The following is a 72,089-nucleotide window of genomic DNA, read 5'->3' as shown; positions in this document are numbered from 1 at the left end:
TTACATGCAAGACTCAGATGTGAGAATCCGATCGTTAGCGATTTGAGATAGTGATTATGTTTTGGACCTTCTACGAAAGGGTGGGCTTTTCTGAGGAAGTATGATGCCTTAGTGCGTCATAACCGGTGACTGTTGGCCGCGTAAGGCCTTGAGAGATGGGAATAGGTTAAGGTTGTTCAGGACAAAGCATTTGTTAGAAGTCGTGAGAGCGACAAACAATGTCTTGATACTGATTTCAGTGCAGAGACCTCGTTCTAGGAACAAGAACAAGTTTATTGCGTAGTAGTTCACAGCTTACGATCAAATGGATCGTATGCTGCGTTTGTCAGTTGTACTGTTTCCTTGCTTTGAACTACTTACTCGCTCGCACTGCTTACTTACTCGCTTGCCTTACTTACGCATTTGCACTGCTTACTTACCGTTTGCACTGCTTACTCGTTTGCACTACTTACTCGCTCGCACTAGTTATTCGCTTGTATTGCTTACGTGTTTGCACTATTCACCTGCTTGCATTGCTTACCTGTTTAACTGCATATCTGCTTTAAACTGTGTAACATACTGAATTAAATGTACTTAATTAAGTTCCTTGTAGTCTCTCTGGTGCACCTACTAGTTTTTCGCGAAACTAACACATTCTATGAGTACAAGTGATGATTAGGTACTCTACGGGCGATGGCGCGATTGCAAGATGACTTCAAGACTTCTTCTCCCTGCTCTTAGCTCGCGTCCTGTATGCTATGGGTTTGTATCGGATTTTCCTTGGGATATCCGAATCTTGTGAGTTTTGGTTCTTTTAGCTAACGTGCCCAAAGTTGTCAGCTTGCCTTATGATTTATCAAAAGAAAAATCTTTCACTGATTTCATAAACAAACTCTGAAAGAAAGAGATATTTCGAGTCTCTTGCCTGTTTTTCTAATAATGTTCGCAAGTTTGAAATTTGGGGCGTTACATTGCCTATCTCTCTTGTCTTCATAAACTAAGGTTAGAGGATGGAAATTGTTGGAGTCAACCTGAGACAGTGGATCCGGGTCCACACATGCCCGTAGCAGACTCATGACTTATCGCATCCAGCTTGATTTTGTACTACCTGGCATGATATAGGTCAATAGGTTATGACATAAAATGGACCTTATAGATGCCCTATTTCTCTAAGAAAAGTCGTATTAAAAACAGAAAATGATTGTCCTATCCTTGTAAAAAATGTTGTATTCTTCTAAATGCTTCACAATTTGCCGAAATCTTTCTCATATCCAAAATGTCCGATTCTTGACTTTTTTAGGGTATTTTTACCATTCTATAAATATAGTTCGATCAAACCGGTAGCAGACCCATGATTTATCACATCCAACTTCATTTTGTACAACATGGAATGATAATAAAAGGGACCTTATAGCTGCCCCATTTCTCTAAGGAAAGTGATATTAAAAACAAACAATGATTGTTCTATCCTTTTAAAAAATGTTGTATTCTTCTAAATGCCTCAAAATTTGTTGAAATCCTTTTCATATAAAAAATGTTTGATTCTCAACTTTTTTAAGATATTTTTACCCTTATGCAAATATAGCATGATGTTTGCAAATCATTTTTTTGAATGTCATACTATATTTATGAATGTACAACGAGAGTATTTAGTTAAAGGAGATTCGCACATTTTTTGGACATTTGCAAAAATGATTTGCAAATGTCATATTATATTTGTGGGTGTATCTTGTGAGTATTTTAATTAAAATATGAATGTCATGAACTTTGCATGTGAATGCCCTCACACATTTGGAGTGTTTTTAATACGCACATTAAATGTGACGCTTTGCATGGTCAAAAGATTTGTTCACATATGAGGCTATTTTCACATAAAATTATGGTTTTGTGGTTGAACTTTGTCGTGTGGCGGCACATCATTGGCAACATTTTGAGCATCCAACACGACATCGGCTCCAAGATATTTCGTTTAGCATATGTTGCGCTACTTATAATGGTTGAATCCGTTATTTTTTTATGCAATAGCATGAATTAGTTAATTTGTGAAACAATTGCATGGTTCTCAAGTTGTCTTTGCATGTTCAATAGCTTATTCTGTTTGTTTTTTGAAATTTGATTTCATGTGAAATAACTTATTTTAATAGCCTTTTTTTTGTAATTCAATTTCATATCAAATAACTTATTTTAATAGCCTATTTTGTTTCTTCTTTGCTCACCTGTTATAAATCTTATGCTCATAATTTTTAATTATAAGTAAACATTAGTTAATAAACCTCCATAATTATTCAAATTTTGTTAAGAAGAAAATTTGGTGAACTACTCAACAATTACAAAAGCCTTGGACACTATTTACAAAGTGCATCAAACAGGAAGCCATTATTGTTAGGTCCAGTTAAGAAGGCATAGGTGTTTCTGCTTTGCATGAATCTGTGGACATGTTTGTCATGGATTACTAAGTATAAAAACATGTATGAGATTAGGTATTTTTCACATTTTCGATATGTTTTTCGAGACATAAAAAATCAATGTCCCCAATTGCACTAAGACTTAATGATAAAAATATTCAAGTTTTTTAAATAAATCAATTTGATCCAAAACATGTTTTTCAATAAATAAGTAATAATAAACTTGACTACACATTCTTATTAAACAAAAGCACCTGCAATTATGTTTTTTAAATCAATATGATTTAAAGCATGTTTTTCAACCATTTGAGGTGGCTCCGCTTCAATAAGTTTAGCTTATACAACATATCAAGGGTTTGACTTTTCAATTGTCATTTGTATATCATATGCACCTGTCATTAATTATCGCATGTCATCAGTATCTTAGTCAACTGTTATCATTTTAAAATCATCATCATCCGACATGGTATAATCATCATCATTTGATTCTTCATTGTCTATATTATCGTTGCTACTACTAATTGGTTATTCGGATGCACAAACTAAATAAAAAAGTCATCATATTTATCTCTTCATTTATTTTTACGTATGCATCATTCCTGCATTTTTAAATTTCATATTTAACAATAGAAATAATGCATTCACCATTGTACCTATATTACATTACAAAGTCTATAAATTCATAAGTAGTTATGTCATCTACCCTAGAAGGCTGAATATTATCTACATTGTTATAGTGAACATCAATAACATTGGTTTGTTAACATAGCTCTAATCTCTTATCATGAACATCAATAACACTAGTCTATTGTTGGTGCACGTTATTTATTGCTTACATGTACGACATCTATATCTTTAATTGGTTTGAGCAACTGCATGTCCTTCACGTGCATGTTAAGAACATCAATATTGTCAATTGTTTAAGACAGTTGGATGTTTGCCTTAAGATTGAGCTCAATAGGTAGTGTCTGAAATAGATGCACATTTTTCACAGAATTCTCATCATCACTTCTTAGTTGAATATTTTATTCATCAACTACTTTTTGTACATTATTTTCAACTGTTTCTTGAGTAATTTTGAAAGCAATTAAGTAAACATTACTATTACATAACATCATGTCTACATCATCATCATCAAAAACTTCTTTCCATATTTGTTGGCTTTTTACATTTGAAGAATAATTATACGGGAGACACAATAACTCTTATACATATCTGGCTTTAAGAGACATCAAAATCATAATTTTTTTAAAGCTACTATTTTTTTACTCTATTATATATCTCCAATTAAGATAATCAATGAGACGGTAGTGTACTTTAAAAATTTTTGAGGTCATCATTAACGGCTTATACCAAGCACACAACATATCATTCATCAAATAAAAATAATATGTAAGAAAAGACCATCAATATAGCATTCATACATTCAATTAACATAACTACTTTGAAAACCAGTCACTTCAACTATAACTTCATTATCCCTATTGAATGCTTGTGCACAGCTAAACTCAACCCCATTACACTAATTGAATATTTGTGCACAGTTTACCCTAACCACACATGCTTTTACACAATCATCTCTAACGTCATTACCCCAAAACAAAACCACCAAATATTAAATAAAAGACAAACAAACAAACAAACAAACAAAAATCATCCACAACCAAAAATAAATATTACAATACCAACAAATATATATATATAAACAACCCTAAACATAGTTAATCCTAAATATACAATCTTGTGCTAAATATTAAATAAAATATATATAAATCATCCACGACAATAACCAATCACAAATATTATAAGGCCATTAAATATATAAATCTACAAAAAAAACTTTAGAATACAAGAAAATAATACATATATGCGAAACACCTTTCAACCTACATTACTAAAGTTGACTGAAAGAAGAAGTTGGTCAAAAAGATGCAGCAACCTCGCTGAATTGCTGCAAGATGAATTTCATAGGAATCTCCACAAAGAAGAGAGAGAAAAGGGTTAGAGTTCTAATGACAAAAAAAAAGTACCATGATGACTTTATATATAAATCAACAAGCATGCGAAGGTAATAATATTCACAACATAAGCAAAGGTTGTAAGGTCTGCAAATGTGTGATACAAACTTTTTGAGCTCGAATTGGATAGCATGTGAAGACAAGAACATTCACAATATATATTTGAGAATTTTAGAACACATTTGTGGACGTACCTCAATGGTATTTAGTTAAAGAAGGTTCACACATTTTGGGGGTATTCACAACAAAGATTTGTGAAGGTTATACTATAATTACAAACTTACGGAAGGAGTATTTAGTTAAAAAAGGTTCTCTCATTTTGGGGACATTAATAATTTTTTTTTACAAAAGTAGTACTATAATTAGAGACTTACGTCTAGAGTATTTAGTTAAAGAAGGTTTACACATTTTAGGGACATTCACAAAAATGATTTGTGAAGGTTGTACTATATTTGTAGAAGGGCAAAAATATTCTAAAAAAATTGAAAATCAAAAATTTTGGATATAAGGAGGATTTTGGCAAATTGTGAGGCATTTTGAAGAACATGTTATTTTACAAGGACAATACAGTTAGTTTTTGTATTAAAAAAATACCTAAATATAGATCCATATTTGAAATGCACAATAGAGGTAGTGTGTTGCGACTAGGACACAAATTGTATATATCATTATACCTAGGAATGTCAATGGGTCAGGTCAGGGTCGACCCGAACCTGCTCATATAATTAATGATCGGGTTCAGGTTTTGCCAGGTCACGAAAATGGAATCTCAAACCCATATGTATATAATTTTAGATTTTTTTCTTAAAAATACATATAAAATACTCGGTTGGGTCAGGTACCCAGCAAAAATCATGACCCAAACCCGGCCCGCATATTTCTCATGTTGGGTTTGGGTTGGCATTTTGCATGTGAGAATTCAGGTTGGGTACCAGATACAAACCCGACCCGTTGACAGCCCTAATTATACAAACCCAATACCATGAACCTGCCGGGCTTACTTGGGTGGGTCCAGGTCCAAGTCCAGGTAAAGCCAGGTTGGAAACAGGTTAACCTTGAAGGTTGAGTCTTAACCAACCCGATAAGGATGTAAACGGGTCAGATTCAGCGAAATCGCAGGGTGCCAGATCCAGCATATATGACATAAGCTCAAGTTAGGACATTATGTGGGAAAAGACATCAAATCTATAGGCTTTATGCCATATTATTTTACCTGTGCCCACAAGGGCTTCACTCATCTAACATAGTCGATTTGTGAATGTCAACAAGTTGACAGGAGGTCACGAGTTCGAAACCCACGAGGGGCATCTCTTGCTGCAAAGTCTAAGTTAGGTGTTGCTCCCGGTAGGCGAGGAGAATCTTAAGGGTTTAACCAACCCATGTGCAGTCAGCGATGGGGGTAAGCCAAAAGAAAAATAATAATAAACAGTGCTGCATTTTTCATATTTGAATTTATAAACCCCCAAACAGATTCAACTATTTTATTATTTGGATGCTTACGGTTTTTTTTTTTAGTTACGAAGAAAAACCCAAAACCTGGTAGCAGGTAGATCATAGATCAACCCTTTAGTGGGGAAAACTCTGTGGTTCGGACCCTCTCCTCCAGAACCTATGCTGGGCATATTGACTTGTGCAAGGGGGTGAAGTATGAAACATTAAGCGAAGGCTTGAGAAATTGATGCAGGAGCAAAGCAGACTTCTCAGGTCCATAAAGATCCATTTGAATCTATTTTAGACTTTAGAGTTTTTAGATCTTTTTATTCCGATATTGAATCTATCCGATATTCAAAAGTAAAATTAGGATTTTATTTTTTAATAAATACTTATTACGTAGGGAGGAGATCAGAGTTGGAAGATTGTTTATTCTTATTTTCGTTGAATTTATGCAATTTCTTTTGGTATTTTCTGTTTTTCTTGATTTTTGTGTGTAGGAATAGCATAACATGGTGTTTCTCTGTGAATCAAGGGTTCGATTTGCATCAGAAATGCTCAGGCGCATGACCTTGAAATGTATCAGCAGAGGTGAAAGTGGAACTAAGAGAAGGGGAGTGCAGGTAAGTTAGTTCATTTTTATAAAGAGACGAGCAAACTTCCTGTTTTTAAGAAGTGAATTTCTCGTGCAGTTTTATAAGCATGAGAGAAGCCTATAGTTAAGGGTAGGCGTCCCTCCACCCTGACTCGTTACCGCCATGTTTGCTTTCACAAGCAAGATGAACCATGAGAAAGTTGGTAGCAGGGTCAGTTTCGTAATCAACTTTACCAAGTTTTACGAGAGGGGCAATTATCAAGAATCACAATCATAACTTATTATACTTTTCATGTTTGTAAAAACTTGAGAAGGTGCATTCCTTCTTGCTCTCATAATTTTATGAAACATCAAAAGCAGCAGCAGTCTGCCAGTCGGAAGTAGCATTTATACATGCATATCCATAGGGTATGATCCAAGAACTCTAAGAAATGTAGCAAATTCCTGCACAATACATTAAACGCAGTGGCCTTGAATGAGTGCTAACAGATGTTTCCAAACAACAAAAAGAAAACAAGCAATTGGGCCAAAACTCCCATCAATATATAAAAGCAAAATGTGATGGTAACAGGCATCACAGAGACTAGTGCTTGATAGCATTGTCCATATATTTAATCTTCTGGCACCTTCAAACCTAGTTAGGTTTGTTATTGAAGTTTATAGATTGAATAGATGCACAAGCCCATCCACATGGCCTAGTTCAAGCAACCGTGCACTTAAAATGCTCATTCCCGTTTGAGAATTACTATTGTAGACATGTATTAGATATGTGTATTATTTATGTAGTATAGAAATGCTATTTTTGCCTTTCAAGGGGAGAATGATAATTCCTGGGTGCACAGATAGTCTAATCTACTTCATGTTGCTAAACCAACTGGTGCATGGGTTTGTCTACCTGTGTCACCAGTTGCCCTCCTTGAAACTCTGATGTGTTATCAGAACTTCAACTAAAAAATGAATAACATGAATATATACAAAAAATGCGTCTGTATCCATAATGATAGGTCATGACTTGTGCATTAAGTCCAGAATAAGAGAACATAGGAAGGACGGGTTGATACATTGCATGTGTCTGCACATAAAAGACAGCTGAAATAAGTTGTGGAGGTTCAAGATTTGAAGACTGTGTTGGGGATCTTAACACCACTTAAACATGATTACAGAGGTTGATGTAGCATGTCTTGTAATGTTATGAGCCTCAAGATAGGTGAGAAGTGCATACTTTTCCATTCTTTAATTTCATGGCAAGATTGTGGGACCAGAAATGTTCAGTGCAGTAATTAGATTAGAAGTTTCTAACCATTTGTGAGCTGTACTTTAGTGGCTGATTAGAAGCATGTTCAATGAGAGCATTTCAACATCCAATTTGCATGTAGGATAGAGCAAATATATGCTCACTTTGATGGATGGATGATTATGGATAGGATTGTGGACTATAATTCTGGCATAAAAAGGGTTTCGACAGCCAGTGATACAGCCTCCACTATGATGGCAATGTTCTAGGTGAAAAATCTGCAATCTATTCATTCAGATACTGTCCTCACACATCTGCATATTCATCCCAATAAATGGATGCAGGTCTCTCTTGTTAGCTTTTGTATCTTGTTTCTTCCATTTCATTATATTTAGGTATTGCATTTTTCTGTGTTTCTTTTTCCATTTTTTCCAATTTTTAAAACAGAAATTGCATTAAATGCCCATAATTACTCAATACCATTAATATTTTGGTAGTTATTCATACTAAACGGCACCTAAAACAAGATAGTTCATTCCAATACTGAATCAATGGTACAAGAAGTCACAAGAAGTTGTCAACAAGTACTAGACTACTTAAGCAACCATAGCTCAGAAAATTAAATCTGCAATTCAGAATCATAATTTCCATAATATATCAAATTACCTGCAGATGACTTAAGGCATTTTGGGCATGTGGTTCTGCCATAGATGCTTCAAAATCAATGTAGAAAAGATAGTCAAAGTACCTACACCAGCAAGGAGTGTTTTGCTCAACTTATAATTTTTACCTGTATGGAACTCATTCCTATTATCCCCTTAAAATAGAAGGAAATACAAAGACAAGCCAAAGTACTGTTGCCAGATAGAAAATTGTAAGACTTCAACCAATTTCAATGCAAAACTAAATGGCATCCTCACTTGGCACTTCCATTGTCGGGGTCATCGACAACCCTCAAGGGCTGTTTTCTTTGAGGTCTGCTCTCTATCTAGATAAGCAAATATTGAATAGATGGAGTTGGGTTCAGAGTTTGATCATAAATGCAAAAGTAAAAGAAAACACTAGTGAATAACATTAGAAATAATACCTTTGTCAAATTAATGTCCCTTAAAGCAAACACAGACAATGCTTTAAAAAGCATTCCAGGACCTTCTTCAAAAGTAAATACAATACTTGTCTATCATGGAAAAGAAAAAACATCATAATTAGGAAACTCAAAGAAATATTGATTAATGGATAATAAAAATGAGACATATTTAACCTTAAAAGGTTTATCTGTTCTAGGAATTATAGGTTCCCGGGCGAGTATTAGAAAGCGAGTAATGTTATCCAAATCATCCTGCACAGAAATTTGATAAAGAACTAACTGATTAAAAACTTTAAAGTAAACTAGCTTTGCAGGCATTAACATATTGCTGTTTGTATTCATCATCTATTAGAAGAACACATCAACATCGCACTGACAGCAGCATGCATAAAACAGTGTCAATGGAAATTAGTGAAAGTCTTGCCTGTAATTTTTCTGCAAGAACATCAAGTCCATATATTTCTGCAGCTCGAGCACTTGCAATGGCTGTGGTATCTCTAAGCTGCTTAGCAGCTACAATCTGACCCATAAAACTTTGAATTTATAATAGAATTATAAGCATCAATTGTGAAAATCTCTATAGAAATAAATGTGCAAGAAAGCACAATAGGCTAGATGTAAAAAGTCTACACAAAGGCACAAGGAGAACACTCACAAGTGCACAGAGGCACGGAAACGCATGCGCAAAGGCATAAGAAAATCTCGTATTATTGAAGCCACACTTGAGAGCTTTAAGAAAAGCTTAAAATACAATGAAAAGGAAGTCCCCTATTTATAGGGAATGAGAGAGCCATTGGAGGGGCTCCTCATGTGAACGTCGGAGCCCCTCCAACGGTCATATTATTGACCGTTGGAGGGGCCCAACATTCACATGAAGTGGGCCCCTCCATGGCTAAAAGCCAAAAGAAATAAAAAAGAAAAAAAGAAAAAGGAATTAGAAAAAGGAAATTACATACATATTCTTTAAATAAGAATATGCGTAAAATGAAGTAAAAAGACTGATTTACCCTTGTCAGGTATAAATATATATTTAAATATATATGATTATATATATATATATGTATATAAATATATATAAGAAATATGATACAATTTAACACCTCTCCTCAAACTTAGGGTGACATAACCGAAAGTTTGCCAAGAAGAAAGTTAAATCTTGGAGAACACAGCGCCTTGGTGAAGAAATTGGCCAGTTGATATTCAGATGTTTCATAAGAGAGGTTTATGATTCTTCTTAAGTATTCTTCTCGAACATAGTGGCAGTCTATCTCAATATGCTTTGTGCGCTCATGAAATGTGTGATTTTTGACAACGTAGATTGCACTTTTGTTATCACAATACAGTTTTTTGGGCCCTTGAATGTTTATGCTCATGTCTTCCAGCAATCTCGGAATCCAAACAATTTCCATGGTAGTGGTTGCCATGGCTCGATAATCCGCTTCGGTAGACGAGAGAGACACTTTCTCTTGTTTCTTGCATCTCCAAGAAATCAAGGATTCTCTTAAAAAGATACAAAAACCAGTGGAAGAGTGACGGTTATTTGAGTCACCTCCCCAATCAAAGTCAGCATAAGCAATTAAGTTTAAATCAGAGAAGAAGGATAGAAATACCCCCTTGTTTATAGTTTCTTTTATGTATCTGATAATTCAGAAAATTACGCTCATATGTACTATAGAAAGAGCATGTTGAAACTAACTAGCAACATGTACTGCATAAGAGATATCAGGTCTAATAATGCTGAGATATGTTAGTGATCCAACCAGTTGCCTGTAAAGAGTGGGATCTTTCAGAGGAATTCCATCATCAATCTTTATTTTTTATCCTACTATTTCAGGAGTTTCACAGACCTTGTCATCTGTAATTTTTGATCTGTCAATAACATCACAAGCAAGTTTAGTTTAAGATAAAAAATAACCTTTGTGAGAATATGCAAACTCAATACCCAAAAAATATGTCAGAAAACCTAAGTCTGACATTTCAAATTTTGTGGTTAATGTAGATTTAATGCTTTTGATTCCTTTGACATCATCACATGTTATTAACATGTCATCAACATATAATAATAATATTACAATTCTTGCATCAGATTTCTTAACAAACAGAGCAGTGTCAGTAATACATAATGAAAATCCATTTTCTAACATTACATTGTTAAATCTGTCGTACCAAGCCTTGGGAGCTTGCTTTAAACTATAAAGAGCTTTCATAATCGAAAAACTTTTCCTTTAAAAATTTTCATACTTGGTGGAGCATTCATATAGACTTCTTTATTAAGATCTTCATTTAAAAAGGTATTTTTGACGTCCATTTGAAAAATATTTCATTTCTTAATTGAGGCGATGGTGATGAGACATCTAACAATGACCATGCGTGCTACTAGAGAAAATGTTTCATCATAGTCAATTTCATATTCTTGACTATATCATTTTGCTACTAAGCGAGATTTATATCTTTCAAGAGATCCATCACTCTTAGTTTTGACTTTAAACACCCATTTGCTTCCTATGGTTTTCTTTCCGTTAGGGAGATTTTAAAATTCTCATGTGTTAGCTTTCTTAAGAGCTTTAAGTTCATTATCCATAGCTTCTTTATATTTGACACATTTTTTGGCTTTCTCAAGTTTATAGGTTCGAAATATGAGTGAATGGCACTAAGACAAGCTCTATATTTAGGTAAGAATTAATCGAAGGATACGAATCTAGATGAAACTTTCCTAGTTCTTTCAGTTCTTCTAGGATTTGTATCATAAGAGGAGGTAGATTCCCCAGGTTCACTATATTGTTCAATTGCACTTTTAAAAATGCCTTTATCTCTATGTGTATAAGTGATGGGATCACTAGATGTCCCTCTTTCTTGATGATAGTTGATAGATGCATTGGAATCGTTGTTGTTTTCATCCATTTCATGATCACTAGTATCATTACATAGTAATTCATCATCAGTAATATCATCGTTTCTAGATAATAGGTCAAATAAAAAAGAATAGTCGGCTTTATTTTCATGTGATTCACATTTTTCGAAACTACTACCATTTTTCAAAAAAGTCACATTCCTTGAGACATATAGTTTGTCATTTGAAACATCATAACATCGAAGCTCTTTATGTGTTTCGAAATATCCAAGAAATGCACAAGGAATGGCTTTTGGTGATAGTTTATTATTTTTGTCCGTAAGTACGAAGCATTTGCATCCAAAAATTCTTAACCTATTATAGTTAGGTTCTTTTTTATATAATATTTCAAAATGAGAAATTTTGTTTAGATTGTTGGATAGAAGACGGTTAATAAGATAGACGGATGCAAAGGCCGCCTCGGCCAAAAATCTTTTTGGAATGTTTTAAGATATGAGTAAGGTTCTAGTGGTTTCAATGATATGTCTATGCTTTATTTCAGCCAACCCATTTTGTTGAGGGGTTTTAGGACATGATTTTTTATGAACAATACCATAGTTTTCAAGGTAACTCTTAAATTCATTGAAGAGATATTCACCTCCGGAGTCGGTCCTAAATATTTTTACGTTCTCACTAAATTAATTCTTAATCATCATATGATATGATTTAAAATACGAAAATACTTAATGTTTGTGTTTAAGAAAGTATATCCAACAATCTCTCGGATTCACTAGAATCCATGCTCAATTTCTATATCTGACCCAATCCTGGATCCAAATCGGATATCCGGATCCAATTTTGAGTTTGAATCTCTTATTTTTCGAAAAATCAAAAAAATCAATTTCTTCATATTTTCTCAGAGGTTTTTCTCAATACAAGGTCCGATCTCAATTTGAGATCTGAATTCTAATGTTTTATCAAAATTTCTAGACCCATATCCATTTCTGAAAATCAATTGCTAAAATTAACCCTACTTTTCTTGAAAAAAAACCCTCATTTTAGAATATCTTGATTATTTTAAAATAATAATTTTACAAAAACCTTTCAAAAACCTCATTTCGGTCCCGCTTGCTAAAAGTACTCATATTTTCAGATTTTCCTTCCAAAATTCAGAAAAAAAGTAGTTCATCTACTTTATGAAAACCCCTTTTGGCTAAAACCCCCTTTTTTTTGAAAAGCTCTTTTTCAGAAAAACCTTTTTTGAAAATTCCGAAAATTGCAGGGGACCTCCATTGAAAAACCCATAATGGCTTGCCGTTATAAAAACACACCCGAGGCCCCTCTCCTCTTCATCGCTTCTTCACCTCACCACGTTCTTCTTCTTCTCTATTTCTTCTCTTTTGAGGGAATTGGGGTAAACCTGCGGCAGCACAAAAGAATGATCTGTCTTCACCCCTCCTGGCTCACGCATCGCTCCCCTCTTCTCATTCACGATCGCGTTTCACCCCTCCACAGCATTCTTCTTGATTACATAATATGCAAAACCTCCTTTTGATATAACGGGTGCTGGTCTCCAAACATTTGAATGAACAATTTCAAAAGGTTTAGAGGCAAACATAGATCTTTGTTCAATAGGCATACTTCTCATTTTTCCAAGAATACAATCATTACAAGAAAAGAAACTTCTACAAAGATTTTTGACAAAATGTAAATAGGATAACTTTGTGATGTTTGGATGACCAAATCTTTTATGCCAAACATTTATATCTTTATGTTGTGCAACATTACAAAAGGTAGTTTTTGGTATTTGGAGAGAGTCCACATAGTATAAATCTCTCTTCCTAGAGTCTTCCCCAATCAACTTCCCGGACCGACGATCATGTATTAAACATTTATCAAATGAGAATTTTATATAACATCCATGGTCCGATAGTTGAGAGACGAAAAGTAAATTTAAATTTAATTTTGGTATAAATTTAATTTTGAGGATAAAGAAATTTTGTCTTTCAAAGTTTTCAATACCTTTAATTTCAAGATAATTGCCATTTACGATTGAAACAAAAGATGGTGATGTATTTTTTAAATATTTGGAAAGAGATAAAGCATTTGGAGACATGTGAAATGATGCACCCGAGTCTAAGAGCCAAGAGGTTTTAGCTAGAGGCAGAGCCGTACCTGTGTTTTATGGGGCCTGAGGCAGAGGGGAAAAATGGGCCCACTATTAATAGTAGGAGGCGGGCAGCGCCTCCGATTTTTTTTTTAAAGAATCAAAATAACAATAAAATTTGCATTCACATTAAACAAATATAATATTATAAATATTTATATTATATTAAATAAAAATAGGGGAGCTCGGGCCTTAAAAATGGGCCCCTAATTTTTTTTTGGGCCCAGGGGCCCTGAGGCCCAAGCCTCATTGGCCTCTTTACAGGTCCGGCTCTGCCTAGAGGAGAAAATATAGACACGACGACTCCGAAAATGGCTCCCTTGAGAAGAGGTTGAAGTGCCTCCATAATTTGATTTAGAAATAGAGCTCCATTTGTGGAAGTAGATGAACTTTTTTCTTTTTGCGGTTGGGATGTGGTGGTCATGGCCAACAATTTCTTCCATTTGGGACATATTGGTTTGATGTGCCCGAGTTCTTTGCAAAAATGACATACAATTTTGCTATAGTCCCTTCTTCCGCCTTGTCCACTATTAGCTCCTTGATTTTGATTTTTAAAATGAGGAGGTTTATAGGTTCTCAAATTATTTTCCGGCCTAGAAACAACATTCACTCCATCATTTTCTTCTTGATTTGAAGGCATTGCAAGAACACTTGGATTGTGTTTGCTTATGCCCATACGAGTTTCTTCCCTACTCAATTTTGTAATAACATCTTCAAGAGAGTGAGAAGCGAAGGAAGATAGGAGAGAAGATCTAACTTGCTCAAATTTGGGCCTTAGCCCATTCAAAAAATTAAAGAACCGATCTTCCTCTAATTGCTTATGACGAAGTTCTATGACTTCTCCGCTCCATTTTGGTTCGAGCATGGCAAGCTCATCCCAAATAAAGGAGAGTTCGGCAAAATACTCTCTAATGGTCATTTCGCCTTGAAGAAGGGCCAAAGCCCTTTTTTTAAGGTAGTATTTATGGGACAAGTCCCTTGAGGTATACATTTTCTCAAAATATTCCCATGCTTGAGATGTCTTCTTGAACTTTATAATGTTCGCGTTGATTCTAGTTTCAACGGATGAAAAAATCCACGATAGGATCTTAAAAATTTTCATTTCCCACTCCTCAAGTTCTTGCTATATTCTTCAAGAGCTTTAGTTCTCTCTTATCCTTCAAGAATCTTAATCTCATATCTTTCTACCAAGGTGATTTTTTACTCCGATTCCGGAATTGAGCCTTGGACATAACCCCAAAGCCCTTTTCCTTTGATATGGGCTTCCATGTTGCCGGCCCAAACATAACAGCTTGATCCATTAAGTTTAAAGCCAAGAGTCAAATGGGAATCTTTTTCACCCATTTGAGAAGAGAGAAGAGAGATAAAGATACGTACCACAATAAGTTTTTAGAGCTTACTTGTTGTGGTATACTTCTCACGAATTGGATTGTAAAGAGGTCTTCACATCAATCACCAAAAAAATGAGTTGAAGGCACATTTTTCGAAGCAACCGATAATGTGAAGAATCACACAATCCTCTTTCTTTAAGCACCTTGCTCTAATACCATGTGAAAATCTCTATAGAAATAAATGTGCAAGAAAGCACAATAGGCTAGATGTAAAAAGTGTACACAAAGGCACAAGGAGAACACTCACAAGTGCACAAAGGCACGAAAACACATGCACAAAGGCATAAGAAAATCTCTTATTATTGAAGCCACACTTTAGAGCTTTAAGAAAAGCTTAAAATACAATGAAGGGAAGTCCCCTATTTATAAGGGAATGAGAAAGCCATTGGAGGGGCGCCTCATGTGAACGTTGGAGCCCCTCCAACAGTCATATTATTGACCGTTGGAGGGGCCCAACGTTCATATGAAGTGGGCCCCTCCATGGCTAAAAGCCAAAAGAAATAAAAAAGAAAAAGGAATTAGAAAAAGAAAATTACATACATATTCTTTAAATAAGAATATGCGTAAAATGAAGTGAAAAGACTGATTTACCCTTGTCGGGTATAAATATATATATTTAAATATATATGATTAGATAGATACATATACATATATATATATGAAAAATATATATATATATATATATATATATGTATATGTATCTCTCTATATATATAAATATATATAAGAGATGCAATACAATTTAACAGCAATATCACGAGGAGAAGAACTAGGTGTTCACAAAGTGAAATGAAATTGTTAAAGGACACGAACCTGAGCAGCACCAGCAGTATCATCCATACTCTCACGAATAACCCCAAATTTGTTTAGTGTGAGCTCACATTGAGCAAGGGCCTGAAATGAAGCAGTTTCAATCACAAAAACTCTTACGTGAAACATTAAAAGTTATAGGTTATTTAAAAGAAAAGCAACTAAGAACCAGAACCTGTGGATGACTGAGGACATGTTTTATCTCTTCCTTCTTAACTCCTGGCAACCCTAAAAGACAGTGGTCGACAGCCAACTGCACCTCACCAACAATATGCAGCTTGTGGCAGAGCAGCAAGTCATAATTGCGGTGAATGCTTCCACCCAAAGAATTTTCAATGGGCAGAACAGCTCTATCCACAAGCCACAGTTCAACAGCCTGCAGACCAACATAACAAGTTAGGACTTAACACCCTCGAGTAGGCAACCAATTTCAAGGCAGAAGCACATAGTGAAACCTTAAATGCAGCTTCAAATTGTTCACAAGGGACAGCTTCACATTGAGGATATGCTTTAAGAGCAGCTGCCTCACTATATGCACCTGGTACACCCTACAAAAATACTTCACAAAACCGAAATCAGAAGCGCAAACAAAAAGAAAGCAGTCAAAAGCCTTTAGCAATCAAACCAAAACCAGAATAACCACATATAACAAGCAAGAACGACTATGATAGCTCCTTACAAAGTTAATTGCCAAATACACACCCTAAACAACACAACTAACCTGATAGGCCACACGGACTTGAGACCAATAGCTAGGAGAAGTGGCATGATCCGTGATAGATAATGGTTCTACATTATGCATAAAGTTCATCAATCATTGGCAAGAGACGGCAAGAGATGGCACGATTAAGTGCAACATTGAACTCAGAAGCACTAATTATGAGCCTGACGGATTTCCTACAACAAGATTACCTAACATACTTAAGCACAACAATGGAATCAAGTACTGAAGTCCATCAACGTGTTCTGAATATTCACACATAATCTACTCTAGCACATCCAAACAAAAATGGATGAATCGAGAGTGAACAAATAACAGAAAACTTTAATAAAACAAACATCTTTCACATGGAGATCTGAGGTAATATTTTCTTTTTTATTCTCGTGTTTTCCGTTAACCAAGTTGTGGATAGACATGGTGGTTTTCAAACCCAATAGCGGCACTTCTGTCCAGCTATCATATCCGACCGAATAGAGGGGCAAAAATTCGCGAGAAAAGAGCACTCTAAAGTTAATCTGAACGTCCATGGTTTAGGAGAGTCTACAAAAGCACACAGTCCACAATCTTTCAATTTCAAAAGAAACTCATATAGATACTAAATCTTAATACTGCTAAATTTCACCATAAATAAACATCTTAAAAGCATTACAATTTCGACAACCACTTAAAATGGTTCGCCCATCATCAAATAAAATGTCATCAAATAGTCATCCTAAAAACTTGCAAAAAATTTAAAGAGTACCACTGATCTGCAAAAGCCACACTTCACTGCAATACACACGAACAGACATCTTATTAGCAACTTTCTCTCATGAATTGTTCAATGCCATGAAATACAAATCCTGATTTTGATTTTCATATAGTTGGTATAAGTCATTTATAGGTACCATATAAGATGAGATCCAACAAACATCTTATTAACACTTTCTCTCAGCCCAATGCCATGAAATACAAATCCTATTTTTTATTATAGACGGTATAAGTCATTTATAGGTACCATATAAGATGAGATCCAACAAATGAGAGAGCAACAAATCCAGATACCCACGAAGCCAAACCAAAGGAAACCAAAATGAAAGAGGAAAGAATAAACTATACTTGGCACCTCTGCAAACTTATAAACCCAAACCAATGCAATCCGAAATTAATATGAAACAAGAAACCACTTGAAACCATACTTGGCCAAGAGACCATCTCCTTCCTCGATTCAACATCCAAGCTTCCGTCCACCGGTCGCAGTTCCACCGACGATGGTGCTTCATCGTCGCTCACCAGAGTCGCCAGGCGAGCATATCCGTTACACGCACAAGCCTGGCTTCCCCACCTCCTGTTGCTGGGTTTCAGCTCATACCCACAATGACTAGGCCCCAGATCACCTCTCCCCAGGCAACCACAACGCTGAAACCTGAACGTGGTGGGTGCTTTCAGAGACATTTCTCATGCACCACACTCGGTTTTCTCATGCCGCCGTAGCAAGGACCTTTATCAGCAAAACGTTTCTACTTTCTAGTGGGTTTAGATGGGTTGGGAAACGTTACAAGGTTGGTCATTCCTTTTTCTGCCTATTTGAGTAATTCCGCATAACAAAGAACAAACAGTTGGTGTGCACTGTGCAGTGAAGTAGACTAGGTGAGAGAGCCAAGCCCCTTCTTTGGGAACTCGTTTTTCATCAGGAAAACATGGTGTCGGTTTGATTCCCTTGTGCGTGTCACTCGAAACTTTGTGGTGGCAACTGGCAAGTGACTGAAATTAGGGATGTAGTCGGGTCGGATTCGGGTCGGATTTAGTTATTACCGAGTCCAAATGCCTAATATGAGCTGACATAATCAGACTAAAAAAGATGAGTTCAGATTAAACTAAATCTGGATCCGACTAGCTTAAAATATGATATTTACATATATTGGGATTCAGATTTTTTTGGATTCAAATTCGGATTTGGATGCAAAATTTAATACCAAATCCGAATCGGATTATTAATGGGGTAGTGGTGCCATGTGAATGAAATCCATACAAGTCTTTTTTTTTTTGAGGAAGAAAATAAATGAAGGAGCGTAGTGACAAAAGTATAAAATGACAAGTTATCGCCAATATTTTTCTAGTGAGATTTTGAAAAATTTTATTTATCTCAAGATTTTTTGGAAAAATATATGTTAAAATAAATTAATTAATATTTAATAAATATGGGGAAACATAAAAAAAAATAGAAAATGATATGGGTTTAAGGTCTTGTCCAAAATTGAAACTTCTAGATAAAATATTTAAAACTTGAAAATGTTTTTTTTGGGAGGGATTAAAACTTCAAAAAATATGTGTTAAATTTACACGTTGGACTTTATGAGACCTTTTTTATTCTCAATGCATTTAAAGCATTTAATTTTCAAGATAGATTTTAGGAAACCGTTTTCTATTATCAACACTTTCCAAAACTGTTGAGAAATTTGTTTTTGGTGGATGAGAGGGAGTTTTATTACTATTAAATAAGAGAGAGAAAGAGAGAGATGAATTAAAAGATAGTTTAATGAGAATTTATTCACTTGAAAATAATGTTGTTCAATACATTTTAAATAAATTTAAAGCAAGTAAGGGTCTCTCTTTTTTTAAATCTTGCAATAAAAAGTAAATATCATGATAAAAATGCGATATTTAGGTTTTGTCTAAAATTTCGCAAGATTTTAAAGTTTAAAAACAGTAAGATAATATATCACTTTTTTTGGCAATATTTGTCACTATGTGAAGGAAGTCATTCCACTACTGCTGACCGTCCATCTCAACGTTTCTCAAGATGAATACTGTACCTATCTCAAGAAATGCCAAGATAGATCGATCTGGCTGCCTGCCCACCATGCAGCGTCGCTGCATATAATGTGAAATCTGGACAACGGGGCGGGCGCCTTGCCCTATTTGGACCCGGAATGAAGGGCATGAAAGGGGAATGAAGGTTAAAATCTATCCCCGGGGATAGACTTACGCTTTTCCCCGCCCCGCCCCGTCCCCAATCCTTCAAGGGATTACTATAAACTAAGGGGAAACGGACCCTGCCCCGCCTCACCCCCGTTTGGACCGGGGATGGAGGACATGAAACAAGGATGGAGGCGGGGGTGGAGGTTAAAATCCATCCCCATGCAGGGATGGAGGCGGGGGTGGAGGTTCGGATTTTGAAACGGGGCGGGGGTGGAGACCTTGTCCCCTGCCCCCGCCCCGGTCCACTGCCATCCCTAAGTTGGTCTGCAGTTTCAGTTTCAGTGCTAAAGCCTAGTATCTTTTTATTAGCTATTAGATTTAGTGGACACGAATCAAGGTCAAGATAGCCTTTGTCTAAGCCAATCCTTATATTGTTGTATGTGTTGGCTTCTTATAGGGACATTACTATCAGAATTTAATCATGTTTATTGTTTTTTTTACTATTTATAACTCGAAGAAATCACACCCGACACGAAGAACCGATCGCGTTGGCTCCGCCTGCCATAACAACAGTTGTCATGCCGGCAGCATAAAACTCTGAAGTTAGGACCCCACGACCATGACACGCTATGTTGTGCCTTCACCGAGATTGAAGGGTCTAATAGGAGAATGCACTATGTCACATAGACACGCTATTTAAGGACTCGTGTTTATGACATGACACATGGACACGACCATGACACGTTCTGACATGTCCAAGTATGTTTTTGATAATTTTGATACGTTTTTAATAGCCTTTGGATATAATTTCAATAATAGTTATGTCTATATTAAAATATCAAAGAATTTTTAATCAATTAAACAGTCAAAAAATTCATTTCTTTGTGTCCTATTTCTCAAAAAAATTACGAATTCACATCTCATACTTGTATCAAGTATTGGTTTGTATCGGTCTCTTTGTGACAGAGATATTGCATTAGCCGCGCTGATAATTATCCAAAACAATGACACACCCCTTTTTTCTTTTGTCTAAATAAAGATCTTGCTCAATGTTGTCAGTATCGGTATCGGGCCTGAATCGTTGGGCAACCGATACTCAGATGAATCATTCTGTATCGGCCCAAAAATAATAAAAAAATATTATGTGTCAATCATAATGTGGTACGTCTTAAAACCATTAAAATAATTTTAAAACAATATTAAATTTTTTTTTGTATTTTTTACATTTATTAAAAATAGCCAATTCAGTCTTGAAGCATGGAACTGTTTAGGCCCCCATCCCACTATGCCCAAACCCCTGGGTTTTATCAGTTGTTGCAGGCTTGCCAATATATGGTCGGTAGGGGTGGCAAAACCTGACACCACCCGCCAACCCGACCTGCCAACCCGCCTCTTAGGCGGGTTCAGGTTTGGAAAAAATGAACCCATTTAACAAACGGGTTGACCCGCCTAACCCGTTTATTAAACGGATCGGGTTCGTGTTAGGGGTATGCCAACCCGCTTGACCCGTTTAATAAACGGGTTAGGCGGGTGGGTCAACCCGTCTGCCAACCCGCCAACCCGATCCGCCAACCCGACCCGTCAACCCGCCAACCTGAGAACCCGTTTACCCGACCCAACCCATTTATTAAATGGGTTGGCGGGTCATGTCGGGTTACCCGTTTATTAAACGGGCCGGGTTCGTGTTTGCCACAGCCGACCCCTTTAATAAACAGGTCGGGTTCGGGTTGAGGTATGCTGACCCGCCAACCCGTCGGGTCGACCCGCCAATCCCCACCCCTAATGGTCGGTTAAGGGGATTTTCCCATGGTGTAACCAAAAAATAAAAAAAATAAACTTCGTTCCCCCATCCTGTTCCAAGGAGGAGTGGAACAAAAATAACCATGCACGTCCAATGTTTGTTAAAAATAATTTTTTTTTTTTGTGATTTTTGTCTTACGGAACGAGCCATCAAACTTGCCTTAAAGAACTAATATCTTTAGTTCTTTTATTTGGATAATACTATGCAAATGTAACCAACAGGGCTCCTCTTCTTGTCTGGTAGGAGCAGCATGTTAGAATCCCAATGGTATGGTAGTATAACTGGTAAGAGGTCTGCCTAATTTCATCTTGTCTATAAAAAAAAAACTATGCAAATATAGCCTACAACGGCTCCACTCACTTGGCTAGGTGAGTTGATTTTAGACCTTCAAATTGAAGGATGTCACTAGTTTGATACCCAGTGTATTCTTTGCTGGGTCCTGTGCCAAGCTGAAGGCCTAGGTTTGAATCCCTCTGTCACATGGGGTTTAAGAGATATGGGGTCCGCCTAACCCCAGCTAGACGATCAACCAATTTTTTAAGTAAATCTAACCTTAGAAATATGATTTATAGTTTGTTTAGTTTAGTGGAGATGACTTTTGAATCACCAGAATGATGTGGGTATAGATTTTCTTAGTGATTAAAAAATCAACAATCATAAAAGACACTAAATTTTCAGAGAAAAGTTTTTCTTTTTTTTGTCGAATCCGGTTAGGAAAAAATCACTCCGGCAAGTCGGTCCTGATTCTGTTAAAATCCTAACGGTGCAGAATGACAGGGTATGAATCTCAATTTTTAAAGTGAGTCCATAAATCCCCTAAAATCGTGAAATATTCACAGATTCATGGAGATACAGTCATGAATCAGTCATAAAAAAATTCAAATCGAAAATGCAAAAAAAAACATCCGAAATTAAAATACTAACATGAAGCCATTATCAAAATGCATGCAAAATAGAAAAGAGAATGAAAACATATAATTTATTAAAGCATAAAATGAAAATAAAAGCATAGATGCTATATTTTCGAATTTTAGAAGATTTCAGGTTGATATCTAACAAACTGACTATGTTGAAAACATCTGCATGGACATTGAGTAAAGAAAACTTGCAACTAAAGTTTCAACTCATTGATACTGTATGCACACCCATACTAAAGACTTATTTCCCCCACACGCACACGCACATGTAGAGTGATGAAAGAATGGAAAATGAAATCTGCTAAATGAAACATGTTAAATGGTTTTTTTGGGTTTCCTGATGTTTTTTTTCGCAATTCTAACATCATAGATGTGTCCGACTTGATCAATTTACTGACAACCGACACCCCTAATCATATTTTTTGATGAAAAAAATGAAATTTGAAGCCTCAACAAATATTTTTCAAACCTTATAAAAACCTATCCATGCATCCTAAACAAATGCTCTAAGAGCTGATCCCTATAAAATAGAGCACATAAATCACATCTGTATAGTCAAAATTTAAAAATAAAGAAAAAAAAAGCTCAAAAAAAACTATTTAGCATGTTTTCATCACTCCACAAATATATTGCTTAGTTAAGGACTCATGTCACAGGTAAAAGTATAATGCAATTTGCTGAACAAATTTACTCTCAAAATACCACTTGAAGGCACAAAGTTTATCTTTAAGTCAGAGACTGGCAGTACCGTGCATCTTTTAGCAGACAAAAATTTCAAAAAAACAAAGAGGAAATTAATGCAATGAAGCAGATCACCTAACATAAAAGAACAATTCCTGGTGGTTGATAGGTGTAAACAACTACTGGATTCCTCCTTTGAGACATACATATATATTGCTCAGTTACGTGTCAATCAGACGTGTTAAAGCCATTAAAATAATTTTAAGCTATTTTTTACATTTATTAAAAATAGCCGATTCAGGTCAGTATCCTATCGATTTTTTAGTGACATGATATGTATCAGCCGATACCGATTCTCAAGTGAATAATTCTGAATCGGCCAAAAAATATTACATGTCAATCAGTACGACATGTGTTAAAGCCATTAAAATAATATTAAAAATAATTTTAAGCTATTTTTTACATTTATTAAAAAATAGCTGATTCAGGTCAATATCTTATCAATTTTCTGTCAATACGATGCATATCAGCTGATACACACCGATACTGGCAACTCTGCTCTCAACAAACTAGCATAAGATCCATCTTTATGGCCAACATCAAAGTAATTAAAATTTTCAAAAAGAATAAGAGGTGTTTTCCAAGTCTGTTTCCTAAATCCATAGTAAAATGTGAGCACAAGTGAGCAAGAAGCAAGTATTGAAAAAATGTCTTGATACATGAAATTTGAAATGTTAACATTTAAGAGGCATAAGAGGAAGTATGGAGTAATAATAGAAGAGAGTTGGAGATCATTTTAATAAAAATAAAGTAGAAAAAAATCTATACTTTTAAATAATTTTTCCAAAAATACTCGTCACATTTGGCTTTTTACGAAAAAAGTAACAAATTTTCATGAAAAATGCAATTTTCAACATCAGTGAAAATTTGGTTTCATATTGTCAGAAGTGAGCTTTGCATAAAGCTTTGAAACTATGAAAGCCCCACAACGAGCACTTCCATCTAGCCATATCACCATCTCCACTAAAGAAAATAACCATGCACTGATAATGTAAATCAACAAACACTTAATATATGGTAAAGCAAGCTCTTCATTATTAGTTAGCTCCTTCATTAAGAACTCCATTATTCATCAGCCTGACGTTGAAACTGTTAAATCTGCCTCTTGAATAGTGTGATGAAGCAAGAGCTGTTGGGACTGCTGTTGGCATGAGGAAGACCATTTTCACAATAAAATGCAGTTTATTTATATTTGTTCTGGTCACAACTGTGATTTTTCAGTTTGTGATTCATGATCACAAGTTCACACTTTCGACCAACTTTCACAGGTTAGAAAAGGTGTAAAGAATCACAGCTATGATTCTTCACTGTGCTTCATTTTTTATATGTTTGTGCTACTCTGAAAGTTTTGTGGTTGTGATATACAAAAGTCAAACTTGAGAAATCACAAGAACTTGAGAAAATCTCACTTTTACAAGGCATTGCTAACATGTTTTAAACCCTAAGAACTGGGGATGCCAATCAAGCGTCAACCACACATGGGTTTGGATCCAAGCTTGTTGCATTAAATAAGAGCATTACCATGTTTCCCTTTCCTAATGTTAATTTGATGTAGGAACTGACGCTATATAGTAACTGAAAAGGGATAAACTCTTGGTTTTATAGAGGAAAGGTAAAACAGGCCATGTTAGACATGATTTTGACCCGGTTCCAATTATATATGATTATTCCAGGTTTTGTGACAAGAACCAACTATATATGTCACAAAAAATGACCTAGATTCAGATTATAGCCACCTATATCCAACAATATGTGTTGGAGTTGAATCAAACACAGGCCAACACTTTGACACCATTGCATCCCCGTAAGCATAGATCTGTATCTTCTGTCTTTCAAGATGAGTTCTGCTGTTAAAAGTATGAAAAGATCCAAGTTCCTCTAGTAACTAAATGAAAATTGCAAGAACCAAGGTTTATTGTCTAATTTAAAGGTTTATGACAGCAAATATTGGATGCAATGGGCGATCAGAGTCCGAGTAATGAGCTAGCCAACTATGGTTAAATTTCTAATGATTGCAAGACCAGTTTTATCAGGGTGGGGTCAGAAATTCAAGTCTGCATAAAAGAAGTCAATAAATTAGAGGTGCTTGTCAGCTTCCTTTCACTATTTTTGTCTTGCTTTGGTGTCATGTCAGCATTTGTAAATTGCCAATATTCTCTAAATTTCTCAAATCTTCAATTCAGCAAAAGGGAAAAAGGGAAACTGAAAAGATCAGCTAAATTTCATTTAAACCATGGTTTAGTTAGCATGTGCTCAGGTTGAATATGAAAAACTAGTTACTGTTGACCAGACTTTTATTTTGGTAACACAAAGGGTGTGATTAGAAACTTCTGTAAGATTTCAATAATTTAGAGATTTTCCTTTGTCATTGTGTTCTACACTTCTATCTTTTCCGGTTTTATTGACATCTCAAGTGCATCCATATAAGAATTGAAAATGTCACCTTACTATTCTAACAGAATAACATCAATTGCTAAAGATGCATGAAAAATACATGAGAGCCTCGAGTTTATGCAATTTGTGTTAAACCATTTAAGCACACACACACTTTCAGCATATCTGAACCACAGACATCATTGTGAATTACAGACCAATCAGTCTTCTGTTTTGTGTAATCTGATTATTTTTCCTACCGAATCAATAATGCTCGTGAGCTTTAAGATGACTATAAAGTGGCTTGCTTGAATTTGAAGTTCTGTTGAAGTTCTTCAATTGAAGATGCACCAATCCAATTGATAGTCAACTAGAAATCTCATCCAATCTGACAAAAACATCAAAATTCAAGTAGGGAACCAATTAAAGAGAAGAATCAAACTTTTATGCAGCAATATTTCCTACATAATAACTCACAACGAAAAATGCACAAAGAAAGTTTAGCATTGCAGATTCACAAAAATCAGCAAAATGGAATTATATTGGTATCAAAGAGTGATCTACATGTAATATACGATGATGGATTTAACATGGCCATGCCTAAATAAAAACTGATGCACGATATTAGAAAACTTGAAAAAATAACAGGAGAAAAACCACCGCCAACAACAACAGCAAGACATTCTAATTATTAGCAGAAACCCACCAGAACCCTCGTCTAGCCAAATTTACAGTAGCAGGCATTAATGGCAACAACCTTGAGAAAGGGACAGAACTAATAGCCAGCAAAGCATAAACATCACCATTTCAATGTGCAGAAAAATTACATAGTAACCCTGTAAGCTGTAATGCAACATCCTGCATCACCCAGTTCAATTGCAACCCATATACTTCTAGATATCAAGGATGCTTTGAAAAGTAACTCATTTCTACAACCAGGAATTCTAACCTACAGCTGTTCTTCATTGCTAAGCATATTGTTGCCCACTAATAGTACACTGTACTTGGGTTTAAATTTTAACCCATGACCTGCTGATAACCAAAGCTACAAGGTACAAGTTGGAGGAAAGACCAATAAGTCATCCCCAAGGCCATCCGTTAGACTTACAATGTTGCTTGGAAGAGAAATCACTGCCAATCAAAGGGAACCAAGCAAGGAATCAAACTGTGAACAAAGTGAAGCCATATCTTGTCAATCATGGAGACACTTGCAGGATCCAAGTGGTAGAAAACATTAGATGGTGCACCATCAGCTGCATCCGAATCTGTTGGATCAGGATCGCGGAAGTAGACATACTTCTAAACGAACACATTATGACTTCTTTAAAATTCTCCATCCTCTGTATCTATTCCTGTGTCCTCTGTCACAACATTTCTCTAACAAAATCAAGATTAAGCGTATCGCGCACAACAAGAAACATCCCAAGTGTAATAACGATCAGAATCCCCGACGACATAATTCTTTGCTCAAGTTCTTGCGGTATCTTTCTCCCTCTTCTGGCAGCCTCTATCAGAAGCAGAAGCAAGGACCATCCATCAAGAGCAGGCAGTGGCAATAGATTAATCACAGCAAGGTTGAGATTTAGGATAGCTGCAAATTGATACAGGCCATCAGTGCTAGATCTTGCTACCTCAGCCCCGACAGCAATGATCGCGATGGGGCCTGAAACCTTACTTGCAGACTGTGAAAAATTGAAAAACGTCTGTTTCAAACTGTCCAAGACATTGGAAGAAAGCCCCCAAAACTCCTTTCCAGCATAGACTACAGCTTCTGCAAGATTATTCGGTACCACTTTCGAAACCTTAACATGTGGTGATAACTGAACACCGATCTTGCCGGTCCCGTCCGAATTCGAATCCGGGACAACATCGATTTCTAATGATCGGTTCCCTCTCTCCACACTAAAGGATAAAGTCCTGCTCGGGCTCTTCTTAATTACATCAACAAGTTCAAAAACAGAGGCACCACTTTTGGGCAATACGCTTCCATTAACACCTAGAATTACATCTCCAGACCGCAAACCGTATCGCGAAGCGGCGGAAGAAACCTGAACTTCCGGCACAAGCACCCCAGGCAAGGCCTCTTGAACAGGAAGCCCAACAGATAAAACTTGAACAAACACGATCATGTAAGCAAAAACAATGTTTGCAACAACACCAGCAGAAATAACCAAAACTCTATCCAAAATAGGCCTGTTCTTCAATAGATTCTCATCGTCTGCCGGTATATCGCTCTCAGGATCGTTATCAGGAAACCCCACAAACCCACCAAGAGGAAATGCTCTAATGGAGTACTCTACATTCTTTGCATTGAATTTTGCTAGAATTGGGCCAAAACCAACTGCAAATTTACTCACGTGGATTCCTTGAAGGTAGGCAGCCAGGAAATGGCCGCTCTCGTGGACGACGATGATCGCCGTAAGGACTGCAACTGCTTCAAGCACGGATTGAGGGCCTTCCAAGTTGCCTAGTCCAAAAGCAGGAACTGCTAAGGAGGGTTTTGGGCCCCTTCTCTGATGAAATAATTGGTACCCATCTCTTGAAACACTGTCTAGCCTCCAATGGAAGAGTCTTTGGTGGCAGATATGCTTCTTCAGGCAGGAAGAGCAAATGGGTAGTGTCCTGTTGAACTGGGATTTGGGATGTAGAGGCCAAAGGGATAATGGAGAATTTGCACGGCCGAATCTCAGAAAAGCGTTGCCTGAAGTTGCTGAATGAATGTTTAGCATTTCTGGTAAAGGGTCTAGAGAGAGAGAGAGAGAGAGGTGGGTGGGTGGTGTGAATTTGCTATCAGAAAGGATGCATGATTTTGAAGTTAGGAATGTGGAGAGGATGGGGGTTTCTATATCGTGTGGATGTCAGAAAAAGGGTTTTTAATTTGGCGCTTGCAATTTGTCAATATTATATATCACCCATTATATTTCATCACCGCTACACATCTAGCTAGGGTGTCAACGGGTCGGGTTTATTGGGACCCAACCCATACCAAACCCTATAAGGTCTGGGTATGATGATAAATATGAAGACCCCGGTCCGGACTCCAAGGTCCGATTAGTACATGGAGTGGGACATAGTTTGTGAAATTTTATACAAGACCTGTGCCCGACCTGAGTTTCGATTAAGACCCATAATTTTTTAATATAAAAATGATAAAAAAATATATTATTTTATCGGGTGTGACATGGGTCTGGTTCATGTAGTTCTTATTGGGTTTGGGTATGATTTATCTTATAGTGGGTCAGATTAAACTCGGGTCCAGACCCGATACTATACCCAAAAATCGGGGTTAGGTCTGGTTTCACCTGGTTTCTAACCAAACCCAACCCGTTGACACCCCTACATGTAAGCCTTGCATCTCACTTGGGACGTATGAGAGTGAGCTCACTGACAACTCAAAGTGAAATGTGCGTTGGTGATAAAATATAACCAGTGATTTGGTTATATACAATATAACCGTATTGATATAAAAGCATACAAACATGTTGATACAAACAAGTTGGTACTGTATTTTGTACCAAAAAAATGATTTATTTTGATTTTCCTTAAATATATGCTTGATATATTTTTTGTTTAAACTGGATTGAAATACTGAAACTGGCTGATCCAACCCGAGCAATGAATGCATCTTGATAATCAATGACCAATTTGTTGGACTAGAGTCAAAGGCAGTTAAAATTTACAAGTTTTATGATGCTAAGTAATGGAAATAAGATTAGCATTTACGGGTTGATCCAAGTTGATTTTTGCAATACAATGTTCCGCACTTCCGGCTTGGGGGTTATGTCACAGGGACACGTCATTTTGGTGGTGTCTCCCTGACATAATTGGACACAGGGCAATGACGCACATATATTATTTTAATAAAAAAAACTTATTTTGTTATTAAAATACCAAAAATAGTATTTTATTGATTAAAAATTAAAAAATCCCATGTCCTCGTGTCATTTAAAAAAATGAACTTGCGTGTCGACTCCGTGTCACATGTACTCATATCCACGTGTCTTTGTGAGCAAGGGGGTCTGCCCACACCTCTCTAAGTTTTTGTTTTTTATTAACTAGGAACCCTTGCCCGAAGGGTGGAAAACCCTAATTCAGCACTTTTCAATTATATTTGATTTTGGTTTAAAAAAAAAGAGAAATCACCTAAAGTTTGGGCATTGATAAAAAATATACCTATATTTTGAAAAAATTTAAGAAGGCACCTAAAATTTTGCATCATTAATAAAAGACAAACTTCCATCCATTTAACCTAGGTTATCACTAACCCACGATGAGTTAAGAGAGTTAATTTACTAGTCCTTCAAAGACTACTTCCCTCTTTCTTTGGTGCATTTTTTCAAAAATGATATTGAGCTAATTTTGCATTGCATTTACCAGAAAGCTTTAGGGTAATAGATTCTTGGGTCTTTTTTAGTAACCATGGTATTTCTTAGGTGCATTTTTTATTTTTTTTAACTTATTTGTTTTTTTATTAATGCCCAAATTTAAGCTTTCTTTTAGAAAATATCCCAATTTTTTTTTTTTATATTTACATAGAGAAACTGCCCCGGGGTGAGATACTTATTTGTGTTATCTCTGCCTACTAGGGGTGGGCAACGGCTGGGCCAAACGCCCGGTTCAAGCTAGCATGTTGGGAAAACTCTGACCCATGTTCATGGGCCTAGTCGGACCCGGCCTATATATATATATATATATATATATATATATATATATATATATATATATGCCGGCTGGGCTGGGTATTAAGTGATAACGACAACTGGATCTGAATATTGGATTCAAATTCAACATAAAGGAATTGGCATCCCTTGTTGTCTTGTTTATGTATGTCTTGTAAGGTTTTCTACTTATGTTGGTTCTCTATTTGAACATGGTTTCTTATTTGAGTGATGTTTCTCTCATCTAGAGAGTCATTGTATTTGGAAAAGATTGTATTTCATGTTGTATAAATAAATGAACATATCACACTATTTTTCCATCTTGAATCATAGGAATATAGAAACAACCCCAAGCTATATTGTCTCTCCTTCTTCATAGTTGTTCTAGATACACACGGGTACCATATTTACCATGGTATCATAGTAGGAGTAGGGATGGCAGTGGGGCGGGGCAGGGGACAAGGTCTCCACCCCTGTCCCGCCTCAAGATTTTATCCTCCACCCCGCCTCCATCCCCGGCCGGGATGGATTTTATCCTCCACCCCCGCCTTCATCCCCGTTTCATGTCCTCCATCCCCGGTTCAACCGGGGATGAGGCGGGGCAGGGATATTGCGGGGAAAAGTGGTCGGGGCGGGGTTGGGGCGGGGATCGGAGCGGGGCGGGGAAAAGTGCATGTCCATCCCCGCCTCCATCCCCGGACGGGGATGGATTTTAACCTTCGTCCCCGCCTCCATCCCCGTTTCATACCCTTCATCCCCGGTCCAAACGGGGCGAGGTGGGGCGGGGCCCCCCTTTCCCCCGGTCCACTGCCATCCCTAAGTAGGAGCATGTTTGATTGTGTCCATCAAGGTAAATTCTAAGAGATCTTTGGTTTTCGTCTATCTATTTGCCTTTTTCAGGTTTTCCCCAATTTATGTCTGTTGTTTTTCTTTCTTTCTTAAAATATCTATTTTAGCATCTAAACATTTTGCAGTTATTCCCAATCATATTTGTTGTTATCGTTGTTTTCTCAAAAAAAAAAAATAAGCAAGACCATATTTATTATTTTTCTCTTCTATATGATTGGCATCAATCAATAAAAAGAATCTGTTCTTTCTTTCTTCTTGATCTTGACATCATAAATAAGCACAAATTTCTTTAGGTAAGAAACTTCTGGCTTACGATCAGTTTGTTGTTTGTGCTCCGCTGCTGTGAAATATTGACCAAAAAAAAAAGTTGAACCAACTTAGGTTGAATATTTTTGTTTATTTTATTCTCATTGTCCTTGTTATCCTTCTTGGTTATGGATCTAAATCTTCAATTGTCTTTATCTTCTACTTTCCTACCACAACTAGTTTATAAAAAATTGAATAACTCTAATTTCTTAACTTGAAACAGGCAAATAGCTCCTTTCATTGGTAGTCAAGTTCTCTCAGGACACCTATGGGTACATCCACCAAAATGTGTTATCAAAGAAGGGAAGGATTATAAAGGGATTGTGATTTCTTCTGTTCATGACAAAAATCCATATTTTATTTCGTGGATGAAAAAAAATCATGCATTGGTTGCCTATATTATCTTCACTTTGTTACAAGAAGTACTCATTGGGGGTGACGATGATTGCACAACTTTTCAACTATATACTAAATTAGTCAAAACATACTCTCACATCTCAGAATCTAAGGTAATGTTTTTTAAAGAGTTTCAAAATTAAAAAAAAAGTTTCATGTAAGTCATGAAATATTTTAATAAGATGAAGAGCATCATTAATTAGCTTATGATTGTGGGGTATGAAGTATCGGATAAGGATACGGTCCAATATGCACTTATTGGGCTTGACTTTTACTATCATATTTGCTCTACTACTTTGTAGTATTTGGATTTGCTTTCCACGTTCAAGAATTTATGAGCTAAATTATTATACTATGAGATGACTCATAATGCTAATATTGATACTTTTAATGATGCTCAGAAAGGTGTGGTCACTTATATTTCACAAGGTCGTAAAAGAGGTGGCTATTTTAGAGGAGGTAGGAGATGTGGTCATGGAAGTAATCAGGGAGACTTAGGCATTCTGCCTACACCAAATACACCTAATATTGTTGTCCAAGGAAGACACCTATTCTTACTTGCTTCATATGCAAAAAATCATACAATATCAAAGAGAATTGTTTGTTTAAGAATGACCCCAAATATAAACAGGAAACAATACAAAATAGAAGTCAAGGTAAGGCCCAATTTAGAGGTCAGAGTAGCAAAAAAAATAATAAAGATGGTCAACTTTCAACAGACATGCAATTATTACTTGTTGCTCTCGTATGACTCAATTTAAAGCGAAATGATCAAGGGGTGTTGTATCTTGATTCTAGAGTTGTCAACCATATTACAGGTAATAAGAGTAAGTTCTTAACGTTATTCCTTATCATGGTAAAGATTGTATTATTACTGAAGATGAGACTCGTCACCTCATTACACACACTTAAAATGTGTTTATCCCTTTGTCTAAGTCCAGTTCTCTAAACCTCTTTAATGTTTTTTTTTATTTCAATATTAAGAAAAATCTCATTTTAGTTTTTAAACTTGTTGATAATACAATTTTATGCGTAGTTTTTACTCTGCCATCTATTTGTGTCAAGGATCTTCACACAAAGAGAATATTCGCTGAAGGAAAAAGGTTAACAAATATGTATGTCTTTAAATAAGATCCTACGTCCAAATCAATTGATCATGTTTCGAAGCTTAGTATAGAGTCATCTAGTTCATTTCCCTTATGTAACTCTTTTTAGTTTCAAATAAAACTAATGTTTGGTACATACTTACTCATTGTAGTCATGATTTTATTGAAAGATTTGTCTCTAAGAAGCTTATTCCTTAATCTAGTTTAGAGTATGAGTTTGTTAGTGTTATTTGTCCAATTTGTCAATTTGTGAAGAGTCATGTTATTTTTTTTAATTATTTGAATGAAAGAGCTTCATAACCTTTTAAAAATATGCATTCAATGTATAGGGGTCAACATCGCATGCTTCTTCTTCTGGTAGTTGTTATTATATTTCTTTTATTGACGATTTTTTTGTTATATGTAGATATATTTTATGAAGCATAAGCATAAAGTGTTTAATATATTAATAAAATTTCATGTTAGTCAAAAAATAATTCTCTATGTTTATCATTAATTTCTAGTGTGATAGTAGAAGTGAGTACTCTTAGAAGAAGTTTATTATTTATCTTGAAAATAATAGAATCAACAAAAGAGCATCTTGCCCTTGCACACTCCAACAAAATGAGTTTGCAAAAAGAAAGTATCTTGCATGCCAAAATGACAACTTTGTGTCTTGGGATAAAGGCTTTTCACTCAGTTGGTTACATTATAGATATTTTGCCCATGAAGATTTTAAATTACAAGCCTCCTTATTATACCGTTTAAAAAATATCCTAATTATGATTTATTACAGGTTGGTGGGTGCATTTGTTATGTTCATATAAATAAGTACCAAATAAATAAATTTGAACTTAGAGCTCACATTTGCAAATTTGTTGGTTATATTGATGACTATAAGGGATTCAGGTGCTATGATATTAAGAATAAATGTATTCGTATTTTAAAAATGTGGTATTTCATAAGAGTTTCTTTAAGTCTTATTCCAATGCAGAACATGTTAAAAAAATAAAAAAAGACAACATTGAATGTTATCAGTCATGATTAGATTAAGAGACGTTTTAAGGGCCTAATGTTGTTTCCACGACACAAGAAGAAGTTTTAACAAACCACAGTCAGGAAAGAGAAGCTTCTGAAGAAAAATGTAATTGTTGATGGGAGATATAAAGAATGCCATGTCTATACTAGAAGAAATAAAGGAGTGGTTGGTTTTAAAGTTAGGGAACAAATGACAACTGATAATAAAGTCAAACAAGAGTCAAAAAATGTGAAAAATATTATCACCCAATTTGATAAAGTGGTAACTCAACCAGAGTTTATAAGATCAAACATGATTAGACATCCTATTGAAATATGAATAGGTTATAAAAATTTTAGCACAAATCATCAGGCAAATAGAAAAATAAGAAGAACCAATTACTTATTCTCAAGTCATTCCAAATAAGAAATGGATTGAAACCATGAATGATGAAATGAAAACATTACATGAATGCCATGCATGGGAAGTAGTTAGAAGGCCTTCAAATAAGAATGTCATATGGTCAAAATGGCTTTATAATATTAAATATAGACCAGATGAAATTATTGAATGGTATAATATCGACATATTACAAATTGCTTTACTCAATAGCATGACATGCACTATGAGGAGACGTTCAACCCTGTGGTAAAAATGAGAACAATGCTTATTATCTTGTTTTCAACACTGGATCATGATTGAACTCTAAATCAACTTGATGTTAATAATGCATTTTTACATGTAGACTTTGAAAGAAAAAATATACATGAAACAATCATAATGATACATTGAAAATGATCCAATTAAATATGTGTACAAGCTTAAGCTAAAACAAGCCTCTGGTTCATAGTTCAAAATTTTTTATCTGAAAACAATACAGATCTTCACTTATGAACATATTTAGGTAATAAAAGAAGTTTTAAACAAACAAACGTTTTAAGATGAAGGATCTTGGCCAATTGAAATACTTTTTAGGAGTTGAGGTTGATGAAATATAACATGGTTTGGTTTTAACTCAACATAAGTACACTATAGATCTTTTAGATAAAATAAGTATGTTTGATTGTAAGCCTTTATTAACACATATTTCAATACATGTGCTAATGATGGAGAGTTATATAATGAACCTACTAAGTATCAGAGTATTGTGAGAACAATAAAGTAAATTTTAAAGTATTTGAAGGGTTGTGGCCAATTGAAATACTTTTTTGGAGTTGAGATTGATAAAAGTAAATATGGTCCGATCCTGATTCATCATAATTACACTGTATATCTCTTATGCAAAACAGGTATGTTTGATGGTAAGCCTTTATTACCACATGTTTCAATACATCAACTAAGTGTTAATGATAAGAGTTATATAATGACCCTATTGAGTATCTGAGTATTGTGAGAATGTTGCAATATCTCACCTTCACTGAACCAGATGCTGTGCATACAGTAAACCAAATATCTCAAATCATGCATCAACTAAAAACTACTCATATGAAAGCAATGAAGTAAATTTTAAGGTATATGAAAAGCACTATTGAGTGATGGATTGTTTTATAATAGAAGGGACTAAAAGAAAAATTGACTCATAGTCATGAGTTATTCAGACGTGGGTTGGATAAAAGACAGATGAAAGAAGATCAATTTAAAGTTATTGTATATTTGTTGATGGTGATTTATTTTCTTGGTCAAGTCATAATAGCTAGGTTGAAGTTAAATACTGAGCTTAGAATTGATAGGAATGAGGAGTTTATTATATAAACTAGATGAAACAAATTTTAGATAATTCGTGACAATCAAAGTGTCATCAAGATCTTCTTGAATCATGTTCATCGTGGAAAGACCAAGCATATAAAAATTGGTCAACACTTCATCATAAACAAAATTATATTATTTTATTTTTTATTACTTTTTAATATTATTTCAATAAAAATACATTTTTACTATTAAAATATCAAAAACAATATTTTTATTGATTGAAAAAATAAAAAATTTCGTGTCCTCGTGTCCTATTTGCTGACAAAATTTCAAACTTGTGAGTCGTAATCGCGTCACTTGTCCTCGTGTCGACGTATCTTTATGATGTACTACCTTCCCTTTTATATTAAAAGCAAATCCTAACCCTAGCGCCTGCGGCTCCACAGAAGAGAAAATAGAAAACAGAGGAGAGAAAGAAGAAGAAGAAGAAGAGGTGGAGGAAGCTAGGATGGCGACGATGGAGGTGGTGGCCAACGGCACTCACTGGTTGGGAGCGACGGTGGAGCCTCCTCCTCAACCGGCCCACTTGGTCGTCGACCCCTCTCAGATCGACGTCTCGAGGTTCGACCCCGACTCCATCCATCTCCCTCCCGGCGACAACTTCGGCATCTTGAGGTACCCAAATCCCTAATCCAATCGAAATCCCTGCACCCTTTTTCTTTCAGCCCGTCTCCGCGTTTCTCTGATTCGCGTTTCGGTCGGTTTTCTTAGCGACGACGAGGACGTGATCGAGAGCGAGAACCTCGAGTTCGATTCTGGGATCGAGAGCGTCGTCGTCGCCGACAACCTTCCCGTCGTCGGCCCCGAAAAGTTCGAGAAGCTTGAGGGCGTCGTCAGGAAGATTTTCGGGCAGATTGGGACCATCAAGGAGAATGGACTCTGGATGCCTTTGAACCCGGAGACCCAGAAGACACAGGGCTTCTGCTTCATCGAGTTCACTACGAAGCAGGTGCAGAGTTTCTCCACTAGTTGGTTCTTTTTTTCTATGGTTTCCGGAGTTCTCAGCTCGGGTTCGGTTCGGTTCGGTTGTATTGTTTTTTTTGGAAATTCAGTAAGTTGGAAATGAATACACATAGTATTGGGAATTGTTGATTGAAGATGAAAATCTTCCTGTTCTGCACGTTCTTGTGTGATAGAGCGTAAGTGTTGGGATACTTGGTGGTTGGTGAATTAAGAGAATTCGTGTTGTTTGGTTCCTGGGATTGGAAGCGGAAGTAAAGGAACGTTTAAGCTAATACCTAAGAATTAACTTTTCTCTGTCAATTTGAGATCAGTACTTTTGATGTCATTCGCGAGAGAGAATTCTTGAATTCTTTCATTTAGGTTCTCTACAGATCAGGCATGAGCCTTGGTGCCTTCTTCCATATTGGACAAGGATGGTGCTCAACTGAGAGACTAATTATGAGGCCTTTTTCAGAACACAGCGTGGTTCACGATTGATTCCAGCCAAGAGAGGCTCGTTTGCTGGTCTCCGAGAGCAAGTAGCCACGATTACAAGAACAGAGGAGCACTTCGAGGGGCTCCAAAACCTCCAAGAAAAAGAAAATAGAAAAGAGATTGAATCAGAAACAACCAAGACTTTTATTACTCTCCTTAGTTTCTTTTTATATGCATTTACAGCAAAGGGCGTTCTCTCACAAGACTCGAGGAATCATCCCCTTAACACAATTTAAGAAAGACCACATTCCTAACTACCAACCTCCTAAACTCAACTGGTTTGAACCAATTTTAACTACCAATGCAAGTCTAGGTCAAGTGCTCCAGTTAACAGTCCTTCACAAATTTCTAATGCTTTTGCTGATTACACATACAAAATGAAAAGGATAGGGGCTAAAGTGGTGGCTGTCTTGCTTGATCCTCCGCAAGCTACAGGCCTCATAATCTTATATCAATTTTCTTTAACCTTTTATCTTCTCACATCTTAAATCTGTTTAGTGGTCACCTGCATTTTTTGCAATATGTGTCCAATCTTTATGATGGCATTGTTGGAATCCTCTATAATATGCCGAAAAAACTGATTTCTTAGTTTCCTTTTATTTTTGTGCTCGCAATACAGGAAGCAGAGACTGCTAAGGAGAAGACAAATGGTTACAAGTTGGATAAATCACATATATTTGCTGTGAACATGTTCAATGATTTTGATAGGTTTATGAAAGTTCCAGATGAGTGGGCTCCTGCCGAAATCAAACCATATACACCTGGGGTAAGCTATTTAGATGATAATGAATGCTATAGGTTCATATTTTAATAGTTGATGATGCACATTGTTCATCTTCTATGTGATGATGGCTGCTAATGTTTTAATAATACACACTATTTGCACTTAGGTAGTCAATTTTTGTGTGCTTTGATTTAGTTTCTTTTATGTTTTATCCACATTATCACTTCTTCTTATTGGCTTCATAACATGACATTCATGTAGTGTGCCAATAAGAAGCTCCACATGCCAAAATGATCTAAGTTGGAGTCCAATCTCTAATGTACTCTGTTTAATTGTGTTGACTTTGTTGGATCTTCCATGTATCTCATGACAAAACGGTGTTTTAGTTAGTTTTTGTATCTTCTATTACAATGGGCTCCATCTTGAATAATTGACTACAAGATAGATTAGGTCAAATCGTCTGTCTGTCTTTCTATTTGATGTTAAATTTTCTGCTTCTGGTTATGCCAGGAAAATCTACAGAAATGGCTGACTGATGAAAAAGCTCGTGACCAGTTTGTTATACGTTCTGGTATGGATACTGAGGTTTTATGGAATGATGCTCGACAGCTGAAGCCAGAGCTTGTCTATAGTCGTCGGGTAAGTAACATCTCATATATTTGTTGGGAAATCTAGTATACGTATCACCTTAGCAATGACCTCTTTTTCTCTACTCTTCTTTTTAAAATTTAAATGTGTTCCTTTTTTTTACTGAATATGGTCTTGCTCTCATGTTGTTAATTGGCATACTATGACTCTGATGGTAATGCAAAGATGGAGATGTTTCTCTCTCATGTGTTTCACTGTTGCTTTTCCAGGCTTCCAGAATGGAAAACTTCTAGCTTCTCTTTTCTGGTCGTTCCTTTTTTTTTTTCTCTTTTTCAGTTTTCTTGAGTCTCTGTCCTTCTCTAAAACATAGATCACTTTTCCTGCTATGTTTTCTAATTATGCCTGTATTTCATGAAAACTTCTACTGTTTTAACTTTTAACAGATCTTCCTGGTTTTGTTTTGCAGCACTGGACAGAGAGTTTTGTGCAGTGGTCACCTCTGGGGACATACTTAGCCACAGTACACAGGCAGGGTGCTGCTGTTTGGGGAGGTGCCACAACATTCAACCGTTTAATGCGATATACCCATCCCCAGGTTTCTTCCATCCTTTTCCAAATCAAGTGTGCAATCAGTTCACTAATCATGATGATCCATATAATTTGATTAGCTCATCATAATAATAGCTTATATATAACAGGTCAAACTTATTGATTTTTCTACTGGAGAGAGATATTTGGTCACATATAGTAGTCATGAACCCAGCAACCCTCGGGATACACAGGTAATTTGTTGTCAAACTGAGAAAAGTAATTCATTTTTGTTCTGATTAACCATACAGCTAGACATCTAACTCATATGTTCTTTCAGACAGTTGTGTTAAACATTTTTGATGTGAGAACGGGTAAAGTAATGCGAGATTTTAGGGGACGTGCTGATGAATTTGCCACTGGTGGAACAGGGGGTGTTGCTGGTGTAATATGGCCTGTATTTAGGTAATCTAGCTAACTCTATATCCTGACTCTAAGAGGACAGGATGATGATGATGATTGTGATGAACATGATCTATATTTAGGCTGATCTTGTCGTCGTGTGCTTACTTCCAGATGGAGCGGCGGAAGGGAAGACAAGTATTTTGCTAGAATTGGTAAAAATGCAATTAGTGTCTATGAAACAGATACTTTTGGGCTCCTGGACAAGAAATCTATCAAAATTGAAAATGTTATGGACTTCTGTTGGTCTCCTACTGATCCCATATTGGCACTGTTTGTTCCAGAAGGAGGTGGTGGGAACCAGCCTGCAAGGGTAAGGGAGGATTTCAATTATATTCGGCAATCATTTTTCATCATGTATAAGGATATGGGTTGCATTAGGGTACAAGTTTATATTTTTGTGTTATAATTTGATTAATTCTTTCAGGTTAGTCTTGTTCAAATTCCTGGCAGAGAGGAGCTGAGGCAGAAAAATCTCTTCAGTGTTAGTGACTGCAAGATGTATTGGCAAAACAATGGTGACTATCTTGCTGTAAAAGTGGACCGCTACACAAAGACAAAGAAAAGCACACATACTGGCTTTGAGCTCTTTCGCATAAAAGAACGAGACATTCCAATTGAAGTTTTGGAGCTTGAGAACAAGAATGACAAAATTATTGCCTTTGCCTGGGAACCCAAAGGTCATAGGTTTGCAGTTATCCATGGTGACAGTCCCCGACCTGACATCAGTTTCTACTCCATGCGAACTGCTCATCACACAGGCCGTGTCTCGAAGCTTACCACACTGAAAGGCAAGCAAGCCAATGCCTTGTATTGGTCTCCTACAGGCCGCTTCATTATCCTTGCTGGCATGAAGGGTTTCAATGGCCAGCTTGAGTTTTACAACGTTGATGAGCTTGAGACCATGGCAACAGGCGAGCATTTCATGGCAACTGATATTGAATGGGATCCTACTGGAAGGTGAGTTAGTGTTGATGATCAATGGGTGTCTGTTGTACATAATTGTTGCTTCCATTCATGCATATCTTACATATATATGCTCACCATGTAGTCATAGAACATAGAAGTTTCTAATCTCGATTTTCTGTCAGAACAGCAGGATTTCTTCCTCTTTTCCCCCTTCCCTCTCATGTTGCGCTGTATGTGTTTGTGCAGATATGTTGCAACAGCCGTTACTTCCGTTCATGAAATGGAGAATGGATTCAATATCTGGTCTTTCCATGGCAAGTTGTTGTATCGGATACCACGAGACCACTTTTATCAGGTAAGAACAAATCAGAGTTAAATGTCATTAGAAGCATTTGATATAACTGTGACTGTTTCTGATGGTATTGATATTCTGAAACTGTAGTTTTTATGGCGTCCAAGGCCACCAACGCTCTTGCCTCCTGAGAAAGAGGATGAGATTGCAAAGAACTTGAAGAAGTACAGCAAGAAGTACGAAGCAGAGGACCAAGATGTTTCATTGTTGTTGGGTGAGCAGGACAGGGAGAAGAGAAGGCTGTTGCAGGAGGAATGGGATGGATGGGTGAAGGAATGGAAACAGCTACACGAAGAAGAAAAGATATATCGGCAGGAGTTGCGAGATGGGGAACCCAGTGATGAAGAGGAAGAATACGAGGCAAAGGAGGTGGAGGTGGAAGAGATCTTGGATGTTACTGAAGACATTGTGAACTTTGGGGACGAACAGGAGTGAGAAAAGTCGGTTGAGGTTTGAAGAATTGTTTGCCTGCTTGCTTTACTGCTCGTCACCCACCAAAGTTTGTGATCCTTCATCGATACTTTCCTTCCTGGTAGAGTGAAGCTTAAACCATTACTGAGATAAAAATTTTGGCTGGAGAGAATTGAAGAGCTAATGTATAAGAACTTTATGTTTTGCATATTCAATCTAATGGTAATCCTTTTCTTATTTAAGTTACTAGGTGCAGAACTGGGGTTGGGAGAGGTACACCTATCAATATTTTGGGGCTTGGGGTTTCAGGATAATCTCAGTTTAGTTTGAGGCCCAGGTTTGCTGTAAATGCTTTATTCGGTTTGGGAGTCACTTTGTCCTCAGCTGAATTGATGTGGACTCGGGTTCACGGATAAATCAGAACCTCTTTTTGCTCCTCCTTTTGGTTTCCCGGCAGTGGAGCTCTCCTGATATTGGAGCCTCATAGCCCTTAAATTTGTGATGCCACTCTGTTCTATCCTTTATGCAAAAGAATGAACAAAACAGAAAAAATGAATGGTTCAAAAAGAAAAAAGAAAAGCAAAAAACCCTCAAAGTTGGCCTGGCTATGATTACAACAGAATCACTAGCCATAGAGCTACCTTCCACCAATACTCAGCAATGGAGATTTCATCTTCTGTATCTCCATAATGAATTATCTGTGTTATTTGGGTGAATGTGGCTTTGAGGTTTATCAGATGCTTCCTCGATGCCTCCGAGCCCCCAATCTTCTTCTCCTGCAACCAAGCTGTCTTCTTCATGCCCGGCAACAGCAACCAGGCCTACTTCACCAGCATGGAGGTGAATCGATAAAGAAACTCAAGAAGTGAAGCTGTGCTCCAACGAATCCAAGTTTTGTGAACACTTTCAGCAACAACCATCATCGTCTTGAGGACTGAAACAAGTGCCTCTGTGCATCAGAAAATACATGGTGGAGCGCATAGGAAAAAGAATCATGTAGGTCTGGTCTGAGTGTACATAGCATTCTTAGACATAAAACCAGAAATTGGTTCCATAACAGGAGTATGATGCCTTCCAACCACTCTATGGCACATTCATTATCATTTATGCATAGCAGGCAAAAAACAGAAGGGAAAAGCAAAATCATTTCTTGCTTAAGACACATAATGTTTGTAAAAGAGAAATTGAAACAGTCCAAGAGACCAAGATTGTAGTACTTGGGACTCCACGGTCACTAGAAACTTGTCCAACTAGCTCAAAAGGCACGATTGCAAGCAAAACCACTATGATCGCTTGTGGTATTTGGTGGGAACAAATGGCATCTTTGTAACCACGGCATCATAAGATTTACCGCGAACAACAATCTTCAACTCAGTCCCTGGCTTATGATTGCCTGATTTTACATAACCCATGGCTATGTTCTTCTTCAGACATGGGCTGAACCCTCCACTGGTCACTTCTCCAATAGGGTTGGATCCAGAATCCACAACTTCGCTGTGACTTCTTGGAGGTGGACCAGAAGAGAAGAGGCCAACACGTCGAACTGGCGGGCCCTCTGCAAGCTGCTTTAAGATCACTTCAGCACCAAGAAATCCACCCTCAGCTCTTCTTCTCTTCCCAATTGCCCAGGATAGACCTGCTTCCACAGGGGTAACATGTTGTTCCATGTCATTTCCGTATAAGCACAGGCCAGCTTCTAGTCGAAGGCTGTCACGTGCACCTAGCCCAGTTAGCCGGACCTTTCCTTCTGACTTCTCTAAGATGGCTTTTGCAAGGTCGACTGCATGCTCCGAAGGAACGGATATTTCAAAACCATCCTCACCAGTGTACCTGAAAGCTCAAGAGATGAAAGCTAACATCAGTTAGTTTAAGATGTCTATGGAAAATCACAGGCATACGTAGAAGAATGCCATTGTCACTTTCAGCAAACAGGAAGACCAAGAATATTGCCTGGAACACTTATTTATCAATCTATGGACAATGAACATAAATGAGATAAATACTACACAAAAAATCTCTCCTCATTATAGACAGCTATATACATAGGTAGATCTAATAGGTATCAGAAATTACAATTATCAAGTTAAAATTTGATTACTTATATGCATTTGCGGTTTGTTGTGTTTTCAGATTTACATTTTCATCATACAGAATCACCTTCTTTTCTTCAGGCGCTAAAAGTGTCACCCCATAACTACAACTGAAACATTTTCTTGAAGAGTAAAGCTAAATGTCAAGATCAATATGTAATGAAATACAAAAGTGCACAAATAGATGTCACTTACGGCTTACAAGATTACAGGAATGTGAACAAAAAATACCAAGCCTCTTATGGGCCAATACAAACAAGAACACAAGCCTCTATGAGCAAAACACAAAAAAATAAATGATTATATTGCCGGAAAATGCTTAAAAAAAAGCATTGCTACACTATGGGAAAGACCCCATATTTATAGAGATTACAAACACACAAGGAGCTAGCCAACTAATGGGCACTACCTATTACATAAACAAGAGAAATTACCAAAATAACCCTAATGGGCATATCCTACAACATATACAAATCAGTAAAAATAAGAAAAGTGCCCCTAATGGGCACTACCTATTGCATACAAGAGAAATGACCAAAATGCCTTTAATGGACATATCCTATTAAATATACAACAACAACAATAACAACTACGCCTTCATCCCAAAACAATTGGGGTCGGCGATATGAACCAACAAAGAAAATCATTCTTGGTCTTCCACATGAATCCTTCTCCTCCAATCATTTCTATCCAATGCCATGTCCTCGGTGAGGTTCAAAGCATTCATATCCTTTCCTATCATCTCCATCCAAGTCTTCCTAGGCCTACCCCGACCAACTAATATATTTTTCCATTTCTCCATCCTTCTAACTGGAGCATCATTAGGCCTTCGCCGAATATGTCCAAACCACCGTAAACGATTCTCTCTCATCTTATTTTCAACAGGTGCAACGCCTACCTTCTTACGTATCTCCTCGTTCTGAATCTTATCTTTTATTGTATTTTCACACATCCATCTAAGCATACGCATCTCAGCTACACTCATTTTTTGAATATGATGTCTCTTGGAAGCCCAACATTCCGTACCATATAGTAAAATGGGCCTAATAGTCGTCCTATAAAACTTTCCCTTCAACCGCAATGGCATTCTACGATCGCACAACACTCTAGTTGCACTTTTTCATTTCATCCACCCAACCTTTATCCTATGATTTACATCTCCATCAATTTCTCCATACTTTTGAATGATAGATCCCAAATATTTGAAACAATCATCCACCGGTATTTCTTGCTCACCAAGCTTCACTACACTCCCATCACTACTTCGTTGCTTACTAAACTGACATTCCATATATTCTGTCTTACTCTTACTCAACTTAAAACCTCTTGCTTCCAATGCCTGTCTCCATAATTCTAACTTAGCATTAACCCCAGCTCTAGACTCATCAATCAAAACAATATCATCAACAAACAACATACACCACGGCACATTTTCTTGAATTGATCTCGTAAGTTCATGTTAGAAAGTGACTTTGAATACTTTAGGTTCGATAATGAACCCATACACATGCACATTAAGTGCGAATATACCCACTCAAGGGAACAACACAAGCACATCATGTGCTAATACATAAACCCATAAAAGGGGTAAATATGACATAAAGTCGTAAGTTGAATATTATTGAAGAAAGAGGGTAAAAACCCTATACAATGGAGCATAAGCTCCTCCAAGGAGTAAAAAAATACAAGGGGGAGACCCCTATTTATAACACAAGAGAGAAGCCACAAAGGGGGCTCCCAAAGGAGTCGTTGGGAGCCCCCAACGGTCACATTTGTGACCGTTGGGGGCTCCCCAACGACTCTTTGGGGAGCCCCCTAGGTGGCGCAAACCCAAAAAAAGGAGAAAAATAAAAAATAAAATTAAATTACAAACATATTCCGAATGGAATATGCGTAAAACTGTGAAATGTCTAAACTACCCCTATGCCTATAAATAGAGAAATATATATTTTATATATATAATTAGGATAATACATATGCATATATACCATATATGAATATGTATTATCCTTTATATATGTAAAATATATATAATATAACAAATGTTGAATAATACATTTTAACAGTTCATCCATCACTATAGCAAATAGGAAAGGGCTTAAAGCAGATCCTTGATGTAACCCAACTGTTATAGAAAAATTGGTTGTCACCTCTCCACAAGTGCGGACATTGGTTACTACTCCTTCATACATATCCTTAATTATACTAATGTACTTGAGAGAAACACCTTTTTTCATCATTATCCACCAGAGAACGTCCCTAGGTACTCTATCGTATGCCTTTTCCAAATCAATAAAAACCATATGCACATCTTTGTTCCTCTCTCTATTTCTCTCAATAAGTTGTCTAAGATGTATAGCTTCCATAGTTGATCTTACAGGTATAAAACCAAATTGATTCTCCGATATCATGACAACCTTCATCAACCTAGACTCAATCACCCTCTCCCAAAGTTTCATAGTATGACTCATGAGTTTTATACCACGATAGTTTGTGTAATCTTGTATATCACCCTTATTCTTATATAGAGGCACCAAAGTACTCTTCCTCCACTCATTAGGCATCTTATTTGTCCGCCAAATCTTGTTAAAAATATTTGTCAATCATTCTAAACCTTTCTCTCCCAAGCATTTCCAAGCCTCGATAGGTATACCATCTGGGCCAACTGCCCTTCTTGTTTTCATTTTCTTCAAAGCCTCTACAATTTCTTTCTTTTGAATCTTGCGCATGAAGTCACGATTCATCTCATGAAAAGGAATGGACAAGTCTCCAAGATCCTGAGTATGACTTCCATTAAATAGCTTATCAAAATAATCTTTTCATCTCTCCTTAATCTCCTCATATTTGACTAAAACCCTTTGTGTTTCATCTTTGATACATCTAATCATACTCAGATCCCTCGATTTCCTATCTCTCATCTTTGCAAGCCTATAAATATCCTTCTCGCCCTCTTTGGTATCCAACTTGTCATAAACCTCCTTATATACCTTATCCTATGTCACATGGGTGCGGGTGCGGGTGCGGGTGCGACACGGGTGCGGCGCAATTTCAAAAATTTTGGACACGGGGACTCGGCTATATATATATTAAAAATAAAATAAAATATATATATATATATAAGACTTGGTCAAAGTTGTGCCCATTAGGGGACAAGTGATGAGTTGTGAAGGCATTCTGTACACTTTCTTCATACAGGAATAATTCACTTTTGGGCACTTTCTTCATACACTGTAATAATTCACTTTCTTCATACAGGAAAAAACCACAAAAACTTGAGTTGTGCCCATTCTGTACTTAAAACTTGAAAGTGTACAGGTTTTTTAGTTGTGATGGGTTTTTTTCCTTACAGCTGTAGCCCAGAAAATTCTAAAAAAAAAATTTCAAAATTTTTTTTTTCCAAAAAATGGACCAAAATGACCCTGGGTGCGTTGACCGCACCCAGGGTCGGGTTGACCGAGTCCGAGCCGCACCCGTGTCGGTGCGTGTCGGCGCGGGTGCGACGACCTTGGAGCCGAGTCCGTGTGACATAGACCTTATCCCTAGCGTTTCGAACTACTTTTTTAGCTTCCTTCTTTGCTATCATATACTTCTCCAAATTTGTTAAAATGTAAACTGCAATATATATATATATATATATATATATATATAATTTAATATTATTATATTTTCTTTTTCTATTTTTTCTATTTTCTTTTTTAGCATCTAGTTCAATAGAAACTAGATATTTTGATCTAGTCAAGTTCCTGTTGGAACTTGACTGTGCAAGTAGCTGTTGGACTGTAGTCCAACAACTATAATAAATGTTGTTGGACTATAGTCCAACAGCTATAATAAATGTTGTTGGACTAAGTCCAACAGCTATAATAATAAATGTTGTTGGACTGTAGTCCAACAGCTATATTAAGAGACGTTGGAATCCAACGTCTCTTTTTAGAGAGCTCAAAATGAGCTCTCCTCTCTCTCCCATTGTTTTGTATATATAGGGGTGAACCCCTTCAATGTAAATAACTATGCTTCTTAAGCATTTTGTTCATGAATAAAGTATTATTTATTTTTCAAGTGTTCTTCCCTTTATACCCTTTCAAGGGTCATGCTTGTAGTGTCTCCAATAGACACTTGTTTGTGAGTTATTTGTGCATTTGTTGAAGACCACCATTTCATTACATGGTATCAGAGCTACGAAATCCTTAGATCTTGAAGTGCTTCCGCCTCGATTTCCGTGCCACATTTACAAAAGGTGTTTCATCACCTTGTTCTTGGCTCAAGAAGATTTGTTTGAAGAAAGGCGAACTTGTGCTACAAAAAAAATTTGGTTTTGTATCCTCTCTTATTCCTTTGTCTACTCTTTTTCTTTTCTTTTTATTTTTCTCTCTCTCTCTCCTCCTATTTATTCCTCTCTTACCCTTGTAAAAGATGGATGACAATGATAAAATCACCATCATTCCTATGAAGCTAAATGATACTAACTATGTAATGTGGGCTTCGATTATGAAGCACCACATTTGGGGAAAAGGTTTATGGGGTATAGTGGATGGTTCCGATTTGGAACCTAAACTATCTCTTACCAAGAAAGAGGGTGATAAAGAGGTTCCTCTAACGGAAGAAGAAAAGAGTAAGGCGTTAGCCACTTATGAAAAGAAATGAAAAGAATGGAGGATAGGACATGCAAAAATTATGTCATGGCTCATCAATAGCATAGACATTAAAAAATGCTCTAGTCTAGCTAAGTTTGAGCATGCCGATAAGGCTTGGGAATACCTCAAAAACATGTATTCCCTTAAAGATATTGTACATGTATGCAATTTACAAGATAAAGTTCGGACAATGACTCAAAAAGATAAAACTATTCGAGAATATTATAATGAGTTGTCCGAACTTTGGGAAGAGTTGGCTCTTCTTGAGCCCAAATGGCATTGTGCCGAAGACATCGAGCTTCGTCAAAAGCAACTCGATATGGAACATTTCTATCAATTTGTGAATGGTCTAAGGCCGGAGTTTGAATCCACCAAATCGGCCCTTTTACATCGTGGAAAAATTCCTTCTATTGTTGATACTATAGAAGAGCTCACTATGGAGGAAAATAGACTTAGAAAAAGTACTCCAAAAGTTGATGATGACTCCGTTTTAGCTGTATCTAGACCGGGGAATCATACTCGTACTTACAAGCCGCCTCATTTTGGAAGGCAAAACGGCGACTTTGATAAAAAAAAAAAGTTATTTGTCATCATTGTCATGAACCGGGGCACTATAGGCCTCAATGTCCAAAGTTAAAAAGAAGAGAAGAAAAAAGAGTTGCATCTGTTGAATCTGAGTCAAAAGATCAAGATGCACCTGTGTCTATGGCTCAACTGATGGAAATCCTTCAACCTCTTCTCAAAGGGGTATCCTCCTCAACCGAAGCCTCAACTGGAGCGGCAGTTGCATCTTTCTCCGGTCCAGGTAACTTTCCTTGGCTTTTAGATTCTGGTGCTTCTTTTCATATGACCCCAAATGTTAATAGTCTATCCGAATGTCTTAAAAATGACTCAAGTGTGTCAAAGGTTTTTACAGCTGATGGCACATCTCTCGAAGTAAAAGGAATAGGATGTTTTGAAAATCTTCAAAAATCCAAAAGATTTTTTATCCCAGAAGTTAGATATATCCCTAAACTTAATTTGAATCTCTTATCTGTCTCGCAAATATCTGATTATGGATGTAATATCTCCTTCTCTTCTCATAGTTGCTGGGTACAGGATCGCCAGTCAGGGAAGCTGATTGGGGAAGGCCATAGAGAAGGAGGACTTTATTACATGGACTTTTTGGAATTACCCAAGAATGCATTTTGTTATAATATTCAGAAATTAGAATTGGATTTATGGCACAAAAGGCTTGGCCATCCTCATATGTCTAAAATTCAATATTTTCCAAGTTTGGAAAAATTTTGTAATTCTGAAAATTTTTCTTGTAAAGACTGCATTCTTGGCAAAATGAAAAGGTTACCATTTCTTAGTAGAACTTTTGTTTCCTCACGACCACTTGAGTTAATACATTCGGATGTTTGGGGCCCCGCACCAGTTATTTCCAAAGGTGGTTATACATATTATGTCATTTTTGTTGATGACTTTTCTAGACATACTTGGATTTATTTTCTTAAACATAAATCTGATGTCTTTGCTAACTTCCAAATATTTCATAAAATGGTTAAAAATAAGTTTCAAAATGATATTTCTGTTTTTCGCACTGATTCAGGGGGAGAATTTATGTCCAACGAATTCAAAGACTATCTCAATTTACATGGTATTACACATCAAAGATCATGTCCACACACTCCACAACAGAATGGCCTAGCCGAACGCAAACATCGGCACATTATGGAAACTACTAGGACATTGCTAATTGCAAATCAAGTTCCAAAAAGTTTTTGGGCTGAAGCGGTCCTAACTGCCACCTACCTCATTAATAGGATGCCATCTTCCTCATTAAAGAATACAACTCCAATAGAAAAGCTTGTTAATTTAACTCCAGATTATTCTAGATTAAGAGTCTTTGGATGCAAATGTTTTGTTTTCACCAACAGAAATGATAAACTCTCTCCTCGTGCAATCCCATGTGCCTTTTTAGGATATGCTGATAATAAAAAAGGCTACAGGTGTTTCGATTTTCAAAATGACAAATTATATGTGTCAAGAAATGTATCTTTTTTGGAAAAAGAAAGCTTCTTTGAATTTGAAAAATCCAAGGATGTCACTGAATACTCGTTTTTAATTGATCCAACTTCAAAATCCAATGAATGTGATGTTGGATATGACCTTGACAATGATCAAAGTCCTATTGTTGTTGAAAATGATGATAATGAAGAGCAAATCCATAGGGATGTTAGTCTACAATATTCAAGACGTAGAGAGCAAAATCTTCCATGTGCATTACAAAAATACTCTGAAGTCCCACCTAGAAGAACGTCTAGAATCTCTAAACCTCCAGAAAAATTTGTGTCTTATGAATCTTTTTCACCCACGTATAGGGCCGCCATTACATTAATACAATCATATGTTGAACCATCATCCTATTCTCAAGCAAAAAATCATATAGAATGGATAGAAGCCATGAAAATAGAATTGGATGCACTAGAAAAGGCCAATACTTGGACGATACAAGATATTCCTCCGGGTAAGAAACCTATAGGTTGTAGGTGGGTATACAAAGTCAAAACCAAAAGTGATGGGACCCTGGAAAGATATAAGGCCCGTTTAGTAGCAAAAGGATATGCCCAAGAGTATGGCATCGATTATGAAGAAACATTTGCTCCTGTGGCCCGTATGACCACTGTTAGAACTTTAATAGCCTTGGCCTCCATTAGAACATGGCCTATCTTTCAATTAGATGTCAAAAATGCTTTCCTGAATGGGAATCTCGTTGAAGAAGTATACATGGAAGCCCCACCTGGTATTAGTATCCCTAAGGGTAAAGCTCTTCGTCTAGAAAAAGCTCTTTATGGTCTTAAACAGGCTCCAAAAGCCTGGTATGACCGATTTAGTCATGTTATGCTTGATATTGGTTTTCAACCTTGTTTAACTGACACTGCTTTGTTTGTTAAGAAATCTGATGCAGGCATCATTATTCTTCTTCTCTATGTGGACGATATGATCATCACCGGAGGCGACAAACAGGGAGTTGCAAATATCAAATCTCTTCTTAAAACTCACTTTGAAATGACTGACTTAGGTTTATTAAGATATTTTTTAGGCATTGAATGCTTTGAACCTCACCGAGGACATGGCGTTGGATAGAAATGATTGGAGGAAAAGGATTCATGTGGAAGACCCAAAATGAATTTCTTTTTTGGTTCATATCGCTGACCCCAATTGTTTTGGGATGAAGGCGTAGTTGTTGTTGTTGTTGTTGTTTGTTGTTGTTGTTGTTTGTTGTTGAAGTTGCTTATTCCCCTCGGGGGTATTTGATATCTCAATCTAAATTTGCTCTTGATATCGTTTCCAGGTCTGGAATTACAGATGATAAGAAAGTAGACACTCCAGAAGTTGTCAATGTTAAAATGAAAATTGATGATGGAGAACTTCTTGATGATCCTACTCCTTATAGACAACTTGTTGGAGCTCTTTCTTATCTTTCCATTACTAGGCCAGATATAACTCATGCGGTTCATACAGTTAGTCAGTTTCAGCATGCTCCCACCTCCGTGCACATGGGAGCGATTTTGCGTATTATTAGATACTTAAAATCCTCTCTTTCACGAGGACTCTTCTTGTCTGCTTCATCTTCATTAAATTTAATTGCATATACTGATGCTGACTGGGGAGGTGATCCCAATAATAGACACTCAACTACTGGTTTTTGTGTGTTCCTAGGTGAAACCTTAATTTCGTGGAGGTGCAAGAAGCAGCAGAAAGTCTCTCTTTCCTCCACCGAAGCTGAATACAGAGCCATGGCAACCACCACTATGGAGGTTGTTTGGCTCAGACGATTGCTAGCAGATATGGGAGCTAAAGCAACGCAAGCTTCAAAGATGTGCTGTGACAACAAAAGTGCGATCTACATTGCAAGCAACCGGACATTCCATGAGCGCACTAAACACATTGAGATGGACTGTCACTATGTCAGAGAGGAATACTTACATGGAACCATTGATCTGCCATATGTTACATCAGAATATCAATTAGCAGACTTCTTCACCAAGCCTCTCGCTGCTCCCAGATTTCACTTCCTCTTAGACAAACTTTCGCTCATTGTACCGTAAGTTTGAAGGGGAGTGTTAAAATGTAAACTGCAATATATATATATATATAATTTAATATTATTATATTTTCTTTTATTATTTTCTTTTTCTATTTTTTCTATTTTCTTTTTTAGCATCTAGTTCAATAGAAACTAGATATTTTGATCCAGTCAAGTTCCTGTTGGAACTTGACTGTGCATGTAGCTGTTGGACTGTAGTCCAACAACTATAATAAATGTTGTTGGACTATAGTCCAACAGCTATAATAAATGCTGTTGGACTATAGTCCAACAGCTATAATAATAAATGTTGTTGGACTGTAGTCCAACAGCTATATTAAGAGACGTTGGAATCCAACGTCTCTTTTTGGAGAGCTCAAAATGAGCTCTCCTCTCTCTCCCATTGTTTTGTATATATAGGGGTGAACCCCTTCAATGTAAATAACTATGCTTCTTAAGCATTTTGTTCATGAATAAAGTACTATTTATTTTTCAAGTGTTCTTCCCTTTATACCCTTTCAAGGGTCATGCTTGTAGTGTCTCCAATAGACACTTGTTTGTGAGTTATTTGTGCATTTGTTGAAGACCACCATTTCATTACAAAATTCTCATTATCATGACTCTTACTTAGATTTCTATAACACTCTCCTTTAACCTTAATAGCTAATTTGACATCCTCGTTCCACCATGATGTATGCTTACCTAGCGGTGCACCGCCTTTAGACTCACCCAATACCTTCTTAGCCACCTTTCTCATGTCACCCACTATCTTATTCCACATTGATTCTAAATCCTCCTCGAGACACCAATCAACTTCCTTAACTATCTGCTCTACAAACATTCTTTGTTTAGCTTCTTTCAGTGCCCACCACTTAATTCTAGGATCTATCCTATGTCTATCCCTTTTGCGGCATTGTCTAATTCTAAGATCTAAAATTAAGACTCTATGTTGTGTAGCTACACTTTCTCCCGGTATAACCTTACAATCGATGCAACAACCCCTATCTCTCTTTCTAAGTGAGATAGAAGTTGTTGCATCGATTGTAAGGTTATACCGGGAGAAATCAATAATATATATATATATAACTTTAACACTCCCCCTTAAACTTACAATGATAACACCGAAAGCTTGTCAAGTAGAAAATGAAATCGGGGAGATAGAAACGCCTTAGTAAAAAAGTTGGCCAACTGATATTCTGATGCTATATAGGGCAAAATGATAGTCTTCTTTAAATATTTCTTGTTGACGTTACCTGATTAGTGAACCTAACGCGAGCAGAAGAAGAAAAGAAAAGAGAGAGAAAGAAAAGAGAGGGAGAGAGAGAGAGAGCTCTAGTTTCATTAACCCTAATCACCTATTTAAATAGGTGATTAGTAATATTACATGTAGGCATACGTAATTGTTCTAAATTACGTATGACCACCTCAAGTATATAAATATTGCTTTTAACACTCCCCCTCAAGCTGGAGCATATATATCTATCATGCTCAGCTTACTGCAACATCTTGAAAAACCTGCACTTGCAATAGGCTTGGTGAAGGCATCTGCAACTTGGTCCTCACATGACTAGTAGAAATATGCCCCGACTGCACTAAGTCACGTATATAGTGGCAATCAACCTCAATGTGTTTTGTTCTCTCATGAAAAACTGGATTGTTGGCTATATGGGTAGCTGCTTTATTATCACACATCATCAACATTGGTGATGAAATCATCACTTGTAGATCTTTTAGAATGGACCTAACCCACATCATTTCAGCAGTTGTTTAAGCCATAGCTCTATATTCTGATTCAGCACTCGAACAAGCTACCACAATTTGTTTTTTACTTCTCCAAGTAATTAAGTTTCCTCCTACGAACAAGCAGAACCCTGTGGTGGACTTTCTATCATCAATGGCCCCTACATAATCTGCATCTGAGTACGCAAGTATATCAAGGTTGGAGCTTTGTTTATATAGCAATCCCTTTCCAGGAGAGGATTTCAAATACCTGAGAATCATCATAGCTGCCTGCCAGTGCACTCGGGTTGGTCTGTCCATGAATTGACTTATTTTACTCACAGCCAATGAGATATCTGGCCTTGTTACAGTAACATATAAAAGTTTATCAACCAGGGATCTAAAACTACTACTGTCAATTGGTTATGCTTGTTCATCATACATATGAAGTTTAGGATCCATTGGTATATTGGCTGGTTTGGCACCTAACAGCCCTGTTTCCTGCAGTAGGTCAAGTACATACTTTCTCTGTGATAAAACTAACCCCTCACTGTTTCTAGCCACTTCTATACCCAAGAAGTAAGGACCGAGATCTTTTGTGACAAAGTGCTTCTGAAGATAAATTTTAGTATCTGAGATGTCCTTTTCACTGCTCCTTGTAAGAATAATATCATCCACATACACAACCATAACCACAATACTAGCAGAGGTTTTCTTGATAAACAAGGAATGATCTGATGCTGACCTGTTAAAGTCAAATGCAGACATAATTTCAAATAACTTCTAAAACCATGCACGGGGGCTCTGTTTTAGGCCATATATGGCCTTCTTTAGTTTGCACGCCTTGCTACACTCCCCCTGAACCTCAAACCCAAGAGGTTGCTGCATGTACACCGTTTCAGACAGATCCCCATACAAGAAGACATTTTTCACATCTAACTGGCATAAACTCCACCTACAATGAACAACGACAGATATGACCAAACGAATAGTCCCAAGACGGGCGACTGGGGAAAAAGTCAACTCCATATGTTTGAGTATACCCTTTTGCCACCAATCGGGCTTTGTATCTTTTAATAGAGTCATCCGAGTTATACTTAATAGTGTAGACCCACTTACATCCGACGATATCTGCATCAGTAGGTGGAACAACCAAGTCCCATGTGTCGCATGAGAGCAAGGCATCCATCTCAACCTGCATTGCTTGCTTCCACTTAGGGTCTAACAACGCTTGATGATGATTAAGTGGAACAGATGTGGCAGATAAAGCAGAGATAAAATTCTTCATGTGGACCCCAAGCCTTGCTTCAGTAACAAACTTGGAAATAGGATGTAATGTGCATTGTCTTGTACCTTTCCGGAGGACTATATGTTTGTCATCCTCAACATTAGACATCTCAATATTTTCAGGCGAACTTAATTTTGAAGAAGAAGTGATGAGGATCTGATTCAGGTGGTGATCTGCGAGTATACACCAATAAAGGATTATGATACCGAGCAGATAGAATGGGTGAGAACTCCCCCATTCTCTGTCGGTGAAAATGACTCCAAGGGAACAGGAGGAACTAGAAGAGGCATGACATCACCTTGTTCAACATGTAGTCTGGATGCAGTAGTAGAAAAGTAAGGAATAGATTCAAAGAAGGATACATCAGCACTAATATACTCTCGACGGGAAATGGGATCATAACACCAGTATCCTTTTTTATTCTTTGGATATCCAATGAAGACACTTGATGGCTTGGGCAGATAATTTATCACGGTTAGGTCCAAGTTTATGAACAAAGGAGACACATCCAAACACCTTGGGAGAAATCGGGAAAAGTGGAGCATTAGGATAGAGAATTTGAAAAGGAATTTGCTCTTCCAATCATGAGGAAGGCATACGATTAATAAGATAGCAAGAAGTGAGAATGGCATCCCCCCAGTATGAAGGTGGCATATTTGATTGCAACACAAGGGTGCGGGCAACATCTAGAAGATGTCTATGTTTCCTCTCAGCAACTCCATTTTGCTGGGATGTATGAGCACAAGTGGTTTGGGGGCAGATGCCACGATTTCGATAAAATTGTAACAATTCATTTGACTTGAACTCAAGAGCATTATGAGTACGGATAATCTTGACAAGAGAATGAAATTGAGTCTTTATTTCAATGACAAAAAACATAAAAATGGAGGCAACCTCTGACCTTTCTTTTATTAAGAAAACCCATGACAATCTAGAAAAATCATCAACAATAACTTTAAGTAATAACGACATTGAGATCTACTAGGAACTCTACTAGGTCCCCATACATCAGCATGCAAAATCTCAAATAATCCTTGACTCGATGGACTCTGACTAGATGGAAAGGAGCTTCTGTGATGTTTGCCCAATTGACACGCGTCACGCTGGAATGAGTCAGACGGAGAAATCTGAGGAATAAGTCTACGAAGCTTTGGCAAAGGAACATGACCAAGACGGAGATGCCACTGATAGAAACTAGAAGATGACTCAGACACAGACTTCATAGATCCAACTGGCTGATGTAGATAATAGACACCACCCTCCTCATGGCCTCCACCAATCCTCTTCCCCGTCAGCAAGTCCTGAAAAATACAACACACAGGATCAAATATCACCCTACAGTTATGCTCCTTAGCAATACGACTGCCAGACAGTAAATTCTGAGGAAATGAAGGAGCATGAAGGATATTAGTCAATTGAAGTGTGGGGGATATAGAGATGTTTCCTTGGCCTATAACAGGAGAATATCTCCCATCCGCAAGTATAACATTGCGAGGTTCAACAATAGGATGTAACTTCGAAAAATTATAGGGAGTCCCATATAGGTGTCTAGAGGCACCTGAATCTATAATCCATCTAATACCTTGATAACTCGGGCTATAACCTGTAGAGCATGCAACATCAACAACAGGCATAGGAGCACTCAAACTAGGAAGTTGGTGAGACAACAATTCATCGTACTCTGCACAATTGAGGATAACTGGATCGCTGGAGGATATAATGGTAGTCTCTGCCTCGAGTTTAGCAACTTGAGCCTTGGACACATTTGGTTTGGGCGATGGAATAGGATGTCGACCAGTCTTATCCCAGCACCTATCTTCAAGATGTCCGAGTTTACCACAATATGTACATTGAAGCCTTCCTCTTCCTCCTATACTGCGACCACGACCACGACCTCTACCTCAAAAATTCAAGAAAGTACCTCTTCCACGACCTGAGGGGATATCTAGAGCTAATGCCTGTAATTCTGATTGGGTCTGAGGAAGAGTGATGGCAAGCCTACTCAAACGATTGTAGGCTTCTGCAAGAGTAGGAACATCAGACCCGGTTAGCACAGAAAAATCAGATGATAACCCAGTAAGGAACCGGGCAACCATAGTCTGCTCCTGATGGGTCTTCTGTTTGGTGCAACATAAGGGTTTGTGTGCATTTAGCCTCTCAAAGGCAGATTTAACAGAGGCATAGTATTGGGCCAAAGTCTGTTCTCCTTGCTGTAACTGGTAAATTTCCTGCTCAACTTGTAGAATACGACTCACATTGGTTTCATGAGAATACGTATCACGAAGATTATCCCACATTTGTTTAGCTGAGGTATAATAAATCAGTCCATCAACTATATGAGGTTGTACACTATTCATTATCCATGACATCACAATGTCATTGTCTTCATCCCAGGTGACATATTTTCCGGTTCTTTCAGTAGGCTCCAATTCCAACAGAACATGTTTTTTTCGATGACCAGAAACCGACATCATGAAGGTGCGAGACCACCATGTATAGTTAGTATCATCTACCTTAACTGAAGATCCATACAAAATTGGATTCGCAAAGGCTTTATATTCACCGACTACCTCTGCTTTTTTGTCATTATCTTGAGCATGTGACTGAGCCATGATAATAAAAAAACTTGCTCACTAAGGGCAGCTAGACAAAAAAAAACCACAACCCAGATATTGCTGCTCAACAAAGAGACTCCTGCACAGTTTGCTTCGAGATCTGAATAGCGATCAAATCATCTCCATAACCACAGAACAAATAAAAAAAATTTAAGGAGAGACTATCAACTTCACGACTGGAATGTTCAGCAAGACTACCAACTTCAAGGCTGAGATCCTTACCATTTAATTTCAACGGTAATGATCTGATCACAAACATTCAACAACGATAAAAACAATATCAAGACAACACCATTCAGATCTAATCGCAGTCTTCAGATCTGCGTGCTTCTCATTATGCATCACAATGATCAGACACAATAAAAAAAATAACTCTTTTTTTTTAATCCACGAGCAGATCATGATGATCAGCGACACCCACTTCCACTTCACCCTTCACGACTGGCAGCAGCCTGATCACGTTAAGCAGCCAAGGCCCCTGAAAAGAAATACCTTTTTTTTTTCAATCCACGAGCCGATCACGATGATCAGCGACACCCACTTTTACTTCACCCTTCACGACTGGCAGCAACCTGATCACGCTAAGCAGCCAAGGCCCCATTCCACTAAGCAACAACCTGATCACGATCCACGATCAGAATTTTTCACGAGCTGATCACCCGCTTCTTCTTCACCCTTCACAACCAGCAGCATCCACAAGCAACGGCAGCAACAACGTCATCCCAGAAGGGAGACCCACTCTGATACCATGTTGACGTTACCCGATTGGTGAACCTAACGCGAACAGAAGAAGAAAAGAAAAGAGAGAGAAAGAAAAGAGAGGGAGAGAGAGAGAGAGAGCTCTAGTTTCATTAACCCTAATCACCTATTTAAATAGGTGATTAGTAATATTACACGTAGGCATACGTAATTGTGCTAAATTACATATGACCACCTCAAGTATGTGAATATTGCTTTTAACATTTCTCACGAACATAATGCAATCCATTTCAATGTGCTTAATTGTTTCATAAAACATATGATTGCCGATTATATAGATGGCACTCTTGTTGTCACAACATAACTTTGAATGTGATTGCAAATACACCCCCATGTCTTCCAGCAATCTTCTCAACCACATGACTTTTTACGTTGTGCTAGTCATAGTATGGTACTCGACTTCTATTGACGATAGAGATACTTTTGCTTCTTTTTGTGCTTCCAAGACACTAGTGAGTCACCTATAAAGCTACAAAAAATAGTAGTTGACTGTCTATCATTGGGATCTCCTCCCCAGTTAAAATTCAGAATATGCAATTAATTCAAGTGGAGAGGAAGATAATAAAAGACCCCTAGAAATAGAGTTTTGCAGATATCTAATAATTCTCATGACAACATTGTGCACGGTAGTAGGAGAGTGTTGGAATTGGCTTGCGGTATGCACTGAATGAGATATGTCAAGTCGGGCAATTGTCAAATAGGTGAGAGCCCCAATCATCTGACAGAATGAAGTAGGATCTTCTAAGGGTGTGCCATCATCCATCTTTATCTTGAATTAATTACTTTAAGAGTATCCACTCTCTTATCATCAATAATTCTAAACCTGTCAATAATTTCAGTGAAAAACTTGGATTGAGTTAGTAAATAACTACGAGGAGAATATGTTACCTCAATCCTAAAAAAGAATCTAAGAAATCGTAGATTAGTCATTTCAAAGTTTTGTCCAAGAAGACTTTTAATATAACTCCTTGTTTGTCTCCTTCAGTAATGATCATGTCATTAACGCAGAGAAACAAAATAACAATACCTACATGAGACTTCTTAACAAACATGATAGTATCAGCATAACATGATCTGTAGACAAGCTTAATCATAACATAACTGAATCTATCATACAAGGCTTTAGAAACCTGTTTCAAACCATACAAGGTTTTTTTTAGATGAAGAGCCTTTCCAAACGAAACCTCATATCTAGGTGGTGGGTCCATATAGACTTCTTCATTTAATTCACTATTTAAAAAGATATTCTTGACATCCATTTGATAGATAGGCCAACTCTTAACAACAACTACGGCTATAAGTGTTTTAACTAAGGTCAATATGGCTACAGGCACAAAGGTTTTATCGTAATCTATGCCATACTCTTGAGAATAGCCCTCGGCCACTAATCTAGCCTTGTATTTTTCTAAGGTATCATCATTCTTGGTTTTTCCTTAGTAAACCCATCTACAACTTATGACCTTTTTTCTTTTAGGTAAGTCTTCTATTTCCTAGGTTTTGAACTTCTCTAAGGCCTCTAATTCATCATTGATGGCACCTATTTATTCAGGATAATTTTTTACTTGGTTATATGAGGTAGGTTCAAAATAGGAGAATATCTTAGCTAGGCATGTTGGATATTGGGGAGAAAAATATTCATATGATACAAATATATCTAGTGGTCTAGGGATTCTATCAGATCTTCTAAGAGTACTTGGTTATTGAATTTCTAGATTTGAGTACCTTTCTAGTGCACTGGGATGCCTATCATTTCCTCTCCTGCTACCTTGGATAACACTAAATTCACTTCCATCTATATCATTATGTACACCACCTTGGATATTGGGTTGAGGTTCTTCAATATCATCAATATTTAAAGATTTATTATTGCTTTTATAAAACAATTAAAAAAAAATAGTTATTAGCTCTCTTAGACACATTTTGATCAAAGAAACTTTCATTTTCTATAAATGATACATTCCTTGAAATATAAAATTTATTATTTTTGAAATCATAGCATCTAAATCCTTTTTTGTTTTCACCATAACCAAGAAAAAAACAAGGTATTTCCCTAGGTTATAGTTTGTCATTTTTTTTATAAGAACGACGCATTTACATCCAAAAGTCCTTAATCTGGAATAATCAAGAGAGATTTTGTAAAGTTTTTCGAAGGGAGAGATATTTTGAAGTTTGGTGGAAGGGACCGTGTTTATGAGACATACAACGGTAAATGAGGCCTCCGCCCAAAATTCTTTTGGAACTTGTCTTGAAATAAGTAGAGTTCTAGTGGTTTATACTGTATGTTTATATTTTCTCTTGGCAAATCCATTTTGTTGAGGAGTATTGGAACAAGATCTTTGATGCAAAATACCATTGGTCTCTAAATATTTTTTGAAATCATTTGACATAAATTCTCTTCCTGAATCAAAGCAAAAAATAGATATATTTGGTTTAAATAAATTTTTAAGAAGGTTGTGAAAAGTTTTGAATGTTTCAAAAACTTCGTATTTGTGCCTAAGAAAATAAATCCAAGTATATCGAGAGTAATCACCCACAAGAATCACATAATAAATATAATCACCTTTTGAGGTAATAGGTGTCAGACCCCACATGTCTGAGTGTACTAATTCAAGTGGTTTAATAGAGAAAAAGGTTTTCTCTTTAAAAGGAATAACTTTCATCTTTTCGAGAATGTAATCAATGCAATAAAAACTTTCATTACAAATTTTTTTCAAATGAGGTACATTGGATAATTTAGATGTGTTAGGATAACCTAGCCTTTGATGCCACAAAAATATATTCATATTTTGTCAGTGTTATTAAAAATACGCCTCATTTGAAGAGCATTATTGGGTGTATCCCATATAGGCATCATTTTAGCAATTTGATCTCATAGTCTTTTAAGAGTACCATAATACTCTCTAACGGTCTTGTCCCCTTATTTATAATTGTGGATGCGATCATGCAAGTCCCATTTGTGTGCGGCATCCTTTTGTGTGTAGGTTTGTTTAATGAAGATTCATGCTTTATCGGCTCTTTTAAATTCGATGATGTTGGCATATGGTTCTTCACACATACTTCCCATAAAAAGGGAGAGAACCTTGGCATGGCCAACTTCTCATTCTTTGTAGGCTTGCTTATAGTTCAAGAGAGCCTTTTCTCTCTCACTCCCTTTAAAAGTTTCTTCCTTGGTCAACCCATCTTCTCCCATAATGGACTTAGTGAGAATAGGTTGAGGTTGAGGTTGAGGTCGATCATCCAGTGCCTATTGATGAGGAGTGATAGAGGTGTTCTCACCGAGCGAAGGCCTAGTGTTAAGCATAGTTTCTTGAGTGTTGTGCTTTTTAAAAGCATAAGCTCTGTTTAACTAGCGCCTTGCCAAACAACTTCCACTTCCAAACTAACTACTCTTCCTCTTAGGTATGCATCTCCTGATCTGGAACAACATACCTACTTGTGATCATCCAACATCAAATTTTATTTGAAAATGTCCATGTCCCACTCAAAAAGTATAAGTTTACTGGCTTAAATATTGGAAAGTACAAAACATACATTTGTGTCACTGACGAACTCCCTAACTCTCTTTATATTCATGTGATAAATGGCTAAATTCTTATGATGAAGCCTATCTGGTATGGAAGCTTCATGGAAGTGCTGATTCAGTGGCTTGTATTTGGTCATCTCTTCATGGGAGCTGTATACCTTTGGAGCCAATCCAGTCATTAACCTCACAAATGTGGAAGAACATCAATCAGGAATTTATCACTTTGCACAAACATAAGTCCTATTTTCACATTAACATCATTTTTTTTGTAACTGTGATAGTTAACAGACTTATCCAACTTTGATTGCCATAAAGTACAGGTTTCACATGACAAGTCATGCAACAGAACCATTATGATTATAGTAAACATAACCAACCTTGACACACTAAAAATGGAACTAGAAAGACTAGAAGACAAAACACATGAATCCATGATATGAAAGGGCATATAAGAATTACTAAGTCGTAAACTTGATTTTGTAGGAGTATTCAACTGGAGCTAAGGTGGCAAATTGTATTACCCAGTCCTTGTGAGAAAGCATGGGACACCATCGATGTCTAGCACACGAAAGTCACTGAAGTACATTTTACTCAAATCATCTTTTGTTAGCAGCTGTAGAACTGGTGCAGCAAGAGGACCCTGCGTCAAAAAAATTAACTGAAGTGCCAGACAAGATATAAAGGACAACATAAATGCAACACAAACATAATCATCCATGTCTCAGAAGACCTATTTCAAAGTTTTTATTTCAGCTTCCCAACTGGAAATTAAAAAATAAAAAAGAATATTGTAAATGTAATGTTTAACAGTGTACTACAAAAAATTATTCACATCTTGACATCTAGTAGAAAATTGAAAACGTGAATACAAGCCAAAGAAGATAATAAATAATGTATAACATATATGATGCTCAAAAGCTTAAATGTTAAAAGAAACATGGTTATTGTGAATAGAAGCACAACCAGAGAAATTTTAATAAGTCCATACATTTAATTAGGCATCAGCATCAAAGAAAAGAATTTATAAATAAGGACAAATTCCACAGCCAACAAAATTGCCAATTTAGTAGCAAACAGCAAAGACCAAGATAGGAAAGCTGCTGACCTGCAAAGCTAGAAGTGATCTCTCGTCATGGATATGCCAATTAACATCTCCACCTTTTGATTTGAAAGCTTTCATATGGGATTCAATATGTGCTAGATCCTTATCCCTACAGCCAGCATTCACAACCAAGTATATGCGGTCATCCGTAACCTTAGTTATGACAGAATCATCAATCGCCCCACCTTTCTCATTGGTGAACACTGTCAAGGAACCTGTTCCATGGGCAAGCCCAGCTACATCTGCAATCACAAGTTTCTCTAGAAATGGAATACAGTCCTTCCCCTTGAGACTCAATCCACACATATGTGAAACATCAAATAACCCGCCGTTAGCCCGACAATTAATGGTTGAATCCATTATCGAGTCTTTGTACTGAATTGGCATGCTCCACCCAGCAAAAGGTACCATCTTTCCCCCATTCTCAACATGGAAATCATGTAACACAGTCGTCTTCAATGTATCCTCCGTAGCAAAACCCCTTCTTGTCAGCCCTTCAATCTTCCCCTTCTTGTCCAACTGAGATAACCGTCCCGTGATCGACTGCCCAAGTTGCCATAATCCTCCCCTCATTTCTGTTTGATCTCGAAAAAATAAATAAATAAAACTCAGTGCAAAACCGTATGATACACAAACTAGTAATAGATCTTACAATAAGCCAACAACTGGATCTAATACATTTAAAGTAGTGAGCTCCCCAGAATGCGTAAAAAACAAAAACATCATCATAAGATGACTAATATCTAAAGAAGCTCAGATCTGCATAGGGGCTTCTCAGTAATATGAGAGAGAGAGAGAGAGCAAACTATTGGGTATTTCCATAGCCTAATAGTGCAACAAAATGAATGCAAAACAAATAAATAAAATGAGAAAAAAAAAACTATAACTAAATTTATAGTCCCAGAAAATGATGTCTGTTTTCACAGATACGGTTGAACTTTGCCCCCAAGAACTCATCATAAATGAGGAATATGTTAACACTCTATTGCATTCAGATCCAAATGGGTTTCCTGTAATCAGTGAGAAAACCCCCTAAAAAGAGAAATTTAGATGCTTATTAACTAGTATAGCCGCTCCTACATTGTGGGTAGGCAGTTTCCGATCAAAAGAGATTAATGAGCAAATCTATAACCATCATGATCCTCATGAAAGAAGAAAATCAGATCTTTACATGTAATAGGTGATCAATGCAAATTTTAGAGAGAGAAAACGTGGGCTTCTTGTCTTACCACTGTATTGTTGGTGAATGGGACCAAGGATTCACACTGAATGCAGAGTGAGGAAAATGAGACAGGGAATGATGGAATCTTGAAATGGTGTGGGAATGCGTAACAAAGTATAAAAGGGAGAGGGGTGTCAGGTGTGGGGTGCGGTGGGTGGCAGAGGATTCCTCCACCAAATCGAGAGTAAATATGATGAGGTGGATGTTTTGGGGTTTTGCTCGATTACGAGGTGCCGCCTTGTTTTTTTCCTTTTCTTTCTCGGAAAGGCTGCCCCCATGTTCTCCAACAGTGTTTTCCCTGCTATAGAAAACACGTGAGTGCACGTTACCCCCCTCGCCGAGAGAAATTCAATCAGTTCACATCTCCTCTGTGTTTGTATCGACAAATAGAGAAAAGAGCTTCCTAAGAAAAAAAGACAATGGAGAAAAGAGTACATAACATTAAAAATAAAAAATATTTGTAAAAAAATAAACAATTAAATTGTACAACAAAGTAAAATCACAATGTTTTACAAAAAAATATCTAATAAACTACGATATTTTCATTTTCATGCAATTATCGTGAAAATATCATCTTTTTTATTGGTAAGCTAGAGTTAGGCAGTCGCCGACCAGAAATTACAACAGGTTATATTACACATTAGAGAAGATTCAAAATGTGGTGGATGTTAATGGATTGGATTTTATATGATATCCAACTGAATACAACTTTATTTAGTCAGATGGAAACCATATCCTATTATAATTGAATACGGATATGGTTTTGGTTTTTAGCTATCAAATCGGACCGATGTGTGAATTCTATTATTTGTAAAAAAAGATTTGGTATGAGCTTTGCACCATCCTCCGACTCCTAATTTGTTTAGGGCACGTTTGGAAGAGAGAAAAACGTAGAACAAGTGATGCAAAATGAAAAATCAATACTGATTTTTTGACCCTTCAAAATGAGTCCTTTTTGCTGAGAGAGTTTTTTCTAAAAAATACACTTTTTGATAAAAAATATTCTTCCATGAAGGTGGTGGAGGAATGTTTCCCACCAAGAGAAAATTTATTTTTACACTCCTCACCACCCATTTCACTACATCTCACCACAGCCACCACCATCCACCATCTCACCATCACCCTCCTCCTCCTCTCTCTCATTTTTTTACATTTCTCACTCTATTTTTCTCATGTTACACAAACAAGCGAAACACTTTCTTTTAGAGAACTTCTCATATCAAAAACTCTCATAGGCAAAACTATTTTTTCCTATGAGAGTTTTCCTCTCTTCCAAACATGCCCTTAGGCAACATCTGATTACTATATGGTATTAACGGCATCGGATCATAATCAGAACCGTTTACATCCCCATCACGAGCCATTTGATTATTATCCTTATATACACATATAAACCTGAATCTAGTGAACTTGAACACCTTGTTTGGTTTCCCTCTCCCTTCAATTATTCTGTTAACAACATCATTTCTGTGAGATGATTTGATAACAACTTGTCTTTCATTTGGTAATGATGATAGAATCTTAGGGCAAATGTTATGCTCTATGTAATAATATTTTTTTTAGATTTTCAACCAATAAACAGGAATTGCCTGTTGAAAAATATTTTTCACTCAGTGGGTCAGGCATTTGAGCTTGAACCAATTGTGCTCGAAGGCATACGTGTACATGCATCATCTTTCAAGCAATAGTTGTTGCACTTAAAATAAAGTCCCTGGTACTATGGGTACTCATGCAACTATGCGCCTAAGATACAATCAAGCTTTTACCTTTTCACGAAATTCAGTCCACACTCTGCACTGTGTGAGACTGATAACCTCGACACGAACCACTTTAAACATACTCTTGACAAGGTTAGGTTGATTTGGGCGTGATGTAGGATCGAATTGGGTATGAATCCTAAGTTCATATATGAATATGGATCCTGTATACAAGTAGATATGAATCCAAACCGCAAGCATGTATGGATCTTGATATGGATTCAGATTGCAAGCGGGTATCGATTTTAGATATGAATCCAGACTACAAGTGAAGTTGAATAAAAAAAGGCAACCAAATCTGGATACTGTAGCAAAAAAGAGAAAAGGACATGTTGGGTAAGGTCCAAACAAATTTGGATAAAGGTTCAAAAAGAACCAAGGTAATTTAAGGCTAGGTCAAAATCCATTAATGCATTGGTCAAAAGTCGATTTTAGACTTGAAGATTAAATTCATTCCAAGTGCTAAAAAGATAAGTTAAATACCAAATCCAAACAGAAACCAAGCTCAAACCCAAACCCAAACTCAAATCCAAGTCCAAAGTCAAAGGTTCAATGTCAAAGGTAAACGGTTAAGATCCAAGGTTCAAGGCTAAAGGAAAATGGTTAAGATCCAAGGTTCAAGGTCTAGAAATAACAAGATGTACAAGCCCAAGATCTAACCTCATTGAGGGCCTTACCTTCTAAGGCAATACTCCTTTATATAAAAAAAAGAGACAATTAAGACTAAACATGTAGGAAAGAGAAGAAACCCATAAACTTAAGAAAATGATAAAAATGCATAGAGAACTTAGATAGTTTTGAGCCAAAACCCAGCATTGTCCAGGATCATTTCCAACTAAGAAACCCACTCTCCATTTATCTGCATTAAGGCTAAACACAATAACCTTAATCCAGCTGGTTTGGGGAGCCATCCACCAGTTAGCATACAACCATCTCAAAAAAAATTGATGTTGATGACCACTAACCAAAGTAGTAGATGACCAAAGCTTATACTGTTCTGAATTTTTAAAAGCCTTCTGACCGTAATTTGAAAAGAAAGGAGCCATGTTTTTTAAATAAGTGGGAGGGGCCTTGGCTGCTAGAGGGTGGTTAGGGCTCCATTTTCATGAATGTCAGCCCCTCACATGATGAAAGGGAAAGTGTATTATGGCCCCTGTTTGTGTCGAAGATAAGGGAACTCCCTGAGGGTAAGGGGTGCGCTATGCATTTACAACGTTGGGAAAGTGACCATAGGTATGACATGAATAGCCAATGCAACTAGGTCTCTACTAATGTAGGTAGTTTCCCCATTCCTCATGAGAAAAAAAATACCAACTTTCCCCATAATTGAAGAGCCTTCATAAGAGATGTGTAAGGAATTTTGGAACAGCCAAAAAGATGCATTGTTTTTCTCCATATGGTCATGGCAACTGTTAACAGAGTGTATCCTTATCCAGTCAGCGATAAGGATCTACAGCCAAATGATTCGAATTTGGAAAGACTCTAGCATGGTGATAAGGATGAAGAACATGATTCATCTTTGAAAGATCAACAACAAAATGAAAAGCTTTATATCAAAAAGAAAGAAAATAAAACAAAAAGGCAAGATTGCTGAAGAAGGGAATGAGGATAAGGAAGACCCATCAAAGGATTTGGATCGTCCACCTAAAGTCAAGGCCATGTAATAGCATCCTTACTGATTTTTGTTAGGCCTTCACATATATTTATTTTCTGTATCTGCATATCCAAAAATCAATGAAAAAGAATATCAGAGTGCCTTGAGCCGTGGACATAGGTTCTTGTGAACCAAACCACGTAACCTTTGTTTGGTTTTGTGAGTGATCTTTCTATTTTTCGTGAGTTCTGAGTGAGGTTTGTTTCATTTTATGGTATCAGAGCTAGTCTGTAAACTCAAGTTGAGAAGCTGAGTTTTTATCTCTCATCAAAGTTGGGAAAAAAATTGAAGTGAAAGTGTTAATCTCTGCTTTCTAGGTATGGTTGTTTCCTCGACCACTTCACCTTACACCTATCCACAGACTTTAAACATCTCAAACTTTATCTCCTTGAAGTTAAGTCAATCCAACTTTCTATTATGGAAGACTCAGATTATGGCTCTCGTTGAGAGCCAGGATATGCAGGGTTTCTTGAATAGTGAAACACCTATGCCATCTCTTATGATAGCTGAGAACTTGGATGCCACCAAAAAAAAGTCCCCAATCCTTTGTTTGTGGTCTGGCATCGATTTGATTGATTGTTAAAAGGATGGATTACCAGCATACTTTTGGAAAGTGTGCTTGGTCTAGTGGTCGGTCATGAGACCTCAAAAGAAATTTGGCAGACTCTTGTCAACACTTTTGCACAAGAATCTCAAGAGAGGGTGTTTCATCTCACCCATCTCATGACAAGACTCAAGAGGGAATTTGATCTAGTTGAAGAGTATGTCAGAAATTTTAAGGCCATATGTGATGATTTAGCGGCCATAGAAAAACCTGTGGATGACAAAAAAAAGGTTTTTGGCTCTTACAAGGCCTTGGATAGGGGTATGAATCATTTGTAACTACAATGTTAGAACCACCTGCACCAGCCTACAAAGATATTGTTACTCTCCTGCAAATTCATGAGGTCCGTTCAAAATTAAACAAACCCAATATCCAGCCTTATGTTGCTTATTATACTCAACATGGCCAAAATAAAAAACGTGGAGGAAATCAATATAAATTCAATTCAAGAGGGTGTTGCTCTGCTCAAGGAGGTCATGGTACGAGCGAAGGACAACAAGGAAACAAGCATCGCTATGATGGTCAAAACAATTTTAAGAAAGAAAGAAAAGAAGGTGTTGTTTGTCAGATTTGCAAGAAAAAAAAAACATAGTGCGCTGAAATGTTATAACTGTTTTAACCATGCATTTCAAGTTAAGGATCCACTTAAAGCCCTTTTTGTCATAACCATGAAAGATGGTCAGGATGCTGAATGGTTTGCTGATACTAGAGTATCAACTCATACGTCCGAGAATGCAAGTAAGCTTCATAACTTGATTTCTTACACTGGTAATGATTTGGTTATGGTTGAAAATGGTCAATTTTTTTTATTACACATGAATTTTTTATTACACATGAAGGAAAGATTCATACAAAAGGCTCAACTATTCTCTTAAAAAATGTTATGTGCTTAGTCTTAAGAAGGATCTTATTTCAGTCACTCAGTTAACTCATGATCTTTCATATTCATCTGAATTTTCTTCTTTTGGTTGTGTATTAAAGGACAGAAAATTGGGCAAGACAATAGCCATGGAGAATAGACGTGGAGGTCTTTATGTTATGGATGAGGGACACACTAGGCTATTTTCAAACCTGTTTAGAAAAGTCTCAGAGGAAAATTGGCACCATCGACTCAGACATCTGCATAGGACCATAGTTCGGTATCTCAAGAATAAGCATTTTATTGATGTTATTTCAAATGGTAAAAGTTTTATTTGTTTTGCTTGTCAAATGGGAAAGGCATGTAGACTAAAACAAAATAAACCTCACTTAGAACTCGCGTAAAAACAGAAAGATGACTTACAAAACCAAACAAAATTTACATGGTTCGGTTAAAAAGAGCCTACATCCATGACTCAAGGCACTTTGATATTCCTTTTCATTGATTTTTGGATATGCAGGTACAGAAAATAAATATACATGAAGGCCTAACAAAAATCAGTAAGGATGCTGTTACATGACCTTGACTTTAGGAGGAGGATCCAGATCCTTTGATGGGTCTTCCATATCCTCATTCTCTTATTCGGAAATCTTGCCTTTTTGTTTATCTTTCTTTCCTTTTTTTTCTAGTATAAAGCTTATCATTCTATTGAATATCTTTCAAAGATGAATTGTGATCCTCATCTTTATCACCATGCTAGAATCTTTCCAATTTTGAATAATTTGGCTATAGATCCTTATTGTTGACTGGATAGGGATAAAATCTATTAACATGACCTCCCCAAACTAAGATGACTACAAAGGACCAATTTGTTGCATAAACAGAGCAACTGGGTTTTTCAGAGAGCTTGGTAAAAATGTCTGCAAGCTGCTTGTCAGACGATATAAACTTAGTAACAAGGTTATCATAAGCAACCATTTCTCTGACATAGTGAAAATCAATCTGAATGTGCTTAGAGCGATTATAAAAAATAAGATTGATTGTCCAGGGTACATATATTATCATAATAAAGAACAAGAGTTGATTCGATGCAAATCACAATATCTCGTAGCAATGCAAGAATCCATGTAAACTCAACAATAGTAGATGCCATGGCTTGGTATTCTACCTATGTACTAGATTGAGCCACAGTATTATGCTTATTGGCGCTCTATGATATGCAGTTGGCTAAAAAAAAAGTACAAAAACCGGTTGTGGACCTTCTTGTTTCCTGACACCCAGCCTAGTCAGAGTCTGAGAAGGCATAAAGATCAAGAGAGCTTTGAGACAAAATTTGTAACCCAAAATCAATTGTTCCCTTAACATATCCCAGAATGTGGCCATAAGAGTATTCATGGGTTTGCAATCAAGCAGTTGTGCTCGATACAAAATGTCTCAAGCATACATAGTTTGACATAAAAATCATTCTGCATTTGTATAAATAGCTTCTATCCCATGGAAAAAATGTGGCTTCCCCGAGTCTTTCACTGAAAAATCTTCTTTTAATTCCTTTATAAAAAACTCAATACAAATTTTATTATTTCCTATCAGAACCATGTCATCTACTTAGATAAGTAAAATTAGGTAGTCTCCTTTCTCATAAAAAGTGAACATAGATGTATCTGAAAAAGAACTTTTGAAGCCATACTGAAAAAGAAAAGAGCATAATCACTCAAACCAAGCTTGTGAGACCTGCTTGAGACCATATAGAGCTTTCTTTAGTTTACAAACGTGTCCGGAAGAATCTTTATCCTCATATCATAGTGGTTGTTCCATAAAAACTATTTCATGCAAAAACCCATGAAGAAAAGCATTTTTTCCATCAAGCTACTTAACCTCCCAATTTTTGGCAACGACTACAGTTAAAATAGTATGGATGCTGGCAGGATTGATTACAAGAAAGAAAGTTTCTTTAAAATCAACCCCTTCTACTTGCTTAAAACCCCAAGCAACCAGCTTGGATTTTAACCTTTCTAGGTTTCCATATGGTTGAGTTTGATTTTAAAAACCCATTTTGATCCTACAATATTCATAGTAGGCTTTCAAGAGACTAACTTCCATGTGTCATTAGAAGCCAATGTTGCCATCTCTTTGTCCATTGCAAGTTTTCAGTCTGGATGTGAGAGAGCCTCTCTAATACTCTTAGATTCCCTGAGAATGGCTTCATCGAGTTGATGGAGATTGGCATATTTAAAATTGGGCTTAAAAATTCCATCCATCCTTTGAGTTATCATAGAGCGAGTCTGAGAAAATGGGCTCAACTTCAATGACATTATAATTTCCAGACCCAACATAGTTTTCTTTTGAAGAAATTTCTTTATCTTGAATATTATCTCCATTATCAAAGGCTTTAGGTCCTAACGGGGTTTTGATAGATTGCACTATTGTGCAAAAAAGTTTGACCATCGTGTCTCTGATCATCTTGGACATGAGAAAGCAGGTCAGACCTAATGACAAAATCATCATTTCTTTCAGTATCATTTTCTTCATATTTCCAATCATCAAATTTTGAAAAATTGTCTCCTACATTTTCATTCTTGTAAAAAGAGGCTAAAACTTTAAAATAAAGATTTTCTTCATCAAAGACATGTCTCGATATGTATATCTGTCCTTTCTCAGGATAAAAACATTTGTAACCTTTATATTTTAGGCTATAGCCGATGGAAATATATGGAAGAGACTTGAGATAGAACTTATCATGGGCATATCCTTTTAAGTATGAAAAGCAATGACACCCCAAAATACAAAAACTCACATAATCTGGATATTTTTTGAATAGTTTAAAATATGGAGATTGCATATCTAGAGTTGAAGAAGGAAACAGATTTATGAGAAAAACTATTGTACAGAAAATTCCAACCCAAAAAGACTTTGGGATTCTAGCATGATGCAACATAGTTAGACTCAGTTTGGTGATGTTGCGATGCTTTCTTTCCGCAACTCCATTTTACTCTAAAGTTTTGGGACAAAAAATCTAATGTGCTATTCTCATATTATTTAAATAGAGAATTAACCTCTTTGTTCACATACTCTCCTCCTCCATCCTTCTTTAGAACATTCGTCTGTTACGGATTGGCCATCTAGTGACAGTGTCATCCACTGGTCACTGTTTGTAGACTCACGAATATGCAAGACAACTGTTTGGCCATCTGCACCTTTGATCGTCCACTATGGATTGGTAATCTAGTGACAACGTTGTCTGCTGGTCATTGTTTGTAGACTCACAAATCTGCAAAATACATGTTTGGTAGTCTGCCACGTTTGGCCATCCACCGG

The 72,089-nt window shown here is 36.8% G+C and overlaps 3 protein-coding genes and 1 pseudogene across 6 annotated transcripts; 1 reads left to right on the top strand and 3 right to left on the bottom strand.

Moving 5' to 3' along the window:
• Nucleotides 1–6,689: 6,689 nt before the first annotated feature.
• Nucleotides 6,690–18,149, bottom strand: LOC149844069 (arogenate dehydratase/prephenate dehydratase 1, chloroplastic-like). Its single transcript, XM_090002037.1, has 10 exons — nucleotides 17,847–18,149; nucleotides 16,403–16,495; nucleotides 16,123–16,323; nucleotides 15,951–16,031; nucleotides 9,174–9,269; nucleotides 8,924–9,001; nucleotides 8,750–8,839; nucleotides 8,583–8,650; nucleotides 8,329–8,410; nucleotides 6,690–6,872 (listed from the first exon to the last, which is right to left on the bottom strand). Exons 1-10 carry the CDS (start codon nucleotides 17,928–17,930, stop codon nucleotides 6,816–6,818), a joined length of 930 nt encoding a protein of 309 aa, XP_089858163.1. The 5' UTR covers nucleotides 17,931–18,149; the 3' UTR covers nucleotides 6,690–6,815.
• A 7,443-nt stretch (nucleotides 18,150–25,592) lies between these two features.
• LOC149844068 (membrane metalloprotease ARASP, chloroplastic pseudogene) lies at nucleotides 25,593–28,198 on the bottom strand (annotated as a pseudogene). Of its 2 annotated transcripts, XR_016431180.1 has the most exons (2): nucleotides 26,510–28,198; nucleotides 25,593–25,789 (listed from the first exon to the last, which is right to left on the bottom strand). The product of XR_016431180.1 is annotated as a membrane metalloprotease ARASP, chloroplastic pseudogene, transcript variant X2 (transcript). The 2 variants fall into 2 exon arrangements; XR_016431179.1 differs by lacking the exon at nucleotides 25,593–25,789 and having other exon boundaries at nucleotides 26,181–28,198.
• A 7,636-nt stretch (nucleotides 28,199–35,834) lies between these two features.
• On the top strand, nucleotides 35,835–41,115 carry LOC149844067 (eukaryotic translation initiation factor 3 subunit B-like). Its single transcript, XM_090000297.1, has 11 exons — nucleotides 35,835–36,077; nucleotides 36,174–36,411; nucleotides 37,519–37,665; nucleotides 38,134–38,262; nucleotides 38,678–38,806; nucleotides 38,910–38,993; nucleotides 39,080–39,204; nucleotides 39,316–39,514; nucleotides 39,629–40,161; nucleotides 40,357–40,465; nucleotides 40,553–41,115. Exons 1-11 carry the CDS (start codon nucleotides 35,911–35,913, stop codon nucleotides 40,895–40,897), a joined length of 2,205 nt encoding a protein of 734 aa, XP_089856423.1. The 5' UTR covers nucleotides 35,835–35,910; the 3' UTR covers nucleotides 40,898–41,115.
• Nucleotides 41,116–42,002: 887 nt separating this feature from the next.
• On the bottom strand, nucleotides 42,003–64,234 carry LOC149844066 (aminomethyltransferase, mitochondrial). 2 transcript variants are annotated; one of them, XM_090000298.1, is made up of 4 exons: nucleotides 63,908–64,234; nucleotides 62,682–63,253; nucleotides 62,098–62,216; nucleotides 42,003–42,703 (listed from the first exon to the last, which is right to left on the bottom strand). In XM_090000298.1, exons 2-4 carry the CDS (start codon nucleotides 63,249–63,251, stop codon nucleotides 42,157–42,159), a joined length of 1,236 nt encoding a protein of 411 aa, XP_089856424.1. In that variant the 5' UTR covers nucleotides 63,252–63,253; nucleotides 63,908–64,234; the 3' UTR covers nucleotides 42,003–42,156. The 2 variants fall into 2 exon arrangements, with proteins under 2 accessions (XP_089856424.1, XP_089856425.1); XM_090000299.1 differs by lacking the exon at nucleotides 63,908–64,234 and having other exon boundaries at nucleotides 62,682–63,379.
• Between the last annotated feature and the right edge of the window lie 7,855 nt (nucleotides 64,235–72,089).

This window comes from Nuphar pumila, chromosome 3, assembly GCF_984573655.1.
Source record: "Nuphar pumila chromosome 3, dmNupPumi1.hap1.1, whole genome shotgun sequence".
NCBI lineage: Eukaryota > Viridiplantae > Streptophyta > Magnoliopsida > Nymphaeales > Nymphaeaceae > Nuphar > Nuphar pumila.
The sequence above is the reverse complement of the archived record's forward strand: the minus strand, read 5'-3'. Positions and strand labels throughout refer to the sequence as shown.

Excerpts from the sequence above, each read along its gene's own strand:
- LOC149844069 (XM_090002037.1), bottom strand. The coding sequence starts at position 17,930 with ATGAAGCACCATCGTCGGTGGAACTGCGACCGGTGGACGGAAGCTTGG. Across the intron at positions 16,324-16,402 it reads AATTTGAAGCTGCATTTAAG|GCTGTTGAACTGTGGCTTGT; the intron begins GTTTCACTATGT and ends GTTGGTCTGCAG. Across the intron at positions 6,873-8,328 it reads ATGCCTTAAGTCATCTGCAG|GAATTTGCTACATTTCTTAG; the intron begins GTAATTTGATAT and ends TGTATTGTGCAG.
- LOC149844067 (XM_090000297.1), top strand. The coding sequence starts at position 35,911 with ATGGCGACGATGGAGGTGGTGGCCAACGGCACTCACTGGTTGGGAGCG. Across the intron at positions 36,078-36,173 it reads GACAACTTCGGCATCTTGAG|CGACGACGAGGACGTGATCG; the intron begins GTACCCAAATCC and ends CGGTTTTCTTAG. Across the intron at positions 36,412-37,518 it reads TCGAGTTCACTACGAAGCAG|GAAGCAGAGACTGCTAAGGA; the intron begins GTGCAGAGTTTC and ends CTCGCAATACAG.
- LOC149844066 (XM_090000298.1), bottom strand. The coding sequence starts at position 63,251 with ATGAGGGGAGGATTATGGCAACTTGGGCAGTCGATCACGGGACGGTTA. Across the intron at positions 62,217-62,681 it reads GATCACTTCTAGCTTTGCAG|GGTCCTCTTGCTGCACCAGT; the intron begins GTCAGCAGCTTT and ends TTTTTGACGCAG. Across the intron at positions 42,704-62,097 it reads TGCTTTCTCACAAGGACTGG|GTACACTGGTGAGGATGGTT; the intron begins GTAATACAATTT and ends TTGAGCTTTCAG.